We start from the raw sequence: 72,089 nt of genomic DNA on the forward strand, positions 1-72,089 counted from the left end.
CAGTTCGCAGTTGTTCACACTATTAAAGCCCAAAACTTTGACGAGACCTTTGAAAATACAAAAAGGGTTCAAAACCATATAACAGAGGGTTCAAAACCTAGTAATCAATCAACCTAGAACAGATGATTAATTTTCAAAGCGGATTCGGAATCGAAATTCTTGTTGTGGTTATCACCTAAGGATAGGTGAAGTGCATGTTTTAAAATCTAAACACAAGATAACTTGTGTTAGGGTCCTAGAAAGTTATAGTCTAGGTCAAACCATTACTAATAACCTAATTCCCTATAACCAATGGCTCTGATACCAACTCTTCTGTCACACCCCGGCCGCGTATAACATGCAACCGCGGCGGAAACGCCGGGGAGTGTTGGGACAGAATTAATTGTTTCATAACCATGGAAATCAAAGTTACATTTTATTTATTAAATAAGCGTAATACATTGTCTTAAACAGGAAAACAAAGAGTTCAGAACATAATTAAACTAGTCTATCTTCATTTTTATTCTCTAAGGCACAGGTCCGCCCTAGTGTCATGATCATCATCCTATGGAATAGCTCCTGAAAACACATGTGAAAGTAGGTACGTCAGCATAAAAATGCCTGTGAGATACATAGGTTTTGTGAAAATGGGATTCATGACTTGAGTTTAAAGAAATGTTTAATAACAGTCAGTCATGAACCTTGTAATTTGTCTTGCTTTGTAAACCATTTGAAAAACGATAATATCAGATGATATGTATAGATAAGTGTAAGGTTAAACGAGTAACCAAGTAAAATGAGTTGAATAAGATAAGTTGTTTGTAAAAATTAATGTCTTGTGAAGAGTATGTTATTTGTGTAAAATGTAATGTGTGTAAACTGAAATGACTTAGATAACGCTACGATATGTAATATTATACAAGCATTTATATATAGGAAGTACCAGCGGCGTATCCACCATGTTTGTATCATATTACATACGCCACGTTACTCCAACCATTTACCCAAACCAACCACCATGTAAATTGTTCATGTATAAATCAATTGTCAAGTGTTATTGTGTAAACCATATCGAAATGTCTATGTTCAATGTAAACCACCAAGTATGTATATCAATGTCAAAAATGTTTATGTTAAATGTAGATCATGTAATGTGTACCCAAAATATATCTTGTATGGTAAGTGAGATGTATCAACTAAACCATATGTAAAGTGCACAAAACAAGGTGTTGAAGTAAAACATGGTTTAAATCAACGTTATGTTTTGTGGAACAATGCATGCTCTACTGATATTAACATTTATGAGGTATTGTGAAAATGCATACATCCAAGCCTTGAGACTGTGGCGATAAACCCTTAAACAAATTAAAGGTTATCTAAGTTATGTATATCGAATTCAGTAATTCCTTCCAATCCAAACAAACCCAGGATTTCAGGAACGGTAGTTGTCAATTCCTATGGTACCACTACCTACTAACCAATGGCGTGATCAATGTTAATGAATGTATTGTTCCATGTTAAACAAACCAAATGTTATACCAAAATGAAGGCATGTGATGAATAATTGTACTAAGTATGCACACAATGGGCATAAATAGCATGAAATGTAATGTGAACCAATGTACTAAGTACGCACACAATGGGCATACATAGCATGAAATGTAATGTGAACCAATGTACTAAGTACGCACACAATGGGCATACATAGTATGAAATGTAATGTAAAGCAATGTACTAAGTACGCACACAATGGGCATACATAGTATGAAATGTAATGTAAAGAAATGTACTAAGTACGCACACAATGGGCATACATAGCATGAAATGTAATGAAATCATGTACTATAATGTACTAACGAACATAGCAGGTATATGATGTGAAAACCGGAAAGCATGAAAGTAATAAGTAGGCACATGTGTTTCACCCCAAAACAGTTTAGAAAATAGTAAAAGAGGGGTTCAATGTACTCACCTGAGATTGCTTTGAAGTTCTTGTATAATAACCAGATAATTTTAGAGATCACGGAATATCAATCGGCACCTAATAGGTAGCTATATTAATATACCGGACCAAAATCGGAAGGATCGGATAGTATCCGGGTTCGTAAACCAAACGAGTATGGAGAATCGTGTAATATGGTTTAACAAAGCCTACATACTAAAATGAAACCTAACCTAAGTGCTTACGGCCCATTACGACCCGTTTAGGTAGCTTATGTTACCTTAACGCGTCGTTCGCGTAGAACGCGTTTGGAACGCCTAACATCGTGACCACAAGGTATAACCTCGGAAGGTTATAGCTATGGTCACCTAATGTGTTTGGTCGGATCCTAATGATCGACCAAATGGGTCGGGTTCGAAAGTATATATATGCACTAAACTAAAAGTGACGAGCTAAGCATGTTAGAACATGCTTAACTAAGTTTGTTTAGATCGCTTACCTTACGACCCTATATATGCACTAAACTAAAAGTGACGAGCTAAGCATGTTAGAACATGCTTAACTAAGTTTAGAAATCAGGTTTGGCATCAAAACAAACGGCTTTGATGCTCACGAGTACTTTGGTTACAAAATACGCAAGAATGCGCATTTTGGCCAAAACTACGACTCGTCACTGAGCCTAGATAACGTGGTAATCAGTAGGTATAGTCACTACGGACTATAACCATCGTGATCACGCTCACGTTATGAAGTTCCAACGAACTTCGTGTTGACCATAAGCTGGCCAACGCAGAAAGTCAAACAAAGTTTGACTTTAGCACTAGAAAGCGATTAAAAGAACGAAAGAACACTTACGAAGGGTCCCCGAATGCTAATCTAGATCAAAATGGCTCAGGTATGAAACAAAGGTTCCAACTTAGAGCTTTTGATCAGATTTTTGTGGGTTTTAACCAAAAGGGGGGGGGGTATTTAGTATTTATAGGAAAAGTAAAGCCGTTAGGATCGTTTCTTGAATATCGTGCCATGATCCAAGCCGTACACTTGTCAAGATGTTGTGGTGGCTTATGTAACCCTAACTCTACAGATTGTGAAAGGGCATTGCCCTTTGGGATGTTTAAAAGGCCAATCTTAGCAAGAAAACAAAGTTTCTGTTACTGAAGGGGCCATGCGGCCCGCATCAGGATCAGACAAAACTCAGGCGGGCCGCCTGGCTATGTCTGATCTGCACAAAGTTTTAGAAATGGCAGTTTTGGTCCCTGTTGCATGTTTAAGTCATTTCCGACACTTCTAAGGCCCGTAAAGCCAACTTCAAGGCCCTAAAATGATGCCTAAACATTGTGGACATGAAACATGCTCAAAAATGTGTCGGATGTTGGTTCGTTTGGCCGTACAATCGCGATGTTCGGTTAATTACGACGGAATGCGCATAAGCGCGAAAGACGATCCAAATGAGGCGACGAATGGATTTTTCTCATGCCAATCACTAAGGAATAATATAAGGATGCTTACATAAATTTTTGGATGTTCGGATGTATTCAGAACGTAAGTTATGCGCGAAAGTGCAAACTTGTGCACTTTTTGACACTTTTAGTCCCTGAATGATCCAAAAGTTTGTTTTAGCATACCAAACCCCTCAAAGCCTATTTCTAAGCTATGTAAGGATTTTTATGGTATGTTTAACTTATGGACATGTTCTGGAATGTTCGTTACAGTTCAAATTGGCATACTTTCGCAGTTTGTCAAGTTTAGTCCCTATAAGCGAATTAACTTGTTTTTGCCATACCAAAGCCTTCAAAACTTATTTCTAAGTTATGTAAAGGTTATTTAAGGTATGTTGAGTATATGTTGATGTTCCAGAGTATTCGTCGCATTAAACTGAGTACGTTTACGCACCAGTTTGCGTATAATTCTCTAGAAAGCGATGTAGAGTTTGAAATTGAATAAAAGTCAAAACATGAAAAATGTAAAACATAACCAAACAAACATTAGGATCAAATAACATTGTTTTATTGATAACTGAACTGTTCACAATGATTACAAACAAAAGAACATATACATGGAGCTATGTCGACTTACGTACGTCTCGTTGACTAAACGATGTTACAATATGTGTAAAAAATAGATGTATTATATATATATACATATTTAATAATATAAAAGAAATTATATCAGGTATACAATCGGGTAAACGGGTACACTTTATCAGGTAATTGGGTCGGGTAAACGGGTATTCACTAAATCCCAAACCCGTCCCAAATCCGTGAAAAAAATAAAAACTATTCCCAAACCCGTCCCAAACCCGATTAACGGACCCAAACCCGTCCCAAATGTGTCGGGTTTCAGGTTTACCCAGCGGGTTCGGTTTGATTGCCATCCCTACATGTGGTGGCGTTGATAGCCGAAAGACAAGGGGTACATGCACTAATCGGCGTTTGTCTCAATTGCTGAGTGTTATGTGCCTTATGTCCAAGACTTGATACATAACTACTATCGAGCCGGGGGTCTCACTGGAAATAGTCTCTCTGTTCCTACAGGGTAGAGGTAAGGCTGTCTACATCTTACCTTCCTTAGACCCTACCTTAGCTTTGCTATTGATGTGATATACTGAGTATGATGATGATGATGATGATGAGGTTTACAAAAAATACACATACCGTAAGAAACGAAAATTTTAGAAACATAAACCACTGATAAAAAACATAGAGTAAACTACAGTTTCAGTTCCTAAGGTTTACACCCGCTCTCAGGTTCAGTTTCTATTTCAAAAAAAATCAACACTCCAGTCCCTGACGTATTCAATCGCTCACAATTAAAACCCTAACACTAACAGACCGTTAGTATTTCTGTGAAAAGACTAAAATACCCCCAAAACTTTACTTACAGTTTCAGTCCCGGCAGGTTGATTTCTTAATTTCCCTCCATTAACTTACAATTAACTTCCAAAGTAGCATTAGGTGACAACCTTGTTCGAGACAGGGGCGGACCCAAGCCCAACCCAAGGTGGGCGGGCGCACCCCTGGAAAAAAATTTTGCTAAGTTCCGTTGAAAATCCTGTCCGCACCCCTTGAAATTTTTCGTCCGCACCCCTTAGGTAAAAAGTGTTATCAATTTATATTTTAATTATTTAGTAAAGTCTTATTTTAAAAAAAAAAATACTACCTAAATTATATAACTTTTATTACCTAACGAACTAAACCCAAATACCTAATACATTTACCCACTTATAATACCTAACTAACTAGCCCACTTCTAAACGACAAGATATGCTTCGTGAAAGCCAAAGAAGACAATTGGAAAAAATGGAAGACGTACTTTGTACTGGAAATGGGTTAAATCAAGAAATGACACTTTCAAGGCCCGGGGATACACGTTGGAATTCCCACTACAAGACACTTTCCCGTTTAATTTCTTTATATCCAAACATTATGGAAGTTCTTGGATGGTTAGTAGAAACGGGTCAAACTCTTCCTTGTAGTAGACAAGCAGAAGGACATCTAGAGGATATGAAAAAGTACGACTTTGTATTTTACATACACTTGATGGAGCATATTCTAAACATCACACATACATTGTCACAATGTCTTCAAAGAAAAGAGCAAGATTTGATGAATTTGGTAGAATTGGTTTCTTCCACCAAAAACCAACTTGAAAAGTTTAGGTTGGAAGGTTTTAATGAGTTCTTGGAAAAGGTTAACTCCTTTTGAAACATGTATGAACTTGAGGTGAAAAAATTGGATGATGAATACGTTAACCCAAGTTGGCCAAGAAGAAAGACAAACATCACAAATCAACATTATTACGAGTGTGATTGCTTCAGTGCGGTTCTAGATTTTCAAATTCAGGAATTTGGGAACCGTTTTAACGAGGTAACATCTGAACTACTTGTTTGTATGAGTTGTTTGAGTCCGTGTAATAATTTTAGTGCATTTGACATTCCAAATATAATAAAGCTAGCCGAGAAGTATCCATATGATTTCAATGAAGACGAAAAACAAAGGCTTTCGATTCAACTCGGAAACTACATTGATTTGGTGAAAAAAGATTAACAATTCGACTAGTCTTGTAAGGTTAATGGTCTCAACAAATATTCACGTAACTTTTACATTGGTATATCGGTTATTGAAGCTTGTTCTCGTATTACTCGTCGTAACCGCAACTGTTGAAAGATGTTTTTCGGCAATGAAGAATGTGAAGACCGACTTGCGTAATCGGATTGGTGATGAGAATTTAAGTGATAGTTGTATATGTTATATAGATAAAGACTTGATTAAGAAAGTAGCTTTAGATTATGTTTTGGATAGATTTCAAAAAATGAAAACCCATAGGGTGACGTTTTAATTATGTTTGTAACAAGGTTTGGTGTGTTTTTTGATGATTATATAAATTTAGTTTGATGTTCTTTTGTTTTACAATTACTCATTCAGTACTGTCAATCCTGACTGGTGGGTCATATTACACATTGGCTATCTCGTTGTCCAATGGTAACGTGTTCCACATTTTGTAAACAAAACCCCAACATACCGGCAGTAATTGAAGAATCACAGGGACTCAATCATTTCTAATTATAATTTAAATAAATAAAGGTTTTTTAAAAACAGTTTACAAAAAGGAGATTACTCACATTGCTATCTTAGGTAATTTCTTGTGGTTTCCTGGCTAAAATCTTTAAATTTTAAATAATGCACACATGTTAGTATAATAACCCAAAATTTACATTAGTTAAACCCTCCCCGAGACAGAACTCCAACGACTACGTCGGGCAGAGCCTCGACAGCCGTTACGGAGCACTAGATCAATCGGGCAGCGTATCTAATATGTAACCGGGGGTTAAAATACTTACAAAGATGCAGAACTTCGCTAATTAGGGGGTATAATGCCCAGGAATTATAATTGCTATTAAGAAATTTAGAGAGAGAAATGTGTGATGAGCGGATTGAAAATGAAGGTCGAAATCCAATTTATAATTGCTATTAAGAAATTTCGACACGTGTGACACGTGGCGGCTGCCCCGGGGCGTGCCTCTTGTCCACTTGCTCACGGCTCGCGTAAGATGAAGAACAAGTCTTCGCAGCCCGTGAGAGACTATAAAAACTGATTTTTTATTTAATTTTTGTAAAAATAAAGGTATATAGGGTCAAATTTCGTATACGGGGTGTATTTTAGGATGTATAGGGATATTTAAATAATTTAGGGGTGTCAGAAATAGTTTAGGAAGGTTGTTATATCCTCCCCACCTTGTTTTAGAACTCGTCCTTGAGGTCTATTGGAATAGGTGTGGATATTTCCTCTGCATCTCTGATTCAAGCTCCCATGTGTATTCTGGTACTCTCTTGGAATCCCATTTTACTTTGACTAGAACCAATCTCTTATGTTTGAGATTTTTGACTTTTCTGTCTTCATTCTGTAGAGACTTTTCTATAAATTTAAGCTTTTCGTTTACCTCTATATCCTTAAGAGGTACTACTCATGATTCATCGGCGAAACACTTTTTGAGATTGCATATATGAAATACATCATGTATTCCTGCCATTTCTACCGACAGTTGTAGCTGATAAGCTACTGGTCCTATTCTCCTGATAATCTCAAAGGGTCCAATATACCTGGGACTTAGCTTTCCTCTTTTGATGAATCTTACCACTCCTTTCCAAGGAGAAACCTTTAACAATATCCTGTCTCCTACCTGAAATTCCAACGGTTTGCGCCTGTTGTCAGCATAACTCTTTTGTCTATCACGTGCTGCTTTTAGTCTTTCCTTGACTTGAATAACTTGGTCTGTTGTTTCTTGTACTATCTCAGGTCCAGATAGTTGCTTTTCTCCAATTTCTGCCCAACAGACTGACGTTCGGCACTTTCGTCCATAAAGTGCTTCGAATGGTGCAGCATTAATACTGGTATGATAGCTGTTATTGTAAGAAAATTCTATTAGTGGTAAGTGATCGTCCCAATTACCTCCGAAATCAATTACACAAGCTCTAAGCATATCTTCCATTGTCTGAATTGTCCTTTCGCTTTGTCTGTCCGTTTGAGGATGATAAGCAGTGCTTATATTTAACTTGGTTCCCATTGTTTTTTGGAAACTAGTCCAAAAATGAGAGGTAAAACGGCTATCTCTATCAGAAACAATTGATAAAGGAATTCCATGTAATGAAACTATTTCATTTACGTACAACTTGACTAGTTGTTCCATACTGAAAGTTTCCTTCATTGGCAAGAAATGAGCTGACTTAGTTAGCCTGTCTACAATCACCAAGATTGTGTCATTACTTTTCCTTATCTTGGGTAATTTGGTAACAAAATCCATTGTTATCAATTTCCACTTCCACACCGGCATTTCTAACTGCTGCAATAAACCTGAAGGTTTCTGATGTTCAGCTTTAACTTGTGAACAAGTTAGACATTTGGCAACATAAGCTGCTATATCCTTTTTCATTCCTATCCACCAAAAATTCTTTCTTAAATCTTGATACACTTTATCACTTCCAGGATGTATCGTATATTTAGACTTATGAGGCTTTTCTAGTATTCGGTGGCATAGGTTTCCTTGTTTAGGTATCCAAGTTCTTTCCTTATGGAATCTCCAAATTCCATCTGTTCCTTGTTCTAATTCCCTAATCATTCCTTTCAACTTTTCAGTATGATCCTTGATTACTGATTCATGTGCTTCTTTAATTTGTTCATTTAAATCTATCTGCAGATTTAATTTAAGAGAACGTACCCTTTTTGGCTTTTCATGATACTTTCTACCTAATGCATTCGCAACTACATTAGCCTTTCTTGCATGGTATTGGATATTGCAATCATAATCACTAAGAATTTCCATCCATCGTCTTTGTCTCATGTTTAATTCTTTTTATCCGAAAACATATCTTAAACTCTTATGATCGGTGAAAATGGTGAACTTACTACCATAAAGGTAATGTCTCCAAATCTTAAGGGCAAAAATTATGGCTCCTAATTCCAAATCATGGGTTGTATAATTTTCTTCAGGATTCTTAAGTTATCTAGAGGCATAAGCTATAACCTTTTGGTGTTGCATTAACACACATCCATAACCTAACTTAGAAGCGTCACAATAGACTACAAAGTCTTCAGTTCCTTCGGGTAACGCTAGTATGGGTGCGTTGGTTAATCTTTTGTTAAGAATTCTAAAGGCTTCTTCTTGTTTTGGTCCCCATTTAAACTTAACAGATTTACAGGTTAGCTTAGTTAAGAGAATGGCTATTCTAGAAAAATCTCGAATAAATCTTCTATAATAACCGGCCAATCCTAGAAAACTTCTAACCTCGGTTGGTGATTCAGGGGTTTTCCGTTTAGTAATTGCCTCAATCTTTATGGGATCCACATGAATTCCTTCATGATTAACTAAATGTCCAAGAAATTGCACTTCTTCTAACCAAAATTCGCATTTTGAAAATTTAGCATAAAGCTTTTCTTTTCTCAATAAGCTTAGGAGTGCATGCAGGTGCTTTGCATGTTCCTCTTTACTCTTAGAGTAAATGAGAATATCATCTATAAAAACAATTATGAATTTATCCAAATATGGCTTACATATTCGGTTCATCATGTCCATAAATACAGCTGGGGCATTGGTTAAACGAAATGGCATAACAGTAAATTCATAATGGCCATACCTTGTTCTAAAAGCAGTCTTAGGAATGTCCTCTTCCTGTACATTTAATTGATGATATCCTGAGCGTAAATCGATTTTAGAGAAGAATTGAGATCCTTGTAACTGATCAAACAAATAATCGATTCTCGGTAATGGGTACCGATTTTTAATCGTGACTTTATTCAATTCACGGTAATCAATACATATTCGCATTGACCCTTCTTTCTTTTTGACGAATAAGATCGGTGCTCCCCATGGCAATGAGCTTGGCTGTATGAATCCTTTCTCTAACAATTCATCTAATTGCTTCTTTAACTCTTGCATTTCTGCGGGTGCCAAACGGTAAGGTGCTTTGGCAATCAGTGTTGTTCCTGGTAACAATTGAATTCTGAATTCGACTTCCCTGTCTGGCGGTAGCCCTGGTAGTTCTTCTGGAAACACGTCTGGAAATTGAGATACTACGGGGATATCTTTTAATTCTTTTCCCTTAGTGTTAATGATTATGGAAATCATATACACTAATGATCCTTTCCTAGCATAACTTGTTGTTTTCATCACAGAGATAAATTTTGTGGATCTAGATGGCTTATCTCCTTTAATTGTGATCTTTTTACCTTGTGGTGAATTTACTTGAATTGATTTTTGATCACATAAAATACTGTCTTTATTGGCTATTAGCCAATCCATTCATAATACAACATCAAATCCTGCCAGATTCATTGGATGAAGATTTGCAATAAACTTTTGATTTAAAAATTCTATTCTTGCTCCCTGAAAGATTTCGGTAATCTTAATGGATTCCCCGTTTACCGTTTCTACTAGACATTCTTGTTGAAGTTTAGTTAATGGTTGATTGAGAAATTTGCAAAACGAAGTATTAATAAAACTTTGGTTCGCACCAGAGTCAAATAAATATTTAGCAAAAACATTATTAACTAAAAACGTACCGGCAATCACGTCTGGAATCATTTTGGCTTCTTCTACAGTCAGAACAAATGCTCTAGCATTCTTAGTAGTCTTGTTGTTCATGGCTGGAGCTAGTTTCGGACAGTTTGGCTTGATATGACCTTGTTCCCCACAATTATAGCATATTCTGTTGTTAGGTTTCTTCCTGCAGTCTTCTTCCTTGTGTCCAGATATTTTGCAGAAGTTACAGTATATCGAGCATATTCTAGAATGCTTCATTTTGCAATACTTGCAGTAAGGTGTCGAGGTAGAACCTATGTTTTTCCCACGGATGGAATTACCATAGCGAAATTCTTGGGTAAGCTTTTGAGCTAGGTTCTTTCTCCGGTTTTCTTCTTGCGTACGCACCAGTTCATCTGTCAAGGTATTAGCTAGTTCTACAGTTTCTTCTATGGTTTGGGGTCAAGCTGCCTTGACTACATGTCTAATTTCACTGTTTAATCCCCAGATGTAACGGGAGATTAATACTGGTTCTGGTGATGCTAGGGTTGACACTATTCTAGTATATTCAAAGAATGTAGTAGTGTAACCCTTGCTGTCTACTCCAGTCATTCTAAGGTTTAAGAATTTATTAGCTATCTGTTCCTTTTCATTAGGAGGACAGAATTTTCTTTCAACCATATTCTTGAACTCATTCCATTCCATATTATAAACCTTGTCACTTCCCCTAGACTGGAGGATAGTGTTCCACCATTCTAAAGCTGAGTTCTTAAACAGATTGGAAGCAAACATTATCTTATCCTCTTCTGCGCACTTGCTTATTTTTAAGACTCCCTCAGTCTTTTCTATCCAGCGTAGAGCTGCAATGGCCCCTTCATTGCCAGAGAATTCCATTGGTTTACAGGATCAGAAATCTTTGTAAGAACAAACATAAGACATGGTTCTTCTTCTTTTTTGAATTGGCAGTTGGAGTAAGGGTCCATTGTTTACGCTGTGATCTGGTTCAGTAGGTGGTCGTTTACTTCTAGTATTACTTTTATTATTTTCCGCTTCCTTAACCGTTTTGATAATATATGGCAATGCTGTGACAACTCGTAGTTCGAACCTACTTTGTGTAACGTTACGTGCTTATGTGAACCTTGTGATTATATGAATGTTATGTTGATACGTGCTTTGTGTAATGTATGTATGTATCTATGTATATAAACGGCCCAAACGCACAACACTTACCCGATCGCACAACCCATTTGGGCTTTACACTTGCACACGGATAGAGGGCAGCCCAAGTGAGGGATTCGGCCCACCCACCTTACACGCATAACACTAGGGTGTTAGTAATTTTCACATACTTTTTGCAAAACATCCTCACACACTCAAAACCCTAGCTCTTTCTCTCTCCCTCCCTCACGAACCCGACGGCAAGCACCCTTCGAAGCTCTTGATCCAGATCGATCCTCTCAACCGGTTAGTGTTCGATGTTGTTTGTTTTGATAGATGATGTTTTGATTGTATATGACAACTAGGGTTTCATGCTAGTAATGCTTATTGATGATATTATGTATTCGGTTTAGAGCTAAGTGATATGTGATGATGTTTTATTAAATGGGATTGAATGATTTAGAACCGAATGGATATGTATAATCGGCTACTACATGTATGAGTATGATCATTACTAAATTAATCAAGTTGGAGTGATTAGGGTTGCATGATAGTCCTTAAAACCATTTAATCTTATGATCCGATTTTATGTCCTTTATGTTAATGAGTTACTGTTCATGGATTGATGATGATTGTGATGATATGAACGTGGTTGAATGTTGAATAATTGTGATTTGATCTGATTGTTAAACTGCCAAAGTTGTTTGCTAATGTTACGGAATTGATGAGCTGCAAATAAGGAAAACTGTTACACCTCATAGTCTCGACAAGGGTTGCGAGTCGAGAACTCACAGTCTCGACTCGAGACTGCACATTATCAGCACACATAGCACTACCCGAGACCACGGTTGTGGGTCCGGTTGCGACTCGAGACCGTGAAGTCTCGACTAGTACATGATGACCCGAGACCTCCTTGTTGCGACTCGAGACCTGGAGGCCAGCACAACTCGAGACCGCCTAGTCTCGACTCGAGATCTCTAGTCTCGACTCGAGACCGGGAACACGCGCACACTGTTTTAGACCCTGCACACTGTTACGAGCCCAACCATTTGGGCCGCATACTTGGACATTGTTTACGTGACTATACTGTTGTTGATCTGCCATGATTATATGTGTATGCTATGATCGTTACTTGTGTACAACACATGTGGAATATACGTGCACTACTTGAATATGAACCTGACTTGTATGGTAACCATGGTAGGACGTGGTTGACCACCCTATAGCTTGATTGACTTTTCTGTGTATCTGCCGAGCAAAACCAAGGTGAGTTCACACAGCCAAGGCATGGGGTTCCCAGGGTGGGAATGGGTTTGGATTATTTACTTGTACTTACCTAGCTTATGGAACTTAGTTATATGGTCCTCTGGTGAGGAAGGGTTATTGATAAGATACGGCTAGACTAGTGATACTTATAGAACTTATCTTCGCACACACGTCGGGGTTGGCCGCGATAATATGACTAATCTTCACACACATGCCTAGGAAGGCTGCGAACTATACACTAAACTTCGCACACATGCCTGGTGGCCGCGATACAAATATACCTAGTCTAGAATACTTGGGAAAACTTCCCTTAATCTTCGCATACATGCCTAGAGGGCCGCGATGCAAACTAATACGATACATGAATTAATGAGCGAACATAAGGCTACTCATACTATTACAATTACTGAACTATCTACTGTGAACTCGCTCAACTAGTTGTTGATTCTCTGCTGCATGCCTTGCTGGACCTTAGGTACATATGGAGCTTGCACAAGGAGGAGCAGGTCGTTGTGGGACATGGATTGTGGATGCCATGTTAAACGTTTAAACAATTGAACTTATGATTTACATTGGGTTTACATACTTATGCTTCCGCTACTCAAATTATGCTTTGTTGAACATCAATTATATTGTGATGGGTTTCATTGATTTCTTTTAATATTTAATGTTATGTTCAATATGATTGGTGGCTTGATCCTGGTCATGTCACGCCTCCAAGCGGTGGTACTCCGCGTGTGGATTTTGGGGGTGTGACAGATTGGTATCAGAGCCATTGGTTATAGAGAACTCAGTTTTAGTAAGGGAAAACGTTTTTTTTTATTAAAACCAGAATATAACCAGAACAGTGCTCTCAACGATCCACAATGACGCTTCACTCCACGTGCAAGACTCAACATTCTAGGTAATATGGTTTATGTTTATATTGCCTACTTGCTAGATTACATAGAACTTTGCTCGTAGTATGCTTAGATACACATGACCCTATTACATGAGAATACCTATGTGCTTACACTCTTCTGTCATCACACTACTCGCGAATCATTCTCACTTATGCTACTTTTACTATGAAGATCATGTCTGGACGCGTGGCCCAGAGTTCACGTTAGCCGTTCCAAGAAATCATACGCATTAATAACAAATATTTCTATGAAGATAGTATATAACATACTCGTATTGTACATCGCGTCTCTAATGACATTTTCAAAATATGTGTATGTGCCGTTTAGGCGTTTTGAAATAAATATAAAAACTTATATTTATTTAATAGAGTTTTCATATTGAGGTCGTTTAAAATAAATATGAGAGTTATATTTATTTTATAAAAGAATACGAGTTGTTTGGCGTTTGAAATAAATATATATAGAATATATTTATTTTTATATAAGAATTCGTGTCGTTTAATATTTCAAATACATATATAAACTATATTTATTTTAGTAAAACAATCGTCGTGTCGTTTGATTGTCGAAATAAATATACAATATATTTATTCTTATGAAAAGAAGTCGTATTATCATTCGACATATGAAACAATATAAATCATTACGTTGATTTTATATAAGTTTTGTCGAATTTTCAAAATTTAAAGTAAATATAATAACTAAATGTATATATATATATATATATAGGGGAAGGTTCAAATGAAAACCACTAGTTATTGTGAAAACTCGAAAACTAATTAAAAAAAGCCAAAAAAACATACAAAAAAAAATTTTTTTTAATTTTTTTTTGCAATCAAAATTTCTCAGGTTTTTTAATATAAAAAAAAATTTTCAAAAAAAAAATAAAAAATTTTTTTTTTGTGTAGTGCACATGTATAATACTGCACATATATATGTGTACTACACATGTGTATTATTACACATGTGCACTACACAAATTATTTATTTATTTTTTTTTTTGAAAAAAAGTTTTTTTTTATATATAAAAACTAGCGATTTTTATAAAAAAAAATTGAAAAAAAAAATTTTGTGTGTTTTTTAGGCTTTTTTTAGTTAGTTTTCGAGTTTTCACAATAAAAGTGGTTTTCATTTGAACCATCCCCTATATATATATATATATATATATATATATATATATATATATATATATATATATATATATGTTGTAAATGAATTTCGAATCGTCGTTTTCGTGAGTTGTAAAGCGCCATAGATGCATTAATGTTTATCGCCTTCGTCAATTCGAGCCGTAGCGAGAAACCAAAGAAATCAAGCTTTTATTGTAATATTTAGATAATTTTAGCAAGGTGGCATTTTGGTAATTAATGAGAAATCTCATTAATTCTAAGGGCTATATATAGGAGAGTTATGTCATAAGTTGTAAGACTTTTGCTCATTTGGTGATTTAGGAGATTCAAGTCTAGAGAGAGAAAGTCTAGAGAGAGAAAGTACTCTCTACGTGATTCTTGTATCGTACACGTCATATCTTTCAATAGATTCATGATTCTACTACGTTATTGTGTGTTCGGTCATGCACGTTCACGGATTCCGCACGTCGAACGTTCGTTACGCAATCGAACGGTGTCAAAACCGGTCCTACAATTGGTATCAGAGCTAGGAGCTCAATTGCACTGATCAAACACATTGATTCGTACCAGATTTCAGCGTTTTCTGATCCGAATTTCATCATTTCTTCTTCTTCTACTCGTTCTTTCACGTTTTTCACTGTTTTTCGTCAAACTGAACGGGATTTTACGGTCCGAATCGGCTGATTTTTTGATATGTTGTGCGAAAACACCTGATCTATAACCCTACCAAGTTTCAGATCCAAACTCCTAGCCGTTTAGGAGAAATCGAAGGTTTTAGGTCTGATTTCGCGTCAAATATCTGATTTCGCTCGAAAATCCCTTGATTTCGCTCAAAAACGTTTGATGTCGCTCGAAATACATTAATTTCGCTCGAAAAAACTTTGATTTCGCTCAAAAAGTGTTGATTTCGCTCGAAATTTAAGGTTTGATTCCGCTCATGTGTACCAAACAAGAGATTCCGCTCCAAGATTTGTTTTTGATTTCGCTCCAACGTATCAATACTTGATTTCGCTTCAGCAGTTCACGTGATGTTCTTGATTTGATAAATTCATATTGTGTGGTCCAATTATTTGTTCTGTTATATACTTTTGGTCCAATCATACGTTGAGTGTATTAGGCTACTTGAATACACGTGAACACATTAATTAAAATTGACAGATTCTAGGTTGTTTCGACTAAATACAAATTAACGGTCCAATTAAAACGTTTCTTGAATAAAGTTTGTCAGCCTTTAATTGAAATTGCATGTGTGTCATTAATATCGCTGTTGTCAGTTGTTGACCATTTTGAGTTCTAAAAATAAAAAAATTGTTGCGGCCCAATCAAACATTATATCAATCCATGTGAAGTCATGTGAGGCCCAATCAAAGTGTCAGTTTATGTGATCATTAATAATAAATAGTATACGGCCCAATCAGTTGATTTTGTCAGCCCAATCAAAGTTGTTAACAAGATTAAAAAAAATGAGCAGAATTCAATAACATTTAGTGATCTAGTGGCCCAATCATTCTTGATTCAGATAGTTTGAAATTAGCGGCCCAACGATTATGTAAAAGTTAAAAGGTTGTCGGCTCAATTAAGTGGTATCCTACAAGTGATTGAATAAAAAACGGTCCTATCATCAGCCACCTTATATCGGTCCAATCATTAATCAACAACATTTAAACATTCAAGAGGTCAAAAGTCAAGAGGTCACATTATCATTAATCACTCTGAAAGTCAAGAGGTGTTTGTCAAGCATCGGATACCCGCACAAGAGAATCATTGAACTGATTTTAGTTTGTGTGAATTATCGTATCATTCGAAATCTGTTTTCGTGAATCTTTTAATACCGAAATATGGGTTCTGAGATTTATATTGCACTGAACAAGTTTGATAGTTTTACGGGTATCAAGGGAGAATCAACTAAAGAATTGATCGAAAGGTATGTCAAGTTATATTTAGAGATGGAGCGTTTGAACATTAGCAAAATGGATGAGACATGGGTTAATAAGTTGGCGAATGCTTTACCAATTGATGTGTGGGGAACGTATTTGTTTGCTTGGAAGAAGAGCGGTGAATATTATAGTTTCAATTTGAGCTCGTTCGTCGAGAAGATTCAAGCTCAAGAACTTGAGTTCCAAAAGATTAGAAAATTGAGGTCTGATTCAAGAGAGAAGAGTAAAGCAGCAACTGATGAAGCAAAATTCAAATCTAAGGAAATTGTTCAAGAGGTAGAGGAGCAGGTTAAAGAAATTTCAGCTATCAAGGTTGAGAAGAAAGCTGAAGCTGTAAAGATGACTGAGAAGTGCTCAAAATGCGAAAAATTCGAAGCAGACAATGTCAAACTCTTGAAGGATGTGGAGAGTTTAACATTGAAAATCAGTCATTTGAAGGATGAGAAAAGATCTGATGATAAACAGATTCTTGAATGAGAGAAAATTATGAGAAATTGAAATCTGAAAATGTCAAACTGTTGAGTAGTTTGGACAGTTTGACATTGGAAACAAATTTTTAAAGAAAAAGAAAAAGATTTTCAAAATCAAATAAAGATTTTAGAAGATGAGAAAGATATTTTTGGTAAAAATAATCTTGAAAAACAAATTGCAATAAATTCTCATCTTGCTAAAATCATTCAGCTTGAAAAAGAAGCTGAAAGTGATTGGAATAAAATTGCTGAGTTAGAAAATAAGTTGAAAGGTTTTGTGACTTCTGCACCATGTGTGTGTCCAGAACCGATCAATGCTGTTCCAATAAGTGACAATGTCACAAACTATGATAAAGTCATAGTTGCAGATTGTGATGAGAAATCTGATGATGAAACTGAAAAATTAAGAAAAAGAAATTGTTTTTGAATTTAAGAGAAAAATTTCAGAAAACTGTTTTGCAATCGACTGAAACAGGTGAATGTTCAACATAGAAATCTGTTAAGAAGATTGTAGAACAAAAACAAAAAGTAAAAATTGTGAAAAATGTTCAAAAATATAATAAAAGCTCATCAGATCAATCATCCAATCGCAATCAAAAATCACAAAAATTGAAAAATCAAAACTCAAAAATTTTTGGCAATAAGTGGTGCAGATCAAACCACAGTGCTCAAAAGTCAAATCCAGCAATCAACAGGAAAAATGATTATCACCAAGCCAAACAATGCTTTGATTTGAGCATTTGGACTGACAATGGTGATTGGTACGATAACAGGGTGTGTTACTGGTGAGGTTATCAAGGACACATTGCTGTTAACTGCCAGAGTTGGAATTTTGAGACGAGAAGATGCTTTAACTGTAACATCATAGGTCACATTGCTAGAGATTGCTCAATGAGATCAATGAGAAGATCGAGAGTTGAATCTAAGAGTAGATGAAAAAGACAGTCAATGTCAAGCCCAAGGAACAGAAGGTTCAAGAACCTAAAGTTCAAGAAAAGAAAGTGAAATTTTCTCAGGGGCAGAAGGATAGACTGTGAAAGAAGAGGAAGAAGGCGAGAGAGTGTCTCGAGAAAATTTTGTCCACGGGTTCATCTGTTGGTAGAAATAAGAGTTCTGATGAATCACTTTCCTCGACTGTGAAGTCAAGCAAGATGAATTCATCAGATACAAATCTGAGGACAGAAGAGAGAAAGAAGAAGAAGAAAGTTACTGGCGATGAATCTTTTTCTTTGGAAACAAAGGAGCCACATGTCGGCGATGAATCTGGCTCATCAAAGTCAGATAAGCCACGTTCAGGCAATGATTCTGGTTCATCAAAGCCAGAGGAGCCAGTTGATGAGGTAAAAGTAGAGAATTCTGGTTTAACAATGGATGATGCAAATTTTCCACCATTGTTGAACGAGAATTCAAAAGCACCCAAGGACCGTCAGGCTTGGGTGAAACTTTTAAATGAAAAACCTGACTTGCCGGAGTTCCCAGGTTGGTAAGTGTGGAACAGGTATCGGCATCTTTCTTGAGAAATTCACAGGTTGGTAACTGTGATATTTCGAATTACAAAAGACTAATCAAGGACATTAAGTTGTACTTGATTTATCTTTTTGACAAGTGATTAAAGGAAAACAAAGTGATGAAGTAAACCCCTAACCTACAAATGGTTTGTAAAAATCAACAAAACTAATTTTCCGGAAAAACCATTTTGATTAAAACAAACTTAAGTGTTTTGAATTCATAATGGGAAAATAGTTTGTTGTCAGGGGGAGTTCTGATTGTTTTCGCCATGTGAATGGCGAATTGAAGCGATTTGATATTAGTTTGTCACGTTTCTTGTACAGTTTGTTTTCAAATTTTCCCAGAAAATCAAAATTGAAACATATTTTGATTTTAGGGGGAGAAATTTTTTTTAAAAAATTAGAAAATTTGAAAATATCAAATACATTGAAAAATCAAAAATGAGTTTTGTTGTAAAAAGGAAATGATAGTACATCAGTGGACTATCACAGCACGCTAAAGAAATGGAAAGTTAAAATGTGATAAACGGTCTCACTAAAGATGTGACGATAGGCTCAGCTAGACTAGTAGATTTGCGATAACGATACAAACTTAAATGAAAAAGCCTAGTTCTAGTGGGAAACACGATCGAAAGCATAGTACTTAGTTTTATCGACCTGGATGTTATTGCCTAAACGTTCTGCTTTATTTTCTTTGGTGTTTCGTTTAAGCTTTGGATCACCTCTGCGTATACGGAAGTATCGACCTGGTGGTTAAAGCCTAAACAATTTCAACTTGTTTTTATTTTCTTATTTTGTTTAAGCATTGGACTTTCTCTGCGTATACGGAAGTATCAACCTGATTGTTAATGTTTAAACATTCTGCGTTGTTTTCGCATATATCACAGTTGATGAAAGTTTAAAGGCATTACTTGAGTTAGTGTATTGCATGATGAGGGGATATGCTGAGATCATGGGGTCCATAAGAATTTAGTGCAAAATTAATATACCTTAACGTATCGGTAAGCATTTCGAAAGTTTTTAGATTGCGTTTAAGAGGACAACTATATCATCAATCTATGTGAATCGTTTAGAACTTAATATGTTTAAAGCTTAACGGTGCTTGTGATTTGTGTCACACCCCGACCGCGTATAACATGCAACCGCGGCGGAAAACGTCGGGGAGTGTTGTAACAGAATCAATTGTTTCAAATCCATGGCAAATGAAGTTTCGTTTTATTAATCAAACATGAAAGTTTACATTGTCTTAAACAAGAACCAAAGAATACATAACATAAATTAACTAGTTCTTGTCTCGTTTTAAGTCACTAAGGCACAGGTCCGCCTTAGTATGTCTTGATAAGTCCTATGCATCATCTCCTGAAAACACATGTGAAAATAGGTACGTCAGCATAAAAATGCCTGTGAGATACATTGGTTTTGTGAAAACGGGATTCATGACTTATGTTTGAGAAAATGTTTAGTCATGAACCTTGTAATTTGCTTTGTCTTGTAAACCATTTGAAAAACGATAAGATCAGATGATATGTATAAATAAGAGAACACTGTATGGTTAAACGGATAACCATGTAAAATGAGTTTGTAAAACAATGTCTCATGAAAAGTGTGTTATTTGTATAAAATGTCATATGTCTCAAATTGAAATGATTCAAATAACGCTACGATATGTAATACCGTACAAACACTTATATATAGGAGGTACCAGCGGCGTATCCACCATGCTTGTATCATATTACACACGCCTCGTTACTTAATTACTTACTCAAACCAAACCATCAAGATGAAATGTTTAACGACGGTAGAAATGTTTATGTATAGTCAAATGTCTATTGTCAAATGTAAATCATGTCAACAGATACAACTGGTTCACACGGTTCAATGGTTACAAATGGTTCATATAATCAAACGGGTTTAAACGGTTCACATAGTCAAATGGTCACAACGGTTCAAAATGTAGCATAATGTGTTCATATGCTGGATGAGCATATGCAACAGAAATGCAATGTAAAACAATGTACTAAGTACGCACACAATGGGCATACATAGCATGTAATGTAAAGCAATGTACTAAGTACGCACACAATGGGCATACATAGCGTGTAATGTAAGACGATGTACTAAGTACGCAAACAATGGGCATACATAGCATGAAATGTAAAGCGATGTACTAAGTACGCACACAATGGGCATACATAGCATGTAATGTAAAACGATGTACTAAGTACGCACACAATGGGCATACATAGCATGAAATGTAAAGCGATGTACTAAGTACGCACACAATGGGCATACATAGCATAAAATGTAATGTAAAGTGTTGTGCTAAGTATGCACACGATGGACATACATAGCATAAACACAATGAAATCATGTACTATATATGTACTATCGAACATAGCAAGTATATGATGTGAAAACAGGAAAGCATGAAAGTAACAGATAGGCACATGTGTTTCACCCCAAAACAGTTTGGAAAACAGTAAAAGAGGGGTTCAATGTACTCACCTGAGATTGCTTTGAATTCCTTGTGTAATAACCAGATAATGCTAGAGATCACGGAATATCAAACGGCACCTAATAGGTAGCTACATTAATATACCGGACCAAAATCGGAAGGATCGGATAGTATGCGAGTTCGTAAACCAAACGAGTATGGAGACTCGTGCAATATGGTCTAACAAAGCCTACATACTAAAATGAAACCTAACCTAAGTGCTTGCGACCCATTACGACCCGTTTAGGTAGCTTATGCTACCTTTACGCGTCGTTCGCGTAGAACGCGTTTGGAACGCCTAACATCGTGACCACAAGGTATAACCTTGGAAGCTTATAGCTATGGTCACCTAATGTGTTTGGTCGGATCATAATGATCAACCAAATGGGTCGGGTTTGAAAGTATAAACGATGGTTTAGATCGCTTACCTTACGACCCTATATATGCACTAAACTAAAAGTGACGAGCTAAGCATGTTAAAACATGCTTAACTAAGTTTAGAAAACAGGTTTTGGCATCAAAACAAACGGCTTTGATGCTCACGAGTAGTTTGGTTACAAAATACACAAGAATGCGCATTTTGGCCGAAACTACGACTCGTCACTGAGCCTAGATAACGTGGTAATCAGTACGTATAGTCACTACGGACTATAACCATCGTGATCACGCTCACGTTATGAAGTTCCATGAACTTCGTGTTGACCATAGGCTGGTCAATGCAGAAAGTCAACAAAACGTTGACTTTCGGACTCGAAAAGCGAATAAAAGAGCGAAAGAATACTTACGGAGGGTCCCCGAATGCTAATCTAGATCAAAATGGCTCAGGTATGAAACAAAGGTTCCAACTTAGAGCTCTTGATCAGATTGTGTGGGTTTTTGCAAGAATGGGGGTGGGGTATTTATAGTATTTCCCGAACCGTTAGGATCGTTTCTTGAAAAACGTGATTGAATCTCGCGCGTACACTTGTCGAAAACTTGTGGTTACTGAAAATGGCCCCTAATGAGCTGAAAGGGCAAGTATGATTTGTGTGGTTGTCGTTTAATCAGCTGAAATCTGCTGACTAATTGATCTTATCTGTTCTGGGAGTCTGACGCGCCCCGCGTAAGGATTTGGGCAATCCTTACGCGCCCCGCCTGGCCCTGTCTGATCTGCACCACTTGCAGAATTTACAGTTTTGGTCCCTGTCGCGTATTTAAGCCATTTCCGACACTTCTAAGGCCCATAAAGCCAACTTTAAGGACCTAAAATGATGCCTCAACATTGTGGACATGAAACATGCCCAAAAATATGTCGGATGTTGGTTCGTTTGGCCGTACGATCGCGATGTTCGCTTAATTACGACGGAATGCGCATAAGCGCGAAAGACGATCCAAATGACGCGACGAATGGATTTTTCTCATGCCAAACACTAAGGCATAATATTAGGATGCTTACATAAATTTTTAGGTGTCCGGATGTATTCAGAACGTAAGTTATGCGCGAAAGTGCAAACTTGTGCACTTTTTGACACTTTTAGTCCCTGAATGACCCAAAAGTTTATTTTAGCATACCAAACCCCTCAAAGCCTATTTCTAAGCTATGTAAAGGATATTTATGGTATGTTTAACTTATGGACATGTTCCGGAATGTTTGTTACAGTTTAAATTGGCATACTTTCGCAGCTTGTCAAGTTTAGTCCCTGTAAGCGAATTAACTTGTTTTTGCCATACCAAAGCCTTCAAAACTTATTTCTAAGTTATGTGAAGGTTATTTAAGGTATGTTAAGTATATGTTGATGTCCCGGAGTATTTGTCGCATTAAACTGAGTACGTTTTCGCACCAGGTTGCGTATAATTCTCAAGAAAGCGATGTAAAGTTTGAAATTGAACAAGAATTGATATGTGCAAAAGATACACACAATTATATAAGATCCCAAGTATGAAATACAATATTTCATCGGCTTGGTATTTGTTTGATGGTCACGGTGACACAGGTGTCACAGTCTCCCCTACTTTAGGAAATTTCGTCCCGAAATTTATTCGTAGGAGTCTATTTGTGACTCTGCCAAATAACCATCAGCGATATGCAAGGCAGTATCCTGTCTTTTCCTTAACGGTCATTACTCAGAAACGAAAGTGAACAGACAGAGTCATTTTCAATGGTTGCCTCATCAGAAATGGAAATGAAGGATTACACAACGGTTATTCATTACCTCAACAGATAAATCGTCAGAAACGAAAATGAACTAACGGAGTCATTTTCAACGGTTGCTTCATCAGAGTTGGAAATGAAGGATTACACAAAGGATATTCATTTCCCCAACGGATAAATCGTCAAAAACGAAAATGAACTAACGGAGTCATTTTCAACGGTTGCTTCATCAGAGTTGGAAATGAATGATTACACAACGGATATTCATTTCCCCAATGGATAAATCGTCAGAAACGAAAATGAACTAACGGAGTCATTTTCAACGGTTGCCTCATCAGAGTCGGAAATGAAGGATTACACAACGGATATTCATTTCCTCAACGGATAAATCTTCAGAAATGAAAATGAATTAACAGAGTCATTTTCAACGGTTGCTTCATCAGAGTTGGAAATGAAGGATTACACAACGGATATTCATTTCCCCAACGGATAAATCGTCAGAAACGAAAATGAACTAACGGAGTCATTTTCAACGGTTGCTTCATCAGAGTTGGAAATGAAGGATTACACAACGGATATTCATTTCCCCAACGGATAAATCGTCAGAAACAAAAATGAACTAACGGAGTCATTTTCAACGGTCACTTCCTCAGAGTTGGAAATGAAGGATTTCACAACGGATATTCATTTCCCCAACGGATAAATCGTCAGAAACGAAAATGAACTAACGGAGTCATTTTCAACGGTTGCTTCATCAGAGTTGGAAATGAACAGGGTTAACTCTAGACACATGACAGAACTTGTTGTGATTTCTGTGCACTAAATTCCATAATTATGTATGCATCCATAATTACGTAATTCCTTGCACAGTCCGCACAGTTTGTTTTGTAATGTTTTGGGGAAAGATATCAAACTTGTGATGAGGGTGACTAGACTTCCATCGGTTCCTTTTAATTAGATCGACAGGGGATCTTCTTAGTTAGGCCACCAAGGAGTCCTTTCAGCTATATCATCACATGATATCCCTAGCCAGATTTTTGGATCAATCTGTTTATCTAGACCACTCAAGGGGTCTAATTATGAAGTAGTACTTTATAATCCGAGGGACTTAACTATAACATAGAAGTCCATTGAGGATTTTAAGTAATACCTTTGGGTATCCTACTATAAATCTCTTGTACAAGGATATGTAAGATTCTACGAGGATTTGGATAACATAACAATACATAAGGGAACACATAAGCACAAAGTCACATAATTGTTTAACTTGATTATAATTTGTTATTAACTTGTTATTGATTGAATACGGATATGGAAACCAATCGACGGGTCTCAATGTTCACTAGAATTTATCTGAGAAGATAGGAAGATCTCCCAAAATTCGACTTTTGATTACAAGGAATCACCATATTCGAATTAAGGTATACAACAATTAAAGACTTACAGGAAATCCTTAGGTACCCTATTAAGGATTTATAGTGGTATTTTGGGTATTCGTCTTGTGTTGTAACCTGCGTCTTGTACTTCGTTTCCTTAGAATAAACGGGTTCTTAGGAATTTTGTGGAAGACGCAAGTGGTCATAGAATGGGAGAATTTTGGGGGTAGTTTGTTCTTCAAGGAATACGGTTCTTTGATTGTCGGTATTGTAAGGGATATGCTGTTTATACATGCAACCACAGAAATATATTGCAATGCAAATAAAAGATTTATTTATAAACAATGATAACAACTGTTTCTTGGATCTTGACAACAAAAGAAAATAATACATAAGATGTGATTATTTCTCAACGATGTTGTCTTCTAGTCAGTCAGATACTTATCCCTGTGCTGGATTTGCATTAGCAAGCCTTGGGCAATTTCTTCGGAAATGACCCATCTCGCCACAGTTGAAACAAGAGCCTGGTAGAAAACGACCTTGAGCAGGATTGTTGCCAGCTTGGTTCGACGCAGCTGCAGCTGGGCAGACTCTTGCTGTGTGGCCTATAAGCCCACAAGTTTGGCATTTGCGGCAATGTACGTTGGCGTGATGATTGAGGCTACATTGGTTGCACAAGGGTGCAGTCCCATTGTATGGTTTTCTAGCAGGGGGTTGAGCTGGTTGGTTGGGGACGACTTGACCATTGTGAGCGACCACGGCGAAATTCTGAGAAGCCTTTCGCTTCTTTGACTTCTTAGGAGATTCAGTCTGTTCATCCATGATCTTTGATTCCTCGATTGGGTTCGATTCCCCAACCGGTTTCTTGTCACCTTTTTGGAAAAGTTTACCTTTCCTGATCTTTGATTCAGTCAAGGTTGCAGATAGCTCAATGGCCTGTCTAACTGTAGTAGGGTTGCTACCAGTCACAATGTCTTGTATTGAGTCAGGGAGGCCATCAATGTACTTTTCAATTGCCTTATCCAAAGGTGTAACCATATCCGGGCATAACAAACTTAACTCCTCATAACGGTCCGTGTAGGCTCGATGCTCACCGCTAACTTGCTTAAGTTCGTCGAACTCTGTTTCCAAGGCCCTGATCTCGTGACGATGACAAAATTCCTTCATCATCAGAGCTCGAAGCTCTTGCCATGTTTGAGCCAGTGCCATATCGGCACCCCTATCTCTCATCACACCATTCCACCATGTCAAAGCTCGTTTCTCAAAGACGTTAGATGCGAATTCTACCTTTCGCTCGTTTGGACATTGAACATGTCTGAAGGTGTTCTCTAAACTCTCGAACCATTGCAGAAGTGCAGTCGCTCCTTGAGACCCAGAAAACTTTGATGGCTTAGCCGAGTTGAACGTCTTGAAGTTGCAGAGGGCATGATTGTTGTTGTTGGCTTGGTTCCATTGAACAAAGAGGTTTGGGAATTGAGCAGCCATTTGCTGTGCAATGATCTCTGCCAGTTCGGCAGTTGCTATCTGGTTTTCGCGTCGAGGAGGCATTCTGAGTGAGAGACAAGAAAGATAACAAATGAAATGGCATTGGGTAAGAATAGGATGTTACAATTACTGGCCATAATCATGGTTGAGGGTCATTTGTTTGAATCCACGAAGCAAACAAACAACACCAAGGCTGAATCAAAGCAAATAGATCCTCATAGTGTATCGCGAAGACATGCTCGCCTATAAGTGGACACTCACCCTAAGAGTTCCCAGGGAAGAATAACTGGTCCGATTATGTGGATTTGTACGAACACTCTAACCTTAGACAGAAAACCCAGGGTACAGGCATTCACTCTTCCAGTTTGCACGTGTTCACACTATTTAGGACCCAAAACTTTGACGAGAGTTTTGAAAATTCAAAGGGGTTCAAAACCTTATAACGGAGGGTTCAAAACCTAGTAATCAATCATCCTAGAACAGATGATTAGTTTTCAAAGCGGTTTTGAAATTTATGTTCTTGTTGTGGTCGTCGCCTAAGGATAGGTGACGGTATTTGTTTTATGACTAAACGCAAGTAAACTCGCGTTAGGTTCCTAGGAAGGTTATAGAATAGGTCAAAGCATTACTAATAACCTAATTCCCTATAACCATTGGCTCTGATACCAACTTTTCTGTCACACCCCGACCGCGTATAACATGCAACCGCGGCGGAAAACGTCGGGGAGTGTTGTAACAGAATCAATTGTTTCAAATCCGTGGCAAATGAAGTTTCGTTTTATTAATCAAACATGAAAGTTTACATTGTCTTAAACAAGAACCAAAGAATACATAACATAAATTAACTAGTTCTTGTCTCGTTTTAAGTCACTAAGGCACAGGTCCGCCTAAGTATGTCTTGATAAGTCCTATGCATCATCTCCTGAAAACACATGTGAAAATAGGTACGTCAGCATAAAATTTCCTGTGAGATACATTGGTTTTGTGAAAACGGGATTCATGACATATGTTTGAGAAAATGTTTAGTCATGAACCTTGTAATTTGCTTTGTCTTGTAAATCATTTGAAAAACGATAAGATCAGATGATATGTATAAATAAGAGAACACTGTATGGTTAAACGGATAACCATGTAAAATGAGTTTGTAAAACAATGTCTCATGAAAAGTGTGTTATTTGTATAAAATGTCGTATGTCTCAAATTGAAATGATTCAAATAATGCTACGATATGTAATACCGTACAAACACTTATATATAGGAAGTACCAGCGGCGTATCCACCATGCTTGTATCATATTACACACGCCTCGTTACTTAATTACTTACTCAAACCAAACCATCAAGATGAAATGTTTAACGACGGTAGAAATGTTTATGTATAGTCAAATGTCTATTGTCAAATGTAAATCATGTCAACGGATACAACTGGTTCACACGGTTCAATGGTTACAAACGGTTCATATAATCAAACGGGTTTAAACGGTTCACATAGTCAAATGGTCACAACGGTTCAAAATGTAGCATAATGTGTTCATATGCTGGATGAGCATATGCAACAGAAATGCAATGTAAAACAATGTACTAAGTACGCACACAATGGGCATACATAGCATGTAATGTAAAGCAATGTACTAAGTACGCACACAATGGGCATACATAGCATGTAATGTAAGACGATGTACTAAGTACGCAAAAAATGGGCATACATAGCATGAAATGTAAAGCGATGTACTAAGTACGCACACAATGGGCATACATAGCATGTAATGTAAAACGATGTACTAAGTACGCACACAATGGGCATACATAGCATGAAATGTAAAGCGATGTACTAAGTACGCACACAATGGGCATACATAGCATAAAATGTAATGTAAAGTGTTGTGCTAAGTATGCACACGATGGACATACATAGCATAAACACAATGAAATCGTGTACTATATATGTACTATTGAACATAGCAAGTATATGATGTGAAAACAGGAAAGCATGAAAGTAACAGATAGGGACATGTGTTTCACCCCAAAATAGTTTGGAAAACAGTAAAAGAGGGGTTCAATGTACTCACCTGAGATTGCTTTGAATTCCTTGTGTAATAACCAGATAATGCTAGAGATCACGGAATATCAAACGACACCTAATAGGTAGCTACATTAATATACCGGACCAAAATCGGAAGGATCGGATAGTATGCGAGTTCGTAAACCAAACGAGTATGGAGACTCGTGTAATATGGTCTAACAAAGCCTACATACTAAAATTAAACCTAACCTAAGTGCTTGCGACCCATTACGACCCGTTTAGGTAGCTTATGCTACCTTTACGCGTCGTTCGCGTAGAACGCGTTTGGAACGCCTAACATCATGACCACAAGGTATAACCTTAGAAGGTTATAGCTATGGTCACCTAATGTGTTTGGTCGGATCATAATGATCGACCAAATGGGTCGGGTTCGAAAGTATAAACGATGGTTTAGATCGCTTACCTTACGACCCTATATATGCACTAAACTAAAAGTGACGAGCTAAGCATGTTAGAACATGCTTAACTAAGTTTAGAAAACAGGTTTTGGCATCAAAACAAACGGCTTTGATGCTCACGAGTAGTTTGGTTACAAAATACGCAAGAATGCGCATTTTGGCCGAAACTACGACTCGTCACTGAGCCTAGATAACGTGGTAATCAGTAGGTATAGTCACTACGGACTATAACCATCGTGATCACGCTCATGTTATGAAGTTCCATGAACTTCGTGTTGACCATAGGCTGGTCAATGCAGAAAGTCAACAAAACGTTGACTTTCGGACTCGAAAAGCGAATAAAAGAGCGAGAAGACTTACGGAGGGTCCCCGAATGCTAATCTAGATCAAAATGGCTCAGGTATGAAACAAAGGTTCCAACTTAGAGCTCTTGATCAGATTGTGTGGGTTTTTGCAAGAATGGGGGTGGGGTATTTATAGTATTTCCCGAACCGTTAGGATCGTTTCTTGAAAAACGTGATCGAATCTCGCGCGTACACTTGTCGAAAACTTGTGGTTACTGAAAATGGCCCCTAATGAGCTGAATGGGCAAGTATGATTTGTGTGGTTGTGGTTTAATCAGCTGAAATCTGCTGACTAATTGATCTTATCTGTTCTGGGAGTCTGACGCGCCCCGCGTAAGGATTTGGGCAATCCTTACACGCCCCGCCTGGCCCTGTCTGATCTGCACCACTTGCAGAATTTACAGTTTTGATCCCTGTTGCGTATTTAAGCTATTTCCGACAATTCTAAGGCCCGTAAAGCCAACTTTAAGGCCCTAAAATGATGCCTCAACATTGTGGACATCAAACATGCCCAAAAATATGTCGGATATTGGTTCGTTTGGCCGTACGATCGCGATGTTCGCTTAATTACGACGGAATGCGCATAAGCGCGAAAGACGATCCAAATGACGCGACGAATGGATTTTTCTCATTCCAAACACTAAGGCATAATATTAGGATGCTGACATAAATTTTTAGGTGTCCGGATGTATTCAGAACGTAAGTTATGCGCGAAAGTGCAAACTTGTGCACTTTTTGACACTTTTAGTCCCTGAATGACCCAAAAGTTTATTTTAGCATACCAAACCCCTCAAAGCCTATTTCTAAGCTATGTAAAGGATATTTATGGTATGTTTAACTTATGGACATGTTCCGGAATGTTTGTTACAGTTTAAATTGGCATACTTTCGCAGCTTGTCAAGTTTAGTCCCTGTAAGCGAATTAACTTGTTTTTGCCATACCAAAGCCTTCAAAACTTATTTCTAAGTTATGTGAAGGTTATTTAAGGTATGTTAAGTATATGTTGATGTCCCGGAGTATTTGTCGCATTAAACTGAGTACGTTTTCGCACCAGGTTGCGTATAATTCTCCAGAAAGCGATGTAAAGTTTGAAATTGAACAAGAATTGATATGTGCAAAAGATACACACAATTATACAAGATCCCAAGTATGAAATACAATATTTCATCGGCTTGGTATTTGTTTGATGGTCGCGGTGACACGAGTGTCACAATTTGTCTCAAAAACTGATATGATCCTCTTTCACAAACTCACAAAATAGTGTTTGTATATATTTTATTTCTGCGTTTAAACTTTGTTTTTGCACTTATGTTTCATATTATTGAAAAAATCCAAAAAGATTTTTGACAACTGATGTTGAAAAGTTGATATTCAAAATCTCAAAGGCTAAACAAGATGAACAATTGGTTTGGTTAAGATGATGAGAAGTTGGGAGATAATCCTCAAATGTTTAGATGATTCATTAATTTGAATCACAATATTGTGTGTTATATGTTTGAGAATTTTGAGTGAATTCTTTTAGAGTCAAAATTATTTTGTCTTACGAGAGGTTGAGATGTGTAGGTTTCTAATTCTGTTGCTACGGAAAGCCAGGCGTCGATCCCAAAAGCACGGAAGCTTGACGACAGGGGGAGCCTGAAGAAAGAGACTACCAAGGAGGGGAGCAACTGAAGCTGAAGACAGATCCACTGGGATTCTGTTTGAAAAAGAGAAAGACAAGTCGCTACGAGATTGAATGTGGCAATATCCAAGGGGGAGACTGTTAGTGCATTAATGTCTATCGCCTTCGTCAATTCGAGCCGTAGCGAGAAACCAAAGAAATCAAGCTTTTATTGTAATATTTAGATAGTTTTAGCAAGGTGGCATTTTGGTAATTCATGAGAAATCTCATTAATTCCAAGGGCTATATATAGGAGAGTTATGTCATAAGTTGTAAGACTTTTGCTCATTTGGTGATTTAGGAGATTCAAGTCTAGAGAGAGAAAGTCTAGAGAGAGAAAGTACTCTCTACGTGATGCTTGTATCGTACACGTCATATCTTTTAATAGATTCACAATTCTAGTACGTTATTGTGTGTTCGGTCACGCACGTTCACGGATTTCGCACGTCGAACGTTCGTTACGCAATCGAACGGTGTCAAAACCGGTCCTACAAACACGTTATATTTTATGGGTGTTCTCTAAAAACGGGCAGAGTTTCCTCTGTTTTTGGACGCCCCCGACAACACAAATTGTCGTTATTTATCAAAATTCAATCAAGATTCAATTACCAATATATACATAATTTTTATAAGACGGCAAGGTATAAACTAAACGTTATTTTAAATCGGTTCGAGCTCGTTCACGTTAATAATGTAAAAATTATTAAAATGACATAAATAATCGCGCCACTAAATTTTTTTACCAATTCTTTCCCGTAGAAATGCAGAGTTGACCGAGTCAACCAAGTCAACTGAGTTGACTGGCTGAGTTGATTCGCTGAGTTGACTCGCTTGACCGAGTCAATCGGAACCGAAACTGAATCTGACCGAAGCCACTTGACGCGAACTCGTTGACCAGTTGACCGAGTCAACCAGGTTGACTCTCGTTTGATGAGTTGACCGAGTTAACTCGGTTGACCGAGTTGAACTGAGTCGAGCTGAAATACACCGAGTCAAACTGAGTTGAACTGAGTTACACCGAGTGGAACTGAGTCAAGCTGAAATACACCGAGTCGAATTGAGTCGAGCTGAAATACACCGAGTCGAACTGAGTCAAGCTGAAATACACCGAGCCGAACTTAGTCGAGGTGAAATACACCGAGTCGAACTTAGTCGAGCTGATATACACCGAGTCGAACAGAGTTAAACCAAAATCCGATCCGTTAAATCCCGAACCTGAAGATCCGAGTCAACATAAACCGAACCAAACTTTGAAACATCTAAACTGAACCGAACCAACTCACCTACGTTTAGTTCTGAACGAAACTAAGACAGAAAGAAAGGAGAGGAACGAAACCATTGCACCGTCGGCCGGCCCGGAGCTCCGTCGGCCGCCGACCATCATCATCATCATCATCATCATCAATATCATCTGATCATCATCTTTATCAAAATCATCGTCGGAAACCACGGACATTCGTCGGACAATGGCAAGGACCGCTGGTCCTTGAATCCGACCGCCGGTCCGAGTCTCCGACCGCCAGAGATTTTCTCCAACTCTCTCTCTCTCTTTGCTGCTCGAACCCCCAACCAGCACCACCCGGTTCTCTCTCTCCTCGTCTCGCCAACCGTCGCTCAGAGCCACCACTGCCACCGCTCACGTGCCGCGTCTTCCTCCTCCGCCGACATCGGAACCGAGAGGGGGTGAAAAGGGTATGCGGCTATGGTTGTTGACGTCGAAGGTGTCTCACCGGAGAAGAATGGGGCGCCGGAGCTCCGATCTCCGGTCGCCGGTCAAAACACGGAAGAGAGAGAGAGAGAGGAAAGTGAGGTGTGTTTTTGTGTGTGTGTTGTCTACTTGAATGAAATCGAGAGAGAGGGAAAGACTTTTTGTGTGTGTGTATATAAGATGTCTGCACAAATGAAGATTAGGGGGGTGGGCCCCTTTTATAATTAGTGATTTGTGTAATGCGCTTGGGCCCAAGGCCCACAAGCCCAAATCTTGTGTTTCTAGTGGCTCGTCAAATCCTACGAACCCGTTTTTAAAGACCAAAATTGTCGGAACGTCCTCAACTAAATTTTTAGATTTAAAAACGTGTAAAATAATGTCGGTATTCGTCGTTGCCGCGTTCGTGCGTCGGTAACGGTAATAATCGCGTAAAATACGACGTTAATCATTCTCATCTGTTTCTCAATCCGGTTTCGACTATAGTAGTTAAAATTTAATTTCAAAACAAAATATATCGAAAAATTTAAGTTTTGAAGGTAACCCGCGTGTCCGATGCTTCCGTTTCGTTACCGGTGTGTTTCCTGCAGTCGCGTTTCTCGTTCCTGTTTGCGTTCTGCGACGTGCGGAAGCGCAATAAATTCACAACATTAAATTCATGAATGTAAAATATTCATAGAAAATCGCTATTTGTCGGTGTTGTCAGTATTTCGTACGGTTTCGTTTCGTTGTCGTTTAATATTCCGCAATCTCTCCGCAGATCGTCATACGCACACTGTACAGTCGAATAAACGTTCCTGGGCACTCCAAGGGCCTAAATGAGTTAATCTACGTCTTAAACACTATTCATTACCGCGTTAATCACCTGTAAATTACGTAATTAAGGGCATAAACTACCGGTTGTCACATTCTCCCCCTGTTGAAGAAATTTCATCCTCGAAATTTAGTCTATGTTATCTCCTTAGAGTTGTGTTATGCGTAGATAACTACGGATAATACCAAAGTGAAGGATAATGGTATCGAATCAAGACTTATTCGAATGATGTGAATTGAAGGACATTTCTCAACAATAAGAACCCAATGGTTTAAAAGAAATGTGTTTCAGAAATTAATGTCAAAGGAAACAAGACGTGTTGGTACAGTCACTAGTGTGACTAAGTTAACAGGGATCCAACAATGAACAGGAACTTCGACCAATCGAATTCCAAATGAACGTTCACAATATGTAAATGAGTTCTAGAAGCAATAACATTCACTAGATGAACTTAGAATTAACAATCTCAAATGTAATAGTTTGCACGAAACAGCACAAGTTGCAAGTTATACCGACGCCACAGGGTATCGTAGTGAATGAAGCAATTCAAATATAGCGGTGATCGAACAAGTATCACCTGTGTTTTGCATGAAACGCTCGATCATGATTAGCCCAAGCTACAAGTTTATACCGACACCACAAGGTGTCGTAGTGATTTAAATAATTCAATAGTAGCGGTGATCAAACAACTTCACCGTGTTTAAAATCAAATGAAAGCGCAATAAAGTGAATCTGAAAGTTTGTTTCAAATAACATCATAGGATTTTCATTTGAAAATGGAACATCAAAGAAATAGTGTTTTCGATCGAAGACGAAGAAGTAATGAATATCGCAAAACATCCGATCGATGCTGAGAGGACCGTTAGGAGGTACATCGAAATATAGAAATGAATTTGTGTACCATTGTCTTAACACACGATTGTATTAAGACTGTTGTAATATGATAAATCAAAGCGAATTTAATCTAAATCAATAAACAAATAATTAAATCCGCGCATGAGATATGTAAATGAGTTTAGAGCAAGCTTCAAATAAGTGAAAACATCACCACAAGGTGTCGAAATCAACAAATAACTTAATGGAGTCGTAGAGCAAACAAGTCTACTACGTCTCAGAACAAATGAAATGCTTGTTAAAACGAATTTGATTATGATGTTTTCAATACATCATATGGTGTCTTGAATTGAATATGTGTAATGAATAAGTTCAAACAATTGAACTTGGTTTTGGCGCAAGCCGACAATAAGTACATGTATCGTCAAGAAAACTTTCGGCATGGTCACAACGAAAAATATGTATGTAACTTGAAAAGAAAAGAAATTTCAAGAAAATGTGTTGACTTGATAACAAAGAAGCTAACAATTACAATAATGTGGGGCATTCGAATCACAAATCAATAATTAAATTTAGCGAAATAATATTTGAACTTTGATGAAGCGCTTATTTGAAACGAAACCACATGCGTAACAAACCGATGCATGTGTAACATATGAATTTTTCAAGAAATGAAGCAAATGAATATTCGCTATACTGAAAGAAATGATCATGATACAATGACCATTAAGAGGAGTAGAGATACGAAAATCCACTCAGTAAACGTGAAAGTCGAAATTTCAATAAAAGAAATTTGAGGACTTTACCTGGGGTTGCGTGTGATGACCGGTTGTTAGGTGACATTACCATGGAATGTCGAACATAGTGTATTCCTCGTTAATAAGATAGGGGGAATGCGGAGACATACGTCTTCTCCTTGGCTTGATTCGTGTGATTGCAGGACCGCGTGCCAAACCGCCGCTTCCTGATCGATAGTCCTCCTGCTGGCAGGATTAGCATTGTTGCTGAAATGTTCCATAGTGTCTTCTCGGTGACTTCATCTCGGAAGTCATATGTGACGTACTTCAACCTCCGTTGATGTATAGCTTAAGTTTCACGTATACCTGTGCACTAGCGTTTCGTTCCGCGTAGAATGTGATGTACTCCGACATCCGTTGACGTAAAATTTGAGTTCCATGTATTCTCGTGCACTAGCATTTTGTTATGCGTAGGCTGCCTGTTCGGGAAGTTAAAATATCATAGACAATATGGATAATAGTGTGTGCCCGAGTTAATATTCGCGGTCCCTACGTGATGACCTTTAATGAACTTCGACATAAGTTTCCAAAGGTTCTAAATGCATGTTTTCTAAACTCTCAAAGTTTCGTGTACTGTATGTAGTTTGTTTTGCGTACCGTGTATAAAACACAACTTTAGCGTACGTTTAAAAACAAAATTTTGACTCACTGTTTTCGGCAACGGTTGGAGACCATATTCGAGTCTTAGGCGTTCTGTATGTATTCAAAGTCTTAATAATCTAAGTCCCCAAGGGAAAGTGAGGTTAGAGCCTAGGTATCACTACAGAAACCTAATTCGCTGTAAGCTATAGCTTCGATACCAATCTGTCACACCCTGAAATATCAGAGCTGGCGTGACTGGACTGGTATCTTCATTGCACAACGAAAGCAAAATAAGCTAAGACTTCTAGAAAACGAACGCCCACTAAGTACTCGAATCCCTAATAGTTCTCCTATTCCAACCGTTCCATAATTTGAGAAAGAAACCTGAGAAAGAAACATACGAAAAATCAACATAAAATTGAGCGAGTTCATAGTTTGTTTGTGAAAGATTTGAATAAATCTTTTGAATAACCGGTTTGTGAAATATTATTGAGAAAACGAATTTAGAAATCATTTTCTTGTCAAGTTATATGGAAACTTTATATTTGTAACGCATTATATTCGTAAAACCATGTATTTGTAAACTCTTGTATATGTAAAGTTTGTATAACCGTCAACGCCCACCCTGACTTTGACTTCATGCCTGCATAATCCTATGCTTTGAATTTGTATAAAACATGGTATGTAATTTGTAAAACCTCGGTATGAAAGCAACAAGGAAAAACAGATCATTAATGGTTTGCAAGGCCATTAATATGTGTGACATGATGCAGGAAAGCTCAAACCTTGCAGACTTTGCACCGGGCTTCCGGCTGTAAGACATAGTCAACCCATGGGCCAAACCCTGGTCCAACATGGGCGGGGCTCGCTACACCCAAATAGAACTATCACTCATGTCCCTCGGTCCTACAAGAGGATTGATGGCCTTAAGCATCATACCCACCACTCACATAATCTAGAAGTACCCTTCCTTAGCTAACCATTCCAAATAATAACGTTTGTAAACAGTTGTAACATGTACTTCACCCCGAAGTTATAAAACTGAAAACAGGTAAAAGAAAAGGGGGTCACAAAACTCACTAAGTTGTCTCGTTTTACGTACACAGACCAACCCAGTCCATCTATTATAACTAGGACAATCCCATCCCTAATCATGAAAAGCATTCACGTTTCGAAAATACGCATTTGTTTTGTAAAACCGGCATATTTGGTATGAATCATTCGTAAACCATTTGTGTTCAATGAAAACCACAAATCATTTGTGTTAGTTAAAACGTGTTGTAACATGGTTTAGAAATATATAGTTTTTGTTCCTTCAAAAACCTCGTATGTTCTTACAAAACGTGCTTGTCTAAAAATATGCAATCTTTGTTCATCGAAAACTTTGTATGTTTCTACAAAACGTGCATGTCTTTCCACCCCGAAAACATTTATAAAAATGTAAAACCGTAAAAAGGTGGGTTATGAACTCACCTGAATTGCCTTGTGCAAAGCTAGCTAATTACGACTTCGTGACGTCGTTTCCAAGACAAGACTCGCTAGCGTGCATTCTACAATATTCCTAACACGGAATATCTTATAAGTTTCTAAATAAACGCAGTAACTAAACTACATGTCACCTAGCTCTACCGAATCGTTAACCGAACGATCCGACGGTAAGTTGTTAACTTGAAAGGAGCGAAGAAGTTACACTGGTCAAGTTTCGTTTAATGTCGGTACTAGTTTACTAAATCTTGATAACGTAGGACCGGTTTTGACGCCGTTCGATTGCGTAACGAACGTTTCACGTGCGGAATCCGTGAACGAACGTGACCGAACACACGATAACGTACTACTAATGTGATTCCATTGCTAAATTTGACGTGTACGGTACAAGAATCACAAATATACAACTTTCTCTCTCTACTTTCTCTCTCTAGAAAGTCTTCTCCTCCAAGTCTCCTCCTAAACTCTTTCAAGAACTTACTAAAATCATGACATAACCTCCTATTTATATGGTGAAGGCAACTTAATGAAAGTTCTCATTAATTACAAGTTTGCCACCTTGCCATTTCTAACTAAATATGACATTATGCGCTTGATTTCTTCCGGCTTCTCACTACGACTCCGATTGACGAAGGCGATAGACAAAATATGCATCAACAATCTCCGCCTTGGATATTGCCGTAGTCAATCTCGTAGTGAAACTCGTAGCGACTTGACTTTCTCTCTCTTGAGTTCCTCTTGCTTGAACAGAATCCTGGTGGATCTGTCTTCAGCTTCCGTTGCTCTTTTTCTTCAAACTCTTCAGGCTCCCCCTTTCGTCAAGCTTCCGTGCTTTTGGGATCGACGCCTTGCTTTCCGAATACAAGCTCCTTTTGCGTTGAGCTCGTCTTCAGACTCCCCCTTAGACTTAGCTGTTGGGATCGTAGTCTGGCTTTTCGTAGCAACAAAAATTCGAAACCTGCACATCTCAACCTCTCTATTACAAACCAATAAAGTTGTGATTCAACTTAATGAATCAACTGAACATTTGAGAATTTTCACATTTAAAACTGATAAAATTTGAAACATTCCAATTTCTAATTCAAATTAATGAATTATCTTAAACATTTCAAACCACTAACCAACCTGTCTGTTCATCATGTTTAGCCTTTGAGATTTTGAAAATCAGCTCTCCAACATCAGTTGTCGAAAATCTTTTTGGATTTTTCAAAAACAAGAAACATAAATGCAATAACAAAAACTAAATGCAGAAATGAAATATGTACAAACATATTTTTTTGTGAGTTTGTGTAAAAGGATCATATCAGTTTTTGAGACACATCACACGCACCGTTAAGCTTTTAGACATTTTAAGTTCTAAACGATTCACGTTGATTGACGATATAGTTGTCCTCTTAAATTTTCATACAACTTTCAATCTATTCAGGATACTATTTAAGTGTTTTATGAACTTAGTTCGATTCATGTGTCCCACCTCTTGAATATACTCCCGTATCCAGAATCCCAATATTCAGTCTTACAGGCAAGAATACTACAATGATATCTGTACATAAATTAGGGGTTAAATGCGACAACTGAGGGATCTCAGGTCAGAACTTCTGTTCAGCAGAGAGATATCAGCTTCCACTTAGCAGTGTGTCCCCCTTTAGAGGATCTTTTCAGCTACAACAGATGATTATCAATTTTATTGTCTAATCAGCTGAGGGCTTTATGCTATGTTTCAAGCATTTTGCGGAAAGTATTAGCCAAGGACTAGGTCAGAACTACCGTTCAGCAGAAGTCCCGGAATAATACCCCAGACATCATAGAGTATTAACACCTAGTATATCAGAATACGAGACCTTTCAAACGAGATTTCAGGGGTTACCTATATATCCAAGTAGTGTTCCCCACGAATTTCACAAGTTTGAAATTTTAGGTTTATATCCCGAATAAATCTACTAAATGTACAAAAACCTATCGTCACATCATCAGTGAGACTGTTTATTACATTTGACATTACATTTCTTTAGCGTGCTGTGATAGTCACTGATTTACTATCATTTCCTCTTTTTCACAACAAAACTCATTTTTGCTTTTTCAATGTTTTTGGTATTTTCAAATTTTCTAATTTTTTTAAAATTTTTCTCCCCCTAAAATCAAAATATGTTTCAATTTTGATTTTCTGGGAAAATTTGAAACAAACTGTACAAAGTTGACAACTTGATGAGAATCACTTCAATTCTCCATCCACTTGGTGTAAACACTCAGAACTCCCCCTCACAACAAACTATTTTCCCATTATGATTTCAAAACACTTAAGTTTGTTTTAATCAAAATGGTTTTTCCGGAAAATATAAGTTTGTTTACCAAACAATTTAGGTACGGGGTTACTTCAACATCTTGTTTTTCGATCATATGTAGGAAAATCCAAGTACAAGTTAATGTCCTTGATTTACCATTTGCAGTTCAGAATCCTCTGTACCACTTGCAAAACATAAACTTGTCTAATACCTCTTGTATGAAAAACACATACAAACCTTTTTACCGTTTGTATGATTGACATTACCGAATAGATTTTGAAAAAGATGCCGATTCATGATCCACGATACCATCTTGGGATCTCCGGCAATTCCTGCAAAAACCTTCAAACACAGATTTAGAAAGATGCCGATTCATGCTCCACGCTTACAAACCTGGGAGCTCCGGCAAGTCAGGATTTTTCATTTAAACAGATTTACCCAAGCCTGACCAGCCTTGGGTGATTTTGAATTCTTGTTCAACAATGGTGGAAAATTTTTCTCATCCATTGTTAAATTAGAATTCTCAACTTTTACCTCAACACATGGCTCTTCTGGTTTTACCATACCAGAATCATTGCCTGACTGTGGCTTGTCTGACTTTGATGAGCCAGATTCATCGCCTGAAGGTGGCTTGTCTGACTTCGGCAAGTCAGATTCATCGCCGACCTTTTCCTTCTTCTTCTCCTCTTTTGTCCCCAGATTTGTATCTGATGAATTCTTTTTGCTTGTCTTTACAGCTGAGGGAGTAGATTCATCAGAACTTTTATTCGATCTGTCGGGCGAACCCGAGGACAAAATCTTTTCGAGATATTCTCTCGCTTTCTTTCTCTTTTTCCTCAGTCGATCTTTCTGCCCCTGAGAAAGCTTCACTTTTGTTTCTTGAACTTTAGGTTCTTTGACCTTCTGTTCTCTGACGTTTTGGCCCGAAGCTTTCAATTCTATGGGCTTGACAACGACTGGTATCTTCTTTGCCATTTTCTGAGAATTGGCCCTCAATCTTTCATGCGATCTCCTTGGGCAATCTCGGGCAATGTGACCTTTGATGTTGCAGTTAAAGCACCTCCTGGTCTCTTAACTCCAGTATTGGCAGTTAACAGCAATGTGTCCGTGATATCCGCAACTGTAACACACTCTGTTATCATACCGTATACCACCTTCACACCAAACGCTCAGATCATAGCATTGTCTGGCTTGGTGATATTCCTTCCTCAAGTTTGCTGGATTTGGCTTTTGAGCACTGTGGTTCGACCTGCACCACTTATTACCAACATTTTTTGAATTTTCATTTTTTACTTTTTGTAATTTTTCATTTTGATTGGATGATTGATCTGATGAGCTTTTATTATCTTTTTGAACAATTTTCTCATTTTTAACTTTTTGTTTCTGTTCCGCTTTCTTCTTCAAAGGTTTTTGCTTCGAGCATTCACCCTTTTCAGTTGATTGCAGAACAGTTTTCTAAAACTTTTCCTTTTTATCATCAGATTTTTCACCACAATCTTTAACTTTGACTTTGTCAAAGTTTGTGACATTGTCACTTATTGGAATTGAATTGATCGGTTTTGGACCAGGAATATTCACATACATAGAAGAAGTTACAAAACCTTTCAATTTATTTTCTAAATCAGCAATTTTATGCCGATAACTTTCAGCTTCTTTTTCAAGCTGAATGATTTTAGCAAGATGAGAATTTATTTCAATCTGTTTATCAAGATTATTTTTACCAAAGACATCTCTCTCATCTTCTAAAATCTTTATTTGATTTTGAAAATCTTTTTCAATTTTTACTTTTTCAATTTCTGAATTTGTTATTTGAATTTTCAAAACATTTTCTGAATTTTTAAGATTTTTGTTTTCTAATGTCAAACTCTCTAAATCCCTCAAGAGTTTGGCATTTTCAGTTTTCAGATTTTCACAGTTTAAGCACTTCTCAATTGTTTTTACAGTTTCAGCTTTCTTCTCCACCTTGATAGCTGAAATTTCTTTAACCTGCTCTTCTTCTTCTCGAACGATTTCCTCAGATTTGACTTTTACTTCATCAACTGCTTCTGCATTACTAATCTTTTGAAGTTCAAGTTCTCGCTCTTTAATATTTTCGATAAACACGCTCAAATTCACTTCTAAGTATATCTTCCTCAAATCTGACAAATACGTTCTCCACCTATCACCCGGTAACGCATTTGCCAACTTGTCAACCCATTCCTCATTAGTCTTGGTTATCTTCAATCTCATCATCTCCCAATACAACTCGATATACCTTTTGATCAATTCATCAGTTGATTCCCCCTTGATACCTGAAAAATTATTGAACTTGTTCAGTGTAAGATAGATTTCAGAATCCATGTCTTGTATCAAAAGATTCTTAATGGAGAGTTTTTCAAACGATATGAAATTCACCCAGTCTAAAACAAATTTAATCACTTTGTCAAATCACTGAATCAGATGAATATCCGATTTAGTGACAGAAACTAAGCAACAACAAATCGGTAAGAAATTTGCTTGGACGAGTATCCGATGTTTGGCAAACCACGTTTCTTCTGCAAACAAACGTACAAATGATCAGTTCAAAATGAAACGAATACGTAAAAATATACGTTTGATGAACCCAATCTAAGACCCGTTGTCGAAGATTAACGAACTCGTTTCAATGTCGTTCAAGTGAAATTATTGAATAAAATGATCTTCTCGCACAAAATAACTCCTTAACCAGAAAAGTCTTGGGCTATCAAAAATCTCAAATGAACATATATGTTTACTTGGGCCTTAACTTGATATGGGCTACACTTGTTCACATGAATTGGGCTGCACAAACAACAATTTAACAACCGTGATTGGGCAGTGCTGGTTAACTCAAATGATTATTAGACCTTCAAACAACCCAAACTGTGATTGGGCCTTCAAACAACCCAACTTCTAACAAGGTGTACAAATCAATAACACATGGGCTTCAGGGATTGGGCCAATTTATGCTAACCAATTAAATGGGCGGCAACAATATTCCAAACAATATATACAGCCGACAACTACTGATAAAAAATCATGAGTTGATGACTTTTAACATTTATAAGCAGCCACCAAACATTCACATGTATATCTGAATTAACCGACTTAATCACTAATCTGTCAAACATAAACATGTTACACATCCATTTGGCCGATCACATGCAAACACTGACAAGCACCTTGATTTGTTCACTAATTCAAAATAACCGACATTTTTTTTTCAGAAAATCACATGTATGGCGGTGCATTAACTCCTATCACATGGCCTGCAATTTACATGTTCACATGTAGAAGATGACAAAAGAGCGATCCCAAAATTAATGAACCAAATGAGCGAACCAATAAGCACAGACCTTTTGAGCGAACCAGAACTAATACCACATGAGCGAACCACAATTGAAACCTTTGGAGCGGTCCCCAACTGTTTGAATAAGCGGACCACACTTGTTCAATGAGCGGGCCTCAACTGGTTTGTTTGAGCGAACCATACACTTGTTCACAAAAGCGGTCCATGTCAGATCTGATCGTATGACGCAAAATCGGACCGAAAAATCGCGATTACTCCTAAACGACTTGGAGTTTCGAGCTGAAACTTGGTAGGGTTGTAGATCGGGTCTATACGCACAACATATCCAAAAATCAGACGAAACGGACAGTATTTACCTGTTCAATTTGATGAAAAACGATGAAAAACGTGAAAAGTAGGTAGAAGATGAAGAAATAGGTGAAATCGGATCTGAATCGGCTGAAATCTGGTACGAAAACGATGTGTTTGATCAAGCAATCGAGCTCCTAGCTCTGATACCAATTGTAGGACCGGTTTTGACGCCGTTCGATTGCGTAACGAACGTTTCATGTGCGGAATCCGTGAACGAACGTGACCGAACACACGATAACATACTACTAATGTGATTCCATTGCTAAATTTGACGTGTACGGTACAAGAATCACAAATATACAACTTTCTCTCTCTACTTTCTCTCTCTAGAAAGTCTTCTCCTCCAAGTCTCCTCCTAAACTCTTTCAAGAACTTACTAAAATCATGACATAACCTCCTATTTATATGGTCAAGGCAACTTAATGAAAGTTCTCATTAATTACAAGTTTGCCACCTTGCCATTTCTAACTAAATATGACATTATGCACTTGATTTCTTCTGGCTTCTCACTACGACTCCGATTGACGAAGGCGATAGACAAAATATGCATCAACAGATGAACACTTAGTTTTCGTGAGTTTTAAAATACACATATATTTATACAAAAAAAATCTATATATACAAATATTTCGACGAAATCACGTTAGCCGTTCCAAGAAACCATACGCATTAATAACAAATATTTCTATGAAGATAGTATATAACATACTCGTATTGTACATCGCGTCTCGTATGAGATTTTCAAAATATGTGTATGTGTCGTTTAGGCGTTTTGAAATAAATATAAAAACTTATATTTATTTAATAGAGTTTTCGTGTTGAGGTCGTTTAAAATAAATATGAGAGTTATATTTATTTTATAAAAGAATACGAGTTATTTGGCGTTTGAAATAAATATATCTAAAATATATTTATTTTTATATAAGAATTTGTGTCGCTTAATATTTCAAATAAATATATAAACTATATTTATTTTAGTAAAACAATCGTCGTGTCGCTTGATTGTCGAAATAAATATACAATATATTTATTCTTATGAAAAGAAGTCGTATTATCATTCGACATTTGAAACAATATAAATCATTACGTTGATTTTATAAAACTTTTGATGAATTTTCAAAGTTTAAAGTAAATATAATAACTATATATATATATATATGTCGGACCCAGTATGGCCTTAACAACTTCTTTTTACGTAATATGGCAAGTGATTTCAGTATATGTGAAAAAGATGTGCGGAAATGGAAATCAGACTTTCAAGAAACAAGACCTACAGAATTATCAAGTTTATATCACTTTGAAACAAATTAGTTTAACAAGGTGATTGTAAGATTATTATCTAATACAAATGAATCTTGATTTCTGTGGGTGAGAAGAGCAGTTGGAGTTTGAGTGATTGTATGTGAATGCTAAGCTTCAAACTCAAGTATCTTCTGCCTCTCGAGCCTTCTATTTATAGACGGCTGTGGACATGAATAAACAATTGTTTATTCATGCAATAAGTCCTGTATAAAGTAGAAATTTGACATATTCATTGAATCCATCGTTCAAGTTGCATTTGTAATCATGAAAACCAATGTCATGCTTTGGTCTTGGGTGGCAGGATAGAGTTGTGATTTTAGACAAGTGGGTCTGTTATCAGAATTTCTGATAAGCCACTTCATCAGAAATTCTGGTGAACAAATCATCAGACAGTTTGATGATCAGAATTTGTCAGAAACTGATGATATTTCATCAGAAATATCATCAAATCCATCGGAAACGACCTTCTCTGATAATCCAAATCAACTCTTTATCAACTTGAGATTCTTTGTAGTAGATACTTTGCTTTTTAGTTGTCCCAACTATTTTTCTTCATCTTGCTGTGTTCTTCAGGACTGTTATCTTCTTCAGAGATCCAGTTGATTGATATTTTCTTCAATACTTACAAATAAAGTTTCCTAACAGTTTCCCCCTAAGTATTGTAAGAAAATGAACTATCTCTATGTCCAAATGTAAAGAACTTTTAACTAATTCTTGAAAAAGAAAGATTAAGTGACTATGTCCCACAAACATAAGCATAAAACATAAAAGTTAAAGCATAGACCATCCAACCATTTGTAAAAGAAACAGAAAAACAAATTCTAAATATTGTTCAAAAAAAAAATTTCTATCTCATCAATTCATTCAATTGATCTTCACTCCACCTCTGTGTTTGTCTCCTGGTTTCAGCTTCTTCTTGTGATCAATTATCTTTTGAGTTTCCTTGTACATCGATTTGTACCATTCTCTTGCTTCCATCCAATCTTCAATGCAATCTTCAATTTTCTTTCTTAGCTGCTCATTGTTCTTTCCTTTCATCTTGAGTTGCTCTTGTTTCTCATTTATGCAGTTTCTTATATACTTTAAAGTTTGGTTTGAGTACCTGCAAATTTCACTGATTCTGAATAGAGCTTTCTCATTATGAGCATCTTTGAAGACTGCACAGATTTCTGGTGTGTCAAAGATTGCACCAGTTCTTGCTAATTTTGAAGAGATTTCAGCTGGAATAATTGTGTTGGGTGGAGGTATTAACACCTTAGTGCTATACTCGAAATTGATACACAGATCAAAGTCTGCTAATGCTGCTCTTTTGTATAATTTCGCTCCTGCATTTTTAACATTGTCAAGGGCTCTCCTGATCACTACTGAACCACCTTTCCATTCATCAATGATGTTCTTCATCTTGACTATGTCCATTGGATGAATTTCATCAGCCAGGTCTGCATCAGTAACTTTTTGAACATCTTTGTCTTTTCTGACTAGGGTGTACTTGTTTTGGTCATTCCCTAGTAAGCCTCCTCCAGTAGTCAAAGTATCAACTCTTTCAATTGATACTATTGGTTGATCAATTTGTTGTGCAATATCACCCAGCTGCCATTTTTTCTTTGTTCATAAATACCTTTACTCATTGGTGAGAGTGGCCTTGTTGGGTTGTCTTCTGGACCTTTCCAATAGTAGTGCTTCAGATGTTCTTCTGGATACATGATTGTGTGTAGATCACCTTCCAGCAGTTCTGATTCTTTGATGTTGCCTTCTGAGTCTTCTCTCATTATTTTTCTTGGCCTTTTTAAAGAGGTCACTTCATGTTCCATTCTTCGTTTCTCTTTTGTGTCCATCCTTATGCTAAATTCTGTTTCTCCAGTGATGGTTGTAGTTGATGGTTGAGCTGAAGTGTATTCTTTATGTTGGAAACTTGAAGTGTCTGGCTTTAATATGCTTGGTTGAGGACCCATGGGTAACTTTTGTTTATCTGGTGGTGGACCCATGGTCTGCTTTTCTTTTTGAACTGTTACAGCTTCTGTTTGCTTCATTTGTTCTTGTTGGATGGTTTCTAGTTGATGTTGGGGACTTTCTGATTCTTTTGCTTGTCTTTCTTGTGGAATTGGAGTCTTTAGTTTATGAAGATCAACTTTTGCCAGTGTGGCAACATTGTATTGCAATCTTTTTACTAGCAAGTGAATGTTAGTAATAGCTTGACTGTTGGTTTCTTCTTGCTTCTTTATCTTCTGAAACTCCTGATTTTCTTTATTTCTTTGTTCACTTAATTCCAGTACCAAGTTTTCAAAAGCCTCAGTTAGACTGCTGCTGTTGGCTCTGAGAAGTTGTATTTCTTCAAGAAGCCTTCCTGAACTTGAACTTTCTCCTGTAGTTGCAATCTCTGTCATCTTTTTCTTGATATCATGCAGTTCTTTAAGAGCCTTCTCTATTTCTGAAGAACTTCCTTTGTTTTCTGATGAGTTTTGTATTTCTTTGAGAGCTGCACTATTTTCTTTAGTTTGTTTCTGCACAGCTTTGACAGTCTCTGATAGAGCTTTGACTTCTGATTTTTTATTTCTGATTTCTTCCAGTATCAGATCAAGTTTTTCATTCATGACTGTTTTCTCAGTAGCAGCTTCATCTTCAAGTTCTTTATGAAGTTTTTTTGGAGACATAGATGGTTGTTCTTCGAAAGTGGGAGAAACAATAGATGTTTCCCTTCTAACACCACCAAAAAACACATTTTCTGATGTTCTGAGGTTAAGAGGATTGGAAGTATCCAAATTCTCTGTTTCCTCACCAGAAATTTGAAACAAATTCAAGTCCTGGTTTTCCTCACATCCTTGAACCTTTTCAGACTCTCCATGAGTTGTTGAGAAACTTTTATTTTTCTCATCCAGGTTTCCTTGATCAGTGAACTGATCTCCACCTGTTGTTACCATATTTTCCTCCTCAGAGTCTGACTCAGAAAATGGGTCTTTTGTTTCTCTCACATTTTGTTTTGTAAAAACAATGCTTCTTTGTAATATTTCATATCTTGGTTGAATTGATTCATCAGAATCACTTTCAGAAGTATAAAATATTTTGAGTTTAGATTTTGTTGCACCTGTTTCTCCAATATGTGAGCCTTCAACATGATGTTCTTCGGTTGCATGAGTCATATGCACATCTTTAGCAGCTGGATGTGGATCAGATTCATCTTGCTGCTCTATTCTTGGTGTGCTTGATTCTTCTGCATCATGCTCCATGGGCGACACCTTTTCAAATCCTTCTTTTGTTTCTGCTTGCCTACTTAACATTCTCATATATTCTGCTCTGTATGATGAATTTTCTGGTACAAGATCCATCATATTTTCTGTTAGAACAGGTACATCAAAGTCTGACTTCCATGACCCTGCAGCACTCCAAGGTCTCATAATTTCTGATCTCCACATATATTTTGATTTTGGAGTTTGCAGATTTCTTTCAGAAAAAGAATCAGAAATTATGATGGATAAAAATCTGGGAAATGGTAGATGTGAATCTATCTTTCCAGTTTTTGACAGAATTGATCTTTTGATCAGATTAAATATTTCTGTTCCAAAATCAATATTCAACCCAGTTATAAGGCTGAACATGATTGTTAGAATATTCTTATTTATCTGATCCGTACCTCCGATCTTGGATGATAAACATTATTCAATATTTCCATCAATACTTGCCAGAAGGCAGGTAGCTTGTTCCTCTTGAACTCGTTGATTTTTGAAATCTTCGCCTTGCATCCCATTACAGCATCAAGTTGTTCAAACATGTCTTCTTTTGGTGGTGCATCTTCATACTCTTGATTTAAGGGTAGTTCCAAACATTCCCTTATTTTCTCTGCTGTGATTTTGATGAAGATATCTTCCCATACATGTGCTGTTAGCTCCATATTTGTACTATGAGCTTCGAGAGTGTTTACAACCTGTTGTAGCAATCTTTCTGGTACCTCTCTGGTCTTTGTAAGAGCATGAGCTATTGGGCTTCTGATTAGAAACTCAATGAGAATTTGACACTTCACATCATATTGTTCGATATTGGTGTTCATTGCTTCATTGTTGTTCTTCAAAGGAAGATATTCAGCTTCAGTGATTAGGGGAACAGAGTGTTCGGCTGGAGGTGGACTGTTGTTTGAGGCAGCCATTTAGGATTTGGGTTTTTTGCTTTTGAAAATGGTTTTTAGGGTTTTGAGAATTGAGATTGAAGATGGACGTCTCTGTTGTTGGAGGGGATATATGTAGTGAGCTCAGACAGAGATTTTTGAGTGTTTTTCGTGGGTTGTTTGTATTCAAGGTGTTTTATGACACCTTAATGATGTTTTAATCTTTTAAAGACGCAACCGTTTTTGAGAAACCATTGGTTTATCTCTAATTTAATGTATATCTCATTCAAGACAATTAGAGATTCCAACGATTTTTAAAAGATAAACACTAGTATCCAACTTGCACCTTTTTATGTGGGACCCTTTCTGATTTTAGAATTGGTCCAATCAAAAGTCTTTTCTTCAATTGAGTGCTTTCCCATGTTGTCCTTTTAATGATATATAGAAGATCTCTAAATGTTTCATAAAGAGTTGAATTTTCCTATATTTATATCATCAGAAGACATTTGATTCATTTATAGGAGTCTGAATCAAAATTATTATTATTATTATTTTATTTATTTATTTATTTATTTATTTTTAAGATGAGAGGGAATGAGTGGACTTTGATAAAATTTCTTACCTTGATCTTGTGAACTCCGCATTTTTGTTCTGATGTATCAGGAAGTCTCTTTCATATAGCTTGTTCCAGTCCTCAGAAAAAAAATTGAAAGAAACATATCTAAAAATAATCTAGATTTTTTTGTTTCTTTGCATCTGATTTCTGATGTTTTAATGAAATTTCTGATAAATTTTATCAGATTCTGATGATTTATCATATCCTATCAGATTTCATTTGATTCTTACCAGATTTTCCTTGTTATCATCAGACAAGATTTCTTAGTTCCCCCTGGACCTATTGACATATTTAACTAACATTTAATTAAGAAAAACTGAATATATTACTGAACAAAAGTGGTTAGAACATACACAAAAAAAAAAATTTAACAAGCTAAGACAAACACAGATAGACCTAACTACTCATCATCTTCATCCAACACATTATACATGCACTTCACATATAACCAGAGACTGGTTATTCTTCCTATATGAAAGGTTGATGGAACCAGGGAAGCAACTCTTAAGTTTTCTTGAAGTGACAGTTCAGCTCTTGTATAACAACTTCTCACACCACCAAAGTCAAGTTGACTTGTGATTACTTTGGTTACGAAACGAGGGTAGATCAGAAAAGGATTACAGTCATGGACGTTTCCTTCTAAGTCTCTCATGAGAAACTTAGCATAATTGTAAGGTTTTTCATGTACAATAGCATGCGCCACTTCCATCATCCTGTAAGACAGCTCATTAAAGTGTCCTATCTTTTTCGAAAAGTAGACACTCAGCTGTGTTACCAAATATTGAAAAGGTGGTATGAACCCAGATTTGCAAATTTGTCTTGACACATTGCTAGAATTGTATCCCATTTCAGTCAAGGTCCTTTGCACTTCTGCCTTTTCCAATATACTGATCCTTCGATAGTCACCCAATTTGAGGACATCTCTGAGTGTTTTCTCTTTTAGGGTGATCTCTACCCCCATAACCTCACTTCTTATCCACATAGAAGTGCCACTCATAACAACTTAAGCATTCCTCCAGAACTCCTGAAGAAGTTCTGGATATATGGTGACATGTGTAGACATGGCAAAGCCCAAAGGACTTATCATGATCATATTGTACACAAACCTGCAGTCCTCCCATGCAGGTCCTTCTAAGTTGGATCTTAATCTGAGATTATGATGTTCGTAAAGTTTGAGATGGAATTGGTTGGATTCCATTGATTTTGGGTGGTTCATTTTGAAATAAGAAGTTTTTCTGATGGTAGGCTTTCGAAGAGAAGATTTTGTTGTGAACAATGTCTTTTTCAGATTGTTAATATTTATAGGTGAAAGTGATAGTTTCATATTAACAAAAAAAATTTCTTCTCTTCATTTAAGACGATATCTATTGCAGTGAATATGACAGTCTACTGAGCCTTTTATGTGAGTAAGCATTCAATAGGTGGGTGGCTACTTTCATAGCTCCTAATGATATTGGTGCTTACGTGTTTCTGTTAAACTCCTTATAACCGAATGACGTTGCATGTTTAAAAAATCCCTTTTTTTTTCAAAAAAAAATTATTTGTGACGATTGAATTCTTTGGATTTAATTTTATCTTCAAGCATGTCATGTTCCCCCCCCCCTTTTTTTAAACAACAAAAAAATAATAATAAAAAAATTTATACAAATGGAATATGTATGAAGATATGGACTTTTGATGATTACTGATTATTATGCACAATTAAACAAAAGTTCCTGATGTAAATCAGAATTTCTGGTAAATCATCACATTTTATTGATGATTTATTAAATCTTCTGATTTTTCATCAGATAGATGAATTTCTGCATCAGAATTTTGTTTAATTGTCCTTTCATTCTCAGTAACTTGATGATTACCAACTTGGTTTTCATTTTGTTTTGCTTTTATTTTTGAAACATTTTCATCTCTTATGTTGACCATGCCAAGTTTGCTGATCAAAAAATTGTGTCTCTTTTCATCAAGAGGTTTTGTAAATATATCAGCAATTTGGTTTTCAGTTGGAACAAAATACATTTCAATGTTACCTTTTTCCACATGATCTTTTATGAAGTGATATCTGACATCTATGTGTTTGGTTCTTGAGTGATGAACTGGATTTTCTGTTATTGCAATTGCACTCTTTGAATCACACAAAATTGGTATTTTTGTCAGATTTACTCCATAGTCCTTCAGTTGAGTTTGCATCCACAGCACTTGTGAACAACAGTTTGCTGCTGCAACATATTCTGACTCTGCTATTGATGTGGCAACACAGTTTTGCTTCTTGCTTGCCCAACATACCAATTTTTCCCCCAAGATATGACAAGCACCAGATGTGCTTTTTCTGTCAATCTTACACCCTGCATAATCTGCATCTGTGTATGCAATTAATTCAAGGTTTGTATCCTTTGGATACCAGAGACCAAGTTCTGAAGTGCCTTTTAGATATTTGAAAACCCTTTTTACAGATTTTAAATGAGATTCCTTAGGGTCACATTGATATCTGGCCAGAAAACATGTAGCAAACATGATGTCTGGTCTACTTGCGGTTAAGTATAACAATGACCCTATCATCCCCCTATAGGTTTTAATATCTACACTTATTCCATCTTTATCAGAATCCAATTTGTTCCCTGTTGCCATGGGAGTTTTTGAAACTGAGCAGTTTTCAAGTGAATATTTTTGTAGAATTGTTTTGACATATTTTGATTGACTCAAATATATTCCATCAATTCTTTGTTTGACTTATAACCCTAAGAAAAAGGTTAATTCACCCATCATGCTCATTTCAAAATGGTTGGTCATTAATTTTTGAAACTTTTTGCAAAAATTTTCATTTGTTGATCCAAATATAATGTCATCAACATATATCTGAACCAACAAGGTATGGTTTTTGTGTGTTTTGAGAAACAGTGTGGTGTCAATAGTACCTTTGGTAAATCCAGAATTGAGTAAGAAGTTTGATAATGTTTCATACCAGGCTCTTGGAGCTTGCTTGAATCCATACAACGCTTTGTTTAATCTATAAACATGATTTTGAAATTTTGGATCAACAAAGCCTTCAGGTTGTTGCACATAAACTTCTTCTTCAATTTTACCATTTAGGAAAGCTGATTTTACTTCCATTTGATAAACTTTGAAATCCTTGGATGCAGCATAAGCAAGAAAAATTCTTACAGCTTCTAATCTAGCTACTGGTGCAAAGGTTTCATCATAATCAATACCTTCTTGTTGACAGTAACCTTTGACTACTAACCTTGCTTTGTTCCTTGTGATTATGCCATTTTCATCAGATTTATTCCTGTATACCCATTTTGAGCCTATGACAGATTTGTCTTTGGGCTTGGGTACCAGATCCCATACCTTGCTCTTTTCGAATTGATCCAGCTCTTCTTGCATAGCTTGTATCCAATCTGGATCATTCAGAGCTTCTTTGGCAGATTTGGGTTCTATTGTGCTTAAGAACCCAGCATATGCACATTCATGTGAAGTTGCAGATCTTGTTCTCACACCATCAGCTGGATTGCCAATGATATCAGAATGAACATGCCCCTTGATCCATCTTAACCTATTTTGAACAATTGTTGGTTCTGATGGATTTGAAGTTTCCCCCTGTTCAGTTACCTCTGTTTCATGTAAAGCACCAGAATTTTGATTTTCTGTTGTGCTATTTACTTGTTCTTCAGGGTTAGTACATGATATTTCTGATGATTTAAATGTACAAGCTTTATCATGTTCTAAAAGATCTTCTGATATCATTTCAAAGAGATACTCACAATTTTCTTGTTTGTCAGAAAAGTTTATTTCTTTCATGTATTCATCAGAAACTTCAGTCTCTGATGAGTCATCAAATGAGACATATAAACTTTCTCTGATTGTCCTTGTATTAGGAATAAAAATTCTATAAGCTTTTGAGGACAATGAATATCCAAGAAAAATACCTTTTTCTGCTTTTCTGTCAAATTTTTCAAGGCTTTCAAAATCACTGAAAACAAAACATCTACAACCAAATGTGTGTAAAAATTTTACACTTGGAATTCTATTATTTATTATGTTGTAGGGTGTTTTGTTTAGCCTTTTGTCGATGAGAGTTCTGTTTTGAGTAAAACATGCATTTGCAATTGCTTCTGCCCAAAAGTGAGAGGGCATTTTGGCATATGCATGCATTGTTCTGGCAGCTTCTACTAAGGTTCTACTTTTTCTTTCAACAACCCCATTTTGTTGAGGGGTTCTGGGAGCAGAAAAGTCATGAGAGATTCCTTTGTTTACAAAAAAGCTTTCAATTTTAGAATTTTTGAATTCTGTCCCATTGTCTGATCTGATCCTTCTTACTGTTAGTTTTAACAGATTTTCAGCTTTCTTTATAAAATTAATGATCAAATTAGGTGTTTCACTTTTCTTTCTCAAAAATTCAACCCATGTGTATCTGGAAAAATCATCAACTATTACTAGTATATATTTCTTTCCAGAAAAAGTTTCTGTACCTATGGGTCCACACAAATCCATGTGTAAAAGTTCCAAATTTTGTGTAATGGTAGATTCAGAAATTGACTTGTGAGAGCTTCTTTTTGACTTTCCCATCTCACAAGCATCACAAATTTTATCCTTTTTAGAGGATATGAAAGGTAACCCTTTTACCAGACCTTTACTTGCTAATTTGTTTAGGTTTTTGAAATTTAAGTGAGCCAATCTTTTATGCCACAACCAACTACTTTCTTTGTTAATTTTTGAAAATAAACATAGTTTAGGATGTTCATTTTCTTCTTTGAAGTCAAAGTAATAAATTGATTGTCTTATCCTTTTCCCACTCAAATATATTTTATTATCATCCATACCGATTAGCAAGCATTTTTCTGGTAAAAATGTTACCTGAAAACCTTTGTCACAGAATTGACCACAGCTCAGCAAATTATACTTTAAGCCTTCAACATAAGATACTCTTTCAATGGTCAAACATCCATACCTGATACATCCGTATCCCATTATCCTTCCTTTCACTCCGTTTCCAAAGTTCACCATTTTACCCAGCTTTGAGACAAAGTTGCTGAGTAAGCTCCTATCTCCAGTCATGTGCTTGGAGCTTCCTGAGTTGCAGTACCAGATCTGCTGCACATGATGGTCCTGAAATGAAATGATTAGAGGATTTTAGGTACCCAGGCATGCTTGGGTACACTTTCTGATGATATTCTGGTTCTATTATTTCTTCAAGATGACCTTTCATCAGAATTTCTGTTGGATGCTGAGCCATTAATATAATTTTTGTTTTTCTTTTGGAGATGGTGTTGAACAAGCTTCAGTATTTCAACACACATACAGGAATCATCAGAAATTTCTGATTTTCCTTCTTGTGATGGAATGAAGGGATAGTTTTGAAAAGATGAGTGAACTGCTTCTGGAGTTTTTACAAACTCTTGACTGCATTCACTTCTTTTTGGTTCAAAATTTGGCTTGTCAAAGGAGTATTCAGAACATGTTGATTTGCAAGTTTTAGAATCAGATTCTGATAAGTTTTTATCAGAAGTCTGTTGAGTAGCTTTTACAAAGACAGTAGGTTTGTTTTTGTTTGTTCTTATATAACCCAACCCTTCTCCTTTTTTCATTGGAGTGGGCTCGATGAAATTTATGAATTCTTTTGCTTCTTGAAAACCTCTTACATTAATTTCTTTATCATTGATTTTCTTGTAAAGATCTCTTCTTTCTTTTTCGTAGAACTCGATTTTAGCTCTTTGATCTAAACTTTGTTCTATTAGTAATTGGTTTTCAAGAATGATTTTATTCAAGGTCCTCTGCAACTCATCAGATTTTTTTACCATCCGATTGGTGTTTAACTTGCAAGTTTAAAAAATCTGACATGAGCTCATTTAGCTTGTGTTCAAGATCAAGATTGTCTAAACTTACCTGTTGTCCTGAAGTCTCTGGTATGTCATCAGAAAGTGCCATGAGACAGAAGTTGGCCATTTCTTCTTCTTCTTCATCAGAAGAGTTATCAGATAGCCATGTATCTGTTCCAGCAATTAAGCTGACTTGCTGTTGTTGCTTCTTAGCTTCCTCAAGCTTCTTTTCATAGTAAGCAACATCTTTTAGCTTCTTGGTCTTACACTCAGATGCATAATGACCTTTTTGCTTGCACTTGTAACACACCACCTCAGCCTTTCCTTTATCCTTAGATCTAACATCTTCTTTAGATCTATCATCCATCCTCCTTCTATCACTCCTCTGGTACCTCTGGCCTCCTCCCCTCAACCTTTGCTCAAATGTTTTGGTGAGCAGTGCTATTGCATCAGCAAAGGCTGAAAAATCTGATGATGAATCAAAAGTTTCAAAGGCCTGGCTGATTGACGGTTGTGGATCATTGGAAGTTGTTTATCTTTATGAGTTAGAGATAAGAGCTAAAGATCCCCTTCTTTGAATGGTTTCTTCAAATATTTCTTCCTCTCTGGGGATCAAGATGCTATATAAGTCGTGAAGACTCATGTTTCCTAGTTCTAAGGTTGAGGACAAAGTCATTGTGAGACTTCTCCATTCTCTAGGCAAAGCATCAAGAAATTTAATGTTTCTTTCATCATTTGATTTAGTTATTCCAAATTTCTTTAGCTCGTTTAAAAGTTTTGTGAACCTTTGATATGTGTCATTTAACTTTTCATTAGGTAAACTTTTAAACCTTTCATAGGATGAGACGTTGTTTGTTCTCTTGTTTCTCTTCATCCTTTCTCCTCCTTCACAAAGATTTTCCAACTGATCCCATATTTCCTTGGCTGATGCACAAGCATCAAATTGTGAAAATATGTCATTAGGGATGGCCATTATTAAGAGTGACTTTGCTCTTTCATCCTTAACCACCAGATCCTTGTCTTCCGGGCTCCAGTTTATTTCACTTTTGGGAGCACGAGAGGCAGGGATTCCTGGTGTTTGGTCAGTTGCTGGAATTACTGGTATTTCAGTCATTGGTATATGTGGACCCCTTTCAATGGATTGAAACAGAGCTCGGTCATGACCATTAAGGAAATTGACCATCCTGATTTTCCATTGGGGGTATTCCTCTCTGACCAGAGTCGGAGGTTTGGACATAGAACCAATGTTAAAAGCATTATTCCAGGTTTGAAAGCTGGCCATATTTAGAAAAAAGAAGAGGAGCGATTGATCGTTTGAAAATAATTTATTCAATCTGCTCTGATACCAATTGTTGGACCCAGTATGGCCTTAACAACTTCTTTTTACGTAATATGGCAAATGATTTCAGTATATGTGAAAAAGATGTGCGGAAATGGAAATCAGACTTTCAAGAAACAAGACCTACAGAATTATCAAGTTTATATCACTTTGAAACAAATTAGTTTAACAAGGTGATTGTAAGATTAATATCTAATACAAATGAATCTTGATTTCTGTGGGTGAGAAGAGCAGTTGGAGTTTGAGTGATTGTATGTGAATGCTAAGCTTCAAACTCAAGTATCTTCTGCCTCTCGAGCCTTCTATTTATAGACGGCTGTGGACATGAATAAAGAATTGTTTATTCATGCAATAAGTCCTGCATAAAGTAGCAATTTGACATATTCATTGAATCCATCGTTCAAGTTGCATTTGTAATCATGAAAACCAATGTCATGCTTCGGTCATGGGTGGCAGGATAGAGTTGTGATTTTAGACAAGTGGGTCTGTTATCAGAATTTCTGATAAGCCACTTCATCAGAAATTCTGGTGAACAAATCATCAGAAAGTTTGATGATCAGAATTTGTCAGAAACTGATGATATCAGAAATATCATCAGATCCATCAGAAACGACTTTCTCTGATAATCCAAATCAAGTCTTTATCAACTTGAGATTCTTTGTAGTAGATACTTTGCTTTTTAGTTGTCCCAACTATTTTTCTTCATCTTGCTGTGTTCTTCAGGACTGTTATCTTCTTTAGAGATCCAGTTGATTGAGATTTTCTTCACTACTTACAAATAAAGTTTCCTATCAATATATATATATATATATATATATATATATATATATATATATATATATATATATATATATATATATATATATATATATATATATATATATATATAGGGGGCTGCTAGAATGAGAACCACCCCGAGTTGTAAGAACCGCGAGAACTACACCCCACGGAGCGCCGTTCGCCGCGATTTTTTTTTACAAGTAGATGTGTGCATTATAAACACGGCCGTAAAAAATCACGGCGAACGGCGCTCCGTGGGGTGTACTTTTTTACACCTCAAGTTTGGTGTTTTTTAATTTTTTTTCTTTTTTCTTTTTTTTTTCACCAAACTTGAGGTGTAAAAAAGTACACCCCACGGAGCGCCGTTCGCCGTGATTTTTTACAGCCGTGTTTATAATGCACACATCTACTTGTAAAAAAAAATCGCGGCGAACGGCGCTCCGTGGGGTGTAGTTCTCGCGGTTCTTACAACTCGAGGTGGTTCTCATTCTAGCGGCTCCCTATATATATATATATATATATGCGCCTAGTACAAACTAGAACTGAAATCTAAAATTACAATACTATTATGCATCCGTAGCTATTATCTATTTTAGTTGGTAATGATATTATATATATATATATATATATATATACACATATTTCATACTAACATATTAATTGTATTTCTATATATATATATATTTGTTGTAAATGAATTTCGAATCGTCGTTTTCGTGAGTTGTAAAGCGCCGTAGAAAGTAACCGTATATTTGAAAATAAAACACGTTATATTTTATGGGTTTTCTCGAAAAAACGGGTAGAGTTTCCTTTGTTTTTGGACGCCCCCGACAACACAAGTTGTCGTTATTTATCAAAATTCAATCAAGATTCAATTACCAATATATACATAATTTTTATAAGACGGCAAGGTATAAACTAAACGTTATTTTAAATCGGTTCGCTGAGTTGACCGAGTCAACCGGGTCAACTGTGTTGACCGGCTGAGTTGATTCGCTGAGTCGACTCGCTGAGTTGACTGAGTTGACTCGGAGCGAGTCAACCGGAACCGTAATTGAATCTTACCGAAACCACTTGACCCGAACTCGTTGACTGTGTCAACCAGGTTGACTCGCGTTTGCTGAGTTGACCGAGTTAACTCGGTTGACCGAGTTGGACCGAGTCGAGCTGAAATACACCGAGTCGAACTGAGTTACACCGAGTCGAACTGAGTCAAGCAGAAATACCCCGAGTCGAACTGAGTCGAGCTGAAATACACCGAGTCGAACTGAGTCAAGCTGAAATACACCGAGTCGAACTGAGTCAAGCTGAAATACACCGAGTCGAACTGAGTTAAACCAAAATCTGATCCGTTAAATCCCGAACCTGAAGACCCGAGTCAAACATAAACCGAACCAAACTTTGAAACATCTAAACTGAACCGAACCAACTCACCTGCGTTTAGTTTTAAACGGAACTGAGATAGAAAGAAAGGAGAGGAACGGAACCCCTCCACTGTCGACCGGCCCGGAGCTCCGTCGGCCGCCGACCATCATCATCATCATCATCATCATCAATATCATCTGATCATCATCTTTATCAGAATCATCGTCGGAAACCACGGACATTCGTCGGACAATGGCAAGGACCGCCGGTCCTTGACTCCAACCGCCGGACCGAGTCTCTGACCGCTGGAGATTTTCTCCAACTCTCTCTCTCTCTCTCTCTCTCTCTCTCTCTTTGCTGCTCGAACCCCCAACCAACACCACCCGGTTCTCTCTCTCCTCGTCTCGCTAACCGTCGCTCAGAGCCACCACCGCTGCTGCTCACGGCGGCGCGTCTTCCTCTGCCGCCGACATCGGAACTGAGAGGAGGGGGAAGGGGTATGCTGCTGTGGTTGTTGACGTCGGAGGTTCCTCGCCAGATAAGAACGGGACGTCAGAGCTCCGATCTCCGGTCGCCGGTCAAAACACGGAAGAGAGAGAGAGGAAAGTGAGGTGTGTTTGTGTGTGTGTGTTGTCTGCTTGAATGAAATCGAGAGAGACGGAAAGACTTTTTGTATGTGTGTATATAAGAGGTCTGCACAAATGAAGATTAGGGGGTGTGGAGCCCTTTTATAATTAGTGATTTGTGTAATGGGCTTTGGGCTTGGGCCCAAGGCCCACAAGCTCAAATCTCGTGTTTCTAGTGGCTCGTCAAATACTACGAACCCGTTTTCAAAGCCCGAAATTGCCGGAACGTCATCAACTAAATTTTTAGATTTAAAAACGTGTAAAATAATGTCGGTATTCGTCGTTGCCACGTTCGTGCGTCGGTAACGGTAATAATCGCGTAAAATACGACGTTGATCATTCTAATCCGTTTCTCGATCCGGTTTCGACTATAGTTGTTAAAATTTAATTTTGAAACAAAATATATCGAAAAATTTAAGTTTTGAAGGTAACCTGCGTGTCCGATGCTTCCGTTTCGTTACCGGTGCGTTTCCTGCAGTCGCGTTTCTCGTTCTTGTTTGCGTTTTGCGACTTACGGAAGCACAATAAATTCACAACATTAAATTCATGAATGTAACATATTCGTAGAAAATCCGTATTTGTCGGCGTTCTCAGTATTTCATACGGTTTCGTTTTGTTATCGTTTAATATTCCGCAATCTCTCCGCAGATCGTCATACGCACACTGTACAGTCGAATAAATGTTCCTGGGCACTCCAAGGGCGTAAATGAGTTAATCTATGTCTTAAACACTATTCATTACCGCGTTAATCACCTGTAAATTACGTAATTAAGGGCCTAAACTACCGGTTGTCACAAGGTTCCTTCGTAACCCCCGACCCCTGCCTTGGGAGGCGGGCGGCCGCGGCCTACTCTGAGATGGTGGTGTCGGTGTTTATCATTATTTGGCAGCGAAAATTTCATCAGGACCGTAGTTAGGAAATATTTTATCAGAGTAAAACACCACATTTTATTATAATAATTATATTGGGATAAATCCCAAGTTTTCGTTACAAACAGGTTTATAGGGATAATCCCTATTTTATTTGAAATAAAACATCTTATTTATTTAGGTAACTTTTATAGCCACTTTTCCAATCCTTCAGTGCTGTCCAGCTGGCTTCTATTTGGCTTTCACGTTTGTTACATGAAACGCATTTACAAACATTTTGTCAGTGGGAAATACTGGTGAGTGAATCCCAATTTAATTAAGAAGAGTTTTATCGTTTAAAAGTATTAAGAGCGATTACAATGTTTATATCTACACAATTACTCATTCAGTACTGTCAATCCTGACTGGTGGGTCATATTACACATTGGCTATCTCGTTGTCCAATGGTAACGTGTTCCACATTTTGTATACAAAACTCCAATATATCGACAGTAATTGAAGAATCACAAATACTCAATCACTGCTAATTATAATTTAAATAAATAAAGGTTTTGTAAAAACAGTTTGCAAAAAGGTTTACAAAAAGGAGATTACTCAAATTGCTATCTTAGGTAATTTCTTATGGGTTCCTAGCTAAAATCTATAAATTTTAAATAATGCACACGCGTTAGTATCATAACCCAAAATTTACATTAGTTATACCCTCCCCGAGACAGAACTCCAACGACTAAGTCGGGCAGAGCCTCGACAGCCGTTACGGAGCACTAGATCAATCGGGCAGCGTATCTAATACGTAACCGGAGGTTAAAATACTTACAACGAGGCAGAACTTCGCTAATTAGGGGGGTATAATGCCCAGGAATTATAATTGCTATTTAGAAATTTAGAGAGAGAAATGTGTGATGAGCGGATTGAAAATGAACGTCGAAATCCACTTTATAGGGCTGGAACAGGGGGTCCTCACGCCTCGCGTAAACCGAAGGCAAAGCCTTCACGGCCCACGACATAGGCCGGGTAGGCCCTAGCTTGGCCCGGTCACCGCTCTAGCTTCGACACGTGTGACATGTGGCGGCTTACGGGGCGTGCCACTTGTCCACTCGCTCGCGACCCGCGTAAGATGAAGAACAAGTCTTCGTGGCCCGCGAGAGACTATAAAACTGATTTTTTATTTAATTTTTGTAAAAATAAAGGTATATAGGGTCAAATTTCGTATACGGGGTGTGTTTTAGGACGTATAGGGATATTCTAAATAATTTAGGGGTGTCGGAAATATTTGAGGAGGGTTGTTATAATTCAAGCGTGTGATATTGTTACTAACCTTTTTAGGGTTGTTATAATTCAAAACCTTTTTCGAGAGTAGCAAATTGGTAAAAAATATTGTTACTAACCTTTCTTAAAGCGTGTGATATAGTTGTTGATGGAATTTGGTTTTCATTGCTGGAACACCCTTAGTTGATGAAATTATTGAAACCTTTACTTTGCTCCATGTTTTGTTGACTGCCGGATAGAATTTGGTTTCGAAATTAATGATTGAAATTGTTGAATGCAGGTACAATATATAACAAAAGCTCTTCTTAACTGACCCAAGTTTGTAAGAGTTGGTGTGGAGATCATGGGCTCTATAAAGCAGGATATAACCACCAGAGAAGTGAAGATCATGGGCACAAAATGTGGAGCAAACCACCAGGTCAGAAAACTGCAAATAACCGCCATGAACTACCACTTCAGCGGTTATTTTAGGGAGTTTAAACGGCTGAGATTTAATCTCAGCCGAATCCAATGGTGGAGCTTGATTTCGAAGGTAGTTACACTTAATGGGCTTAATATATATATATATATATATATATATATATATATATATATATATATATAACTATCCATAATATTATGGAACATATAACTATTAACAGTTATGCAATATATAGAGAGATATAAGTGATTAGTATCTTTAATAAAATGCCAAAGTAACAAATTACAAACAAGTGATGGGTAGACGGACAACAAGTTGCGCTGCAACCTCCTTTGAATTGCAAAACCAATCCTACTAAAGATAAAACGACCCTTAAGGGTTGAGAGATATCAACCTGTAAAAAAAAACATTATGAATCCATAACATTTAATACAATAAATAGTAAATAAAAGAATGTATTTATTTATAAACATTAATAATGAAGATGCATTTATTATAGCAAACCGAAGACTCAATGTGTCAAATAATGTGGTCTCCTCTTTAATTAACTAGTTGTGTGTTATGTAAGGCGATCATAGAAATTTGCTATGTGCCTGATTGGTGCAAGTGGTTACCTAGTAAGTGCAACGTCTTTATCTGGAGGGCCGAATTGGAAAAAATTACGACTACGGTTGCCTTGAAGTATCGAAATATAGGGGTGGATGACACGTTATGCGGCTTGTGTAGAAGTAGTGATGAGACAGTGGATCACCTCTTCACCTCTTGCTACTACGCCTCCATGATCTGGTCCTATATCAGCAGTTGGTGTAAAATACAAAACCTGTTTGCATTCACATTTAGAGACGTGCTCGACGTTCATACTCATGTTGGTTTAAAGGGGATGAAAAAAGATGTGCTTATGGGGCTTATTCGCGTTGGCTGCTGGGCCATTTGGCATGCTAGAAACGAGCAATAGTTTAACAACATTCCGGTAAAGGTGGTTAGCATCATTAACGAAATTAGATCGATAGGATTTTTATGGTTCTCGGCTAGGCATAAAGGGGGGTCCATCTCTTGGGATGATTGGTGCAAATTTGTAATGTTGTAATGTCGGTTTTTGGTCGCCTCGGTTTGAGGCGGCTTGTGTTTTAATGAAGTTTACCTTTCAAAAAAAATGGGAATATGCATGTGTGGCGATCGTAGGAATAGAGTCGATCTAGAGTAGAGAATGTGTTCACTACTAAAAAAATAAAATAAAATAATAAAATTAATTATACATTATTCCTTATCAACATATCTTTTTTATTTACAAGGAAATGCTATAATAAACAAATCTAGCAAGGCTCTAGAAAAACAAATACAACCACCTAGGTCCGAGTTTACGGATAATGAAATGTTATGAAGTTAAAGTTACACCATGAATTACATTCTAACAAATGACTTTCTCACGATGCTTGAGCCAGATATTCGAACTTGACTAGATTTCCTCCAAAATCACGTGTATCGAACTAGCCTTGCTATTGAAAATTTTCTTATTCCGTGCTAACCATATTGCCCATATTGGTCACCTGGGTCGTCTTCTTCAGATCCTCAACTTTTAGATCAGAAAATTAACCTTAGGAAGCTTGCACCATTCATTGGATATGTATCCAAAATTCCTTTGCGAACAGGCATCAAGCAAGCAGATGATCCACATTGCAATAAACATACATCAACGAGTTATGATTCACCCTTTTTAAGACAGATCATTGACGTAACAGTAGCTCCCTTAACTCCATCAACTCTCTCGGGATTCTTTTCCAATTCAAGTACCACTCAATATTGTTGTTATTCCTACACATCGATCTGCCACCCGACATGCTTTGTGGCTTTCCAGCTTGAAAAGATGTGTGAATAACACACTGAGTGCATACTCCATAACAAATCAATATACTTTTATGCCTGTATTACCTCAACCTTACGAATATTCTTCCTAACACCCTATAATGATTGTTTGCATGGGGCTTGTTTATATAATCCATATTACTTACATGGTGTTGATCAGTTCTGATTAGACATGATGGAAAACATGAAAACAAACCTTTGATTGCATCAGCACATGCCAGCAGAGAATCCAGATGGAGACGCAGCAACAGTGTTTGACATGATTGTTAGCTTGATCTGGTTCCTCCTTAGGGTGCAATCTAATGATGGTGATAATGAAATCGAAAAGAGTAATCGGATGAGGAGAGGAGGTCGATTGATGTTATGAGAGTAATTAGGTTATTTGTCTAACCATAGAACCTCTACATAAGTCTCCTTATATATGCACCCAAGAGGAAACCCTAATTAGTTAATAAGGGTAATAAGGCCCATCAACAATTACCAACTACTTATCTAATAGGGTGTTATATATTTTGATCTATATAATGTAAATGATTATAATGGCTACTTGATTAAATATAACATAATATATATTTAATCTTACATTCTCCCACTTAGCCGAGTAATCATTTACTATGAGTATTAGATAAGCCTGATTAGGAGTTAACACTCATTTTAGCCTTAAACAAGAACTATAGCAGAGAAATACAGCCGTTGAATCATTATGCGACTCAGGACCCCCATTAGTCATACTATAGCCTTAATTTAAAACCTAATCGTTATGATCAAAATACTCATAAGCCGTTTGTTTGATTTGTAACTTTATTTGTCTATATGCCATTATGCCGGCTTGACATATTCTTAGAGACATACAAAATCAAACTGATGAGGAAAATTAACTAATAGTTAGTCATTCATAGTACGATATGCATTTGCGCACGACCATCAATTAATACCCGTCTATGAGCTCTCTTAATAAGACTTATGGGTAATAGCCCTTCAGTTATAGGATCCTTAAGCATATCATGAATGTATTCGATACAAAGCTTAGTTTCCTCAATTCGTTCATGAACGAATAATTAATTACGTATCGAAATTTAATGCAGCACCTCTTGAACTGTTACTGTTCAAGGAGTCATGGTAGCTGACTTTATCACACTAAGTCTGTTGGTGCACTACATCTGTTGATTTCGTCTTAGATCGAGTCCTACATTGTATTGTATAGATTAGGGCACAATATACGAGAAAATAGGAGAATGTATGCGTATTAGGAAGAGGTTTCGCTTATAGGGACCAAGGCTAAAGGTTTCGCTTAAATGGTCCCATATGGTTTCGCTTGTATGTTCACATAAGGTTTCGCTTATGTGAACATGTCACTTAAAGCGAAATCTAAACTCTATATATACCTGATAAGCGAAATCATTTGTAACTCTTACGATTTCCATACCGAGGTGCTGCCGGGTGTGACGATTGAGCTGTAAACGTTGACAAATCAATAAAACAATGGATTAAAGTGAAGTGCAAGTTATTTCTACCTAAGTTTCTTGTTATTCCGCACCTGAAACATAGGAGAACGCCTCTGAACGACTCATTCAGGTAAGAACACGATCCTACAGTTATACTTTAACAACAGTAACAAAATGGCCTCAAATTACCACTTCGACAGTAAGTGCGATAACAGTGACCCATTAATAGTAGTTTGAATACCTTGAATAATTCCCATATCATTTGCTTGTTTTGTGACTAGGTGAAAAGCTTCCATAGCAATTATGAAAAGTATTGGAGAGAGCGGGTCGCCTTGTCTAACACCTTATTACACTTGAAATTCTTTTGTTGCCGCTCTATTAATAAGCACTTCAATACAATACAAGCCAAAGATAAACATTCCTTGATCCAACTCCTCCACCCATCACGAAACCCCATTTGGTCCATTATTGAGTCTAAGATATCAAAGACCTCTTCAAAGTCCACTTTAGAAAAACATAGGTTTTCTTTTAGCACTTTCTACCCAAGCATGTACTTTATTTACAATTTGAGGACCATTGAGGATATATCAGACTTTCAACGAAAGCCGATTGAACATCTTTTAAATACAATCCGGAAGCGTGATCCAATATATATGAAGAAACACCAAACTAATATAGTGATTAATTTGTGGTATGTGCCTCAACAAATAAGGTTAATCTTCTTAATCTTCTCCGAGCTATGATGATGAGCTTCCTGCCATGGCCGGCCCAAGGGTAAGTAAACCCAAGCAAGGGCTTTGGGCCACCATTTAAGAAAGGCCCCAAATTTAAAAAAAAACCGCTACTTTTTGTATATATTTTTAAATTAGGGCGGTTAAACATAAAATCGTATGCTGGTTGAGTGGTAAACTTCCTCTCCATTTACAGGTAAGGCATGGGTTCGAGACATTGTTTAGCCGGTTTTTTTTTCGTTTGTTATTTTTAAATACAAAGCCCAAAATCCAATTTCTACAAGCCTAGCAAAAAGAACCTCATTTAGTAGGCCCCAGATCTCTAGTTCGCTTTGGGCCTCTAAAACGGTTGAGCCGGCCCTACTTCCTGTAAAACACTAAACACCCCATTAAGGTCGTTGGTTCTCCTCTTAACCACTCTCTAGCGTGAGAATAAGTATGCGTTTTAGGAAATAAGTGTGTGATTAGTAGTGAGAGAGCAAGGAACAGAATGGTTAAACCTGAAGATGAAGGCTCCTATTTATAGCAGGAGTAGTGAGGAAGGAGATGGGCTGATGGGCCTGGAGTCGGCAACAAGGAATATCCGTCTTGTCCCCTCTGCAGCAACCGTTAGTGCTTCTGGGTGAGGATGGAGTTGGCGCACGTTGAATGGACCAAGTGTCCTGACCGTTGTCCTTGTTGTCTTTCTTTCATCAGCGGCTGAGTGGAGATCGTGGAGCAGATGTCGGCGCACGCAGATTGGTGCCACGTATGCATCCTTGTGTACCTTCTCGTCTTCTGTACGATTGTTAATCGTGAAGCACGATCGGATACAGCCTGTTGGACGCTCATTGGCCCACTGCTCTGCCACTCGTACTTGTGGTACTTGTCCTAAGGTGACCTGCGCCTCTGTCCTCTGCGCGGCATCTGGGGAAAACCCATGTAGCCGGCGCAAGGTCAGGTAGCGAGGACTTTTGTCCAGGAAGCTAAGTGTGAAATTGTCACACCCTGGCTTTGCGGAAGCGTGGGTTAATTTGGTGTGACTTCTTAATACCATAGCTTAATAAAAAAAAAAGCTATATGAAGGTAAAACTATGCAGATCATCCATTGATTTAAGTTCTAAAATAAAAGTACCACAACATTGTTTTAAAGCGTTGACACATGCAACGGAAATTACAACCTAATAATATAAAAACATTGTTCAGAAGATATAACCACAAACATAAAACATACGTAGTTTAAGAACTATGACTCGTCCAGGTAAAAGCCACAACCCCTAAACTTGGATGATCCCATAACTCTTACGCAGCGTGAAAATGTAGCATACTATGCCAGATCCTTAATTCCCTGAAATACATGTAAGTTGGAAAAATCAACAAAAATGTTGAGCAAGTTCATGTGTAGTGAGTATGAAAAACCATTGTAAGTATAAAAACCCTGGTATGTAGCAAATAAGGAAATAAAGAGATCATCAATGGTTTGCAAGGCCATTGATATGTGTGAAGTGCAGTAGGAAGACTCAAACCTAGCAGATTTTTGCGTCAGGTACCAAGTCACCCCGAGGTCCGTACTGTTGGGCCTGGGGCTGGGCTCGCTACACCCAGATAGATCTACCGCTATTGTCCCTCGGTCCTACACTGAGGATTAGTGGCCTTCAGTTCCCGCCTACCCACTCACATGATCTAAGTAGTAACCCTCCTTATGCTAACCATACCACCTAAAAAGTACTCGTAATCACAGTAACATGTATTTTAACCCCGCAGTTTAAAAACTGAAAACAGTTAAGAGAAAAGGGGGACATAAACTCACTGAAGTGCGTCTCTAACTAGTAATCTCCCAGTCAACCTGCTGTGCGACGACCTACACGTACTAACTTCTATTAGACGGACGGCCGTGCCTTAGCTTAAGGTTTAATTTTTTGGGAAAGGATGGGGGTTTCAATACATGTGCGTTTATATAATTCCAAGACTTTATTATTAAGTCCCACTTAATAAAATATACTTTAATTCATTCGTCTACAACATTCTTTCTCCAAAATATAAATATTTTTCCCAAAAACATTATATTTATTCCATACAATTTTCCAAAATAATACTTTTATCAAAATACGTATTTAAGAGTGTTTTCTGAAAATGCATAAGTTACATTTAAAGTTCGGGTGGTAATAATAATAATACCGGTGTAACTTAAATATTATGAAGGCGTTCGTATTATTTTGGAGTCGTTACTTTTCAGTGTAAACGAGTTATATTATTTTTACCCTAAAAATAATATTTGTATAATTCACAAAATAATCATAAAAATTCACACAAGTGTTACTATGAAAAATATATACTAAATATATATTTAACAAGTTTTGTTTATAAAAATCCCACCTCCGACACTTGGAAGTTTTATAATAAAAACGATAGTGAATTTCATTTGGGAAAACTAGTTAGAAATATATTCATAACACTTGTTACAAAAATATTTCCAAGTGTTTTATTTCTGGAAAAATTTCGTCAGAGTTTCCTCTGTAACTAGAGGTGGCCACGCTTTCTAGCGTATCATTTTCTTTTAAAAATTCAATCAACAAGTTTCCCAACATCAACAGACAATATTTAAACACTAGACTAGTCAAAACAAGTATAAATTGCAAACACATGAACTTGTAAGTTGTGTAAAAATATGTAGTAACCTTCCATCATTTTTAGTAGATCTTTCTATCCTTAAAAATGAAATCGGTTTCTTTAAAGCTTTATTTTTAAAGGAAATGCATCTTTACAACTTCTTGGTCAAAAATTACAAAAATATTTCTTTGTTAAAACCTTTTGTTACACAAGTGTCTACACACTTGTTTGTTCACAAAAATGCCTTTATTTCAAGAAAGATCCGGCTTTTAAACATGGTTTGCATCTTACACTTGGTTCTTCGAAAATACCACTTGTAGATCTTTAGATCTACTAGTTTTGAACTCCATTTTACAAGAAAAATCACTTTTACACAAGTTCATGTTCATAAGTAGTAGAGTTCATCATCTTACCATTTTCACACTTAACATAACACTAGTTCATGTTTCATGAACATGACCTAGCTTGGTTAGATGACGATCCGTTCTACTACTAGCATCAAACAACAAAAAATAATTATAACAAAACAAGTTTCATAAGTTTTATACTATTAGTTTCTTTTTAACCACCATATTCATCATACTAACAAGACTTTAAGCTTTGATCTTTAGTGTTTATGATTTTTATCCGACAAATTTCTTATTAACCACTTCAAATATGAACAAGGGAGTGATTGGGAGCACTTACAACTAGCTCAAGGCTAGGGAAGAAATCAAGCGAAAACAGGGTGGTTAATAGCGATGTAGAGAGGTCCTTGTGATTTCGTAAGCACCGAGCTTCCTTGTATGTGATCCTTCACCTTTGTATGTGAGTAAAATGCCTTGATCAAAACTTGAAAGTGATGGTGGATGTGGGTGTGTGTCCGGCCGAGTATCAAAGAGGAGAGGGAGAGATGAATTGTGATTTTGTTAAGTGTGGTTTAATGAATGGTGAAGTGATTATCCCTTGTTCTTATTTGTAGACCATTCATTTTAATTAACCAAGGGATATTGTGCTTAGTGGATATTAAACAAGAAAGATTATAATAATCAAAATTGTGAGGGTGTGTCCCACATGGGATGATTTCGGTCAGGGGGGGGTATCATGATTGAATTTGAATTAGGTGGTTAGGTGCTAGTTAGTTTAATTAGAAGGTTAAACTAATTACTAGTGTGTAGTGTTTTGTAACGGGTGTTAGGGTATTCGGGGACCCTAACTGGCTCAGAAAAGGAAAAACAGTGTCATTGACAATATTTTTATGTTCCGGGTAAAGTCCGGTTGTTCGGTTGGATACTGATCCGTTAAAGTGCTTAATAAGCATTTAAAGTGTCTGTAATATTATTTCTAGTGACACAATGAATTCCCGACACTTTGGAAAGTGTCTAGTATTATTTTTCCATGTTTTTGCACTTTACTAGTTAACTTAAATGCTGAATTTTATATCAAAGTGCAGAGTTTTGTGTTTAGAACATGTTTTAGGCACATCGGCTCACTATAACTATCACCTAGTGACGCAGTTCCACAATCCTCACTTCCCTACACTTCCTACTTGTGTAGTAAACTATTCCCGGCTCATACTGGCCTTAGAGACGATGTCTGTCTGATGCTGGCTATGTCAGCACGTTTACTGGGTTATCCGTTCATTGTGCTACTGTGCTTTTGTGCATCAAGTTTGTCACTATAGTTTGTGTAAATAATGGAGTGACAGTTAATAAGGTATGATGCATGTACATGTATGTATCAGAATTCACGTAGCAGTTTAACCACAATTGTAAGCAAGCACAGTAATTAAGCATTAATTAAATATTAATTAATTCGTACGGATACCTGGTTTGGTGAGGGTTGTCACATTCTCCCCCCGTTAGAAAAATTTTGTCCCGAAATTTTAAGTTCTGCTTCTAGTTGCAGGGGTCTTGGGAAATAAGTGGGGGTATTTCTCTTTCATTCGGTCCTCACGTTCCCAGGTGTATTCAGGACCATGTCTTGCATTCCAACGAACCTTGACGAGTTTGACACTGCTTCGGCGGGTTTTGTTTACCTTCCAATCTGTAACCTCAACCGGTTCTTCGACAAAGTGGAGCGTGTCGTCAATGTGAATCTCGTCTGTGGGAATGACAAATGTATCGTGGACACCGTTCAGCGCGGCAGGTAAATCCAACGTGTATGCTACTAACCCAATTCTTTCAAGAATCTTGAATGGACCAATATACCGCGGATTCAACTTTCCACGCTTCCCGAAGCGTGCCACACCCTTCCAGGGTGATACCTTCAACAATACCATGTCACCTACCTCAAACTCTAGAGGTTTCCTTCTTCTATCCGCGTAGCATTTTTGTCGATTGCGAGCCGCCTTGATGCGATCTCGGATCTGTGCAATATTATCTGTGGTTTCCTGGACCACATCAGGATCAACCAATTGTTTATCACCTGCATCAGACCAACAAAGCGGTGATCTGCACTTGCGGCCAGATAGAGCTTCAAATGGCGCGGCACCAATACTGGTGTGGTAGCTGTTGTTGTATGAAAATTCGACCAATGGTAAATGTTTATCCCAGCTACCGCCGAAATCCATAACACATGCTCTCAGCATATCTTCCAACGTCTGAATAGTCCGTTCGCTTTGTCCATCGGTCTGTGGGTGAAATGCAGTGCTTAGATTCAATTGCGAGCCAAAAGCTTCTTGGAAGGACTGCCAAATCCTTGACATAAACCTTCCGTCTCGATCAGAGATGATCAAGAGAGGCACTCCATGACGTGCAACGATTTCTCTCATGTAAATTTCGGCCAATTTGCTCGTGTTATCTTTCTCCCTGATCGGTAAGAAGTGCGCAGATTTCCTTAATCGGTCCACTATTACCCAAATAGTGTCATGACCCCTTGGCGTTCTTGGCAACTTTGTTATAAAATCCATTGAAATTTGTTCCCATTTCCACTTGGGAATCTCAGGTCGTCTTCTTCAGATCCTCAACTTTTAGATCGGAAAATTAACCTTGGGAAGCTTGCACCATTTGTTGGATATGTATCCAAAATTCCTTTGCGAACAGGCATCAAGCAAGCAGATGATCCACATTGCAATAAACATACATCAACGAGTTATGATTCACCCTTTTTAAGACTGATCATTGACGTAACAGTAGCTCCCTTAACTCCATCAACTCTCTCGGGATTCTTTTCCAATTCAAGCACCACTCAATATTGTTGTTATTCCTACACATCGATCTGCCACCCGACATGCTTTGTGGCTTTCCAGCTTGAAAAGATGTGCGAATAACACATTGAGTGCATACTCCATAACAAATCAATATACTTTTATGCCTGTATTACCTCAACCTTACGAATATTCTTCCTAACACCCTATAATGATTGTTTGCATGGGGATTATTTATATAATCCATATTACTTACATGGTGTTGATCAGTTCTGATTAGACATGATGGTAAACATGAAAACATACCTTTGATTGCATCAGCACATGCCAGCAGAGAATCCAGATGGAGACGCAGCAACAGTGTTTGACATGATTGTCAGCTTGATCTGGTTCCTCCTTAGGGTGCAATCTAATGATGGTGATAATGAAATCGAAAAGAGTAATCGGTTGAGGAGAGGAGGTCGATTGATGTTATGAGAGTAATTAGGTTATGTGTCTAACCTTAGAACCTCTACATAAGTCTCCTTACATATGCACCCAAGAGGAAACCCTAATTAGTTAACAAGGGTAGTAAGGCCCATCAACAATTACCAACTACTTATCTAATAGGGTTTTATATATTTTGATCTATATAATGTAAATGATTATAATGGCTACTTGATTAAATATAACATAATATATATTTAATCTTACATTCTCCCACTTAGCCGAGTAACCATTTACTATGAGATTAGATAAGCCTGATCAGGAGTTAACACTCATTTTAGCCTTAAACAAGAACTATAGCAGAGAAATACAGCCGTTGAATCATTATGCGACTCAGGACCCCCATTAGTCATACTATAGCCTTAATTTAAAACCTAATCGTTATGATTAAAATACTCATAAGCCGTTTGTTTGATTTGT

The sequence above is a fragment of the Helianthus annuus genome, chromosome 12 (genome assembly GCF_002127325.2).
Source record: "Helianthus annuus cultivar XRQ/B chromosome 12, HanXRQr2.0-SUNRISE, whole genome shotgun sequence".
Lineage (NCBI taxonomy): Eukaryota > Viridiplantae > Streptophyta > Magnoliopsida > Asterales > Asteraceae > Helianthus > Helianthus annuus.